This window comes from Camelus dromedarius, chromosome 21 (assembly GCF_036321535.1).
Source record: "Camelus dromedarius isolate mCamDro1 chromosome 21, mCamDro1.pat, whole genome shotgun sequence".
NCBI lineage: Eukaryota > Metazoa > Chordata > Mammalia > Artiodactyla > Camelidae > Camelus > Camelus dromedarius.
In genome coordinates, this window is record NC_087456.1 from 11927508 (window position 1) to 11988455 (window position 60948).

General features: G+C 47.4%; 1 protein-coding gene, 1 long non-coding RNA gene and 1 other non-coding gene across 4 annotated transcripts; 1 reads left to right on the forward strand and 2 right to left on the reverse strand.

The window, feature by feature from the left end:
- Positions 1-7800: 7800 nt before the first annotated feature.
- Positions 7801-18594, reverse strand: NEK2 (NIMA related kinase 2). Its single transcript, XM_031438617.2, has 8 exons — positions 18389-18594; positions 17407-17624; positions 16890-17130; positions 15009-15091; positions 14131-14257; positions 12877-13096; positions 11329-11454; positions 7801-8597 (listed from the first exon to the last, which is right to left on the reverse strand). The coding sequence occupies exons 1-8, from the start codon at positions 18482-18484 to the stop codon at positions 8374-8376; spliced, it is 1335 nt and encodes a 444-aa protein (XP_031294477.1). The 5' UTR covers positions 18485-18594; the 3' UTR covers positions 7801-8373.
- A 17415-nt stretch (positions 18595-36009) lies between these two features.
- LOC116148743 (small nucleolar RNA U109) lies at positions 36010-36139 on the forward strand. Its single transcript, XR_004132306.1, has one exon. It is a non-coding gene; the product is annotated as a small nucleolar RNA U109 (small nucleolar RNA).
- Positions 36140-48299: 12160 nt separating this feature from the next.
- Positions 48300-57800, reverse strand: LOC116148673 (uncharacterized). 2 transcript variants are annotated; one of them, XR_010377136.1, is made up of 5 exons: positions 57561-57800; positions 56757-56922; positions 55894-56077; positions 50281-51444; positions 48300-50005 (listed from the first exon to the last, which is right to left on the reverse strand). It is a non-coding gene; the product is annotated as an uncharacterized LOC116148673 (long non-coding RNA). The 2 variants fall into 2 exon arrangements; XR_010377135.1 differs by having other exon boundaries at positions 48300-51444.
- Between the last annotated feature and the right edge of the window lie 3148 nt (positions 57801-60948).

Below are 60948 nucleotides of genomic sequence, written 5' to 3' on the forward strand. Positions count from 1 at the left end.
TCCTGCCTGCTGGAGGCGAGCAGCCTTTGAGAAGCCTTGCACAGTGTGACTGGGAGCAGGACCGGCCATCGGGTACCTGGTGAGTTCTGGCCCTGTGTGGCCGAAGGTCAGCCCTCCTCTCTGACTCACCTCGGGGGGCCCCACTGTAAAATAAGGGGCTACACTCCATGACAGTGAATCTGCAGCTGAAAAATTTTGCAAAATATAATAATAAACCCAGGTGCCTCACTAGAGACTTTGAAGGCCTTCCACGTTGTCTTCTTGCTCCCAGCAGCTGATGCCACCTGACCTCGTGGCCCAGCTTGAACTTCAGGCTCTAGACATATCAGCCTGTGTGTGTGTGTGTGTTGGGGGGGGAATGGGGGAGGAGGGCAAAGAGCACGTCTCTGGAAACCTCTCTCTAAATATAAATGGCGGCTCCCTTCACCCCAGGATGAATCTGAAGGGAGGAGGGGAGATGCCCCAAGAGTCCCCACATCCACAGCCCCAGACTCTCCAGCGCAGAGGGCAGAGGGCAGGCCAGCAAGGGGACTCCAGGGAGTATTTTGAACACCCTCCTCTCAAAACCGCCTCCCTGTAAGGGCTCCCATTTGGAGCGCAGGAGGGAAGCGCTGTCCTGCTCTCAGCCTCTCCTTGGAGAGTGAACCATAGGAGGCCTAGAGTGGCTCTCTGAGCTTCCAGTTCCTGGCTCGGGGGCTGGCATACAACAGGAGCTTAATAAAGGACTCAGAGACAAATAAATGAGGCCTTCCTCTGTGCTCTGCTTAAACCTTCTTATATCCTTCCTCTGCTCCCTCTCTGCCAGTTTGGGTGTCTCCTCTCCTGATTCCTGCTCAAAGTGCACATCCCAGGGTACCCCCAACTGAATGGTCACCTTCCCCAAGTCATGGCCCCAGCCCTGTGTCCCTGTGTCTCTGCTGGTCCCTTGAAGAAGCTGCCTCTGTGTGTGCTCTCTACCACGGCAGCAAGGACTCTGTTGATCAGCATTACAGATTGTCTTTGTTATGCCCGCTTAAAAAAAATGTATACACTTGGCCCAGATGAGCAAAGTTGTGGCTTCTCATTCCCGTAATGAAGCTAATAAAGATTGTCACAGCCTCCACCTGGTAGGGCAGTGAGAGAAATACTCACTAAGCTAATGAATTGACTTTAATTGACTGGTTAGGGGTAAAATATTCAGCGAATTCAAAGTTCAACCCTAATGAGCCATTTCACCCCTCCCAGTGGCACCAGGATTAGTAGCTCAGGGTGGTGGTAGTGACGGCTCCCCAGCTGGGCCCTGCGTGGCATGGCTCTCTGCTCTGGGTGACTGTCTGTCTGGTCAATGAGCTGGGCTGGCCTGGTCTGTCCCTGCCGTCCCAGGGACATCTGCTGGCAAGTGTAACCCCTAGCCTGTTCACTTGGCATAGAGAGGCTGCTGGCCCACCCGCTCTCGTCTCAAAAGTTCTGCTGACCCTAGAAGCATGGCAGCCTTGAGCAGCCCTATGGCCTCAGCCAGATTCTTACTGGAAATCTGCCACGGGGACAGGCAGAAGCTGGGTCTCTTCCAGTCCCTTCTACATCACGTGGTGCCCAGGGCTTTGGGAGCATCAGACCGGGCACCCTCTCACCCCCATGCTGCTGCGGTCCCCAGCACAAGGCCTCCCCTATTCCCCAACTCGTCCCACTACCAGAGTTCGAAATGGGCATCCAGGCTGAAAAAGCCTTGGTTTTGCCTTTCCCTCCGTCTACCCAGATTCCCTCCTTGCTCAGGACTTCCTCCTGGATTAGGAAGGCCAGCAAGTGAGTGTGACCACTCAGTCCCTGACCCTCGGCCCCCCTTCTTCCCACAGCTCCCTGGCCAGGCACGGGGAGTTCTTCTTGCTTCACTTTTCCCCCTGCTAACCCTCACACCCTTGCTGCCAGCGTGGTCCATGGACAAGCAGCATCAGTTAGCACCTTGATGGAAATGCAGGTTCTCAGGCCCCACCCTGGACCTACTGAACTGGCCTTTGCATTTTCACAAGCTGCCCAGGTGACTCGTTTGCACAAGACAGTCTGGGGAGCAGAGCTGCTCACATCATGTCCTGGGTGCTTCCTGTCTCGACGGATGTCAGACTCAATAATCTGGTCCTCCAGGCCTAATTCTTGATATGTGAAAAGGAACTCAGCAAGTTTAGGAAATCCTTTCCTCTCTTGCCGAAGCCCAGTTCCCTGATGCTTGACTCAAAGATCTTGGAAGTCACAAGGTGGACAGAGATTTTTTTCTTTCTCTCCATGTTCTTACTGTGACTCATCTTCCCCAAGACATACTTCTTGAAAACAGGGGCAGGGAAAGAGGCAAAGCTACAGGACTGCGGGAGAGAAAAGCACACGAGCATATTTCAAAAACTGCTCTCCTAGTTACAGTAGCTTTTGCCGACTCGAGCTTGGGTGATGCCAACAGCCTAAGTAGTGGGTAGAGGGAGAAAGAGCCCTGGGCTTTGATGTCACACGTCCTGCACCGGTGTCACCTAGGACGGTGACCCTTCTGCCACACGGCATCCTCTTCACAAGGATGCAAAGCGGGAACTCCAGAGGGCTCCACGTTTCCTGAGCAAATGGACTGTCTTTATTTTATAGGCTGATAGGAAAAACTTTTCCCCTACTTGAGCTTTGGCTGCTAGAAAGCTTAAAGCCAAATTTCTGGCTCAACAATTTAAGTGTATGATTATGTCCAATACTGGCTCCACTTGCTCCTTACTTTTAATTTGTGCATTTTATTAAAATCCATGTTTTCTTATAAGCTACTTTAAAACCTTCCCTGAAGCCAGGTGGAATAAATTCATAGGCAGGTACAGTTCTAGGTCCTTGACTACAGTTTGTCCCACTTCATCTTTTGTCCAGATGAGGAAACTGAAGCTCGGAGAGGTTAAACAAACAAGCCAAAGGCAGGGCGGCTGCTGAGTGTCTAAGTGAGGGTCTCAGCTCCCTGTGTTCAGAGTTGGCCCCCAGTAGGAAGTACTTGGCCGTGGTCCTCTTGGCAGGTCAGCTAACATTGTGCTGAGAGGGAGCAGAGGGGAGATTCACATCGGATTTTTTCGGAGCTCTGGGACTCTCTGCCAAGCATCATGGGGATATGCCCAGCATGCTCTGGGGCAGCCAGCCCTGGCTGGGAGGCTCTTTATGCTGTATCTACTATTTCCCCAGTTAACTGAGCATGATGGTTCTTGAGTGCTGTTTGGGCCAGTGATTCTGTAATTGGAGCAGGAGAACTGCTTTGTGGGGTAAGTGTTTCAAAGGTGTGTTCCTGCCCCAACCACAGTGCCCTGGGTTTGTGAGACGCGGCTCTATTCCCAGATGCTGGGTACTCCAGCTAAGCGCTTCTCCTCAACAATTCAAGGCAAGCCTGCCTTCCTAGAAAGAATTTGGGATAAATGCAAAAGATGACAAAGCAGCTATTTAGAAAAGAATGAAGAGAATTTATATGCACTGAGAGGAAAGGATTATTGTTAATTGAAAAAAGCAAACTAAAGAGCAGTACATGTATTAAGATCCTATTTGTGGGTTTTAAATACACATACTCAGATCCATATATGCAGACACATGCACGCCACAGATCCCCATACACAGAAACACCTCACCCTGGCGCCCTCTCTCACAGTAGGGGGTCTGGAAGGAAACACCAAACACCAAATTGTTAACGCTGCTTCTGGAAAAAGAGACAGAAACCGGGGACATGGGTGAGGGAAATTTTAATTTTTCTACTGTATTTATTTCTATATTGTTAGAACTTGTTACATTGATGTTATCACTATCATTTAAGGCCTTTTTTTCTTTTTTTATTGAAGTATAGTCAGTTACAATGTGTCAATTTCTGGTGCACAGCATAGTGTTTCAGTGGTACACCTACATACATATATTCATTTTCATATTCTTTTTCATTAAAGAATCAAAACAAGATATTGAATATATTTCCCTGTGCTATACAGAAGAAATTTTTTTAATCTATTTTTATATATAGTGGTTAATATTTGCTCATCATTTAAGGACTTTAAAACAATGTAATAAATAAAATCAACCACTGTGAACATTTCCCATGAAGGTGTGACTAAGAATGCAGACCACCCGGTGGCATCAAGAAAGCCAGCGTGTTGTCTCAGAGAAAGTCAGAGCAGGTGGGAGGAGGCGGATTTGCTTCCTGGCTGGCTGGTGGCACGGCGTCCAGTAATGGGCAGCCTTAGATGTCGAGGATTTCAGTAGCTCCAGCAGAGCTGTGGATCTCAGGGCCCTTGCTGTCCTTGCTGCGTCAGACACGGAGGGGAAGAGCCATGTGGAGGTGAGCGAGGGTGCCCCTGCAGGCCCCTCTGAGTATGGTGTTGCTCCCAGCCTTTCAGATGTGGGAGGTTCCTAGGTGGCTGACCTCTGCTCTTCCAGTGTTGGGTGAGCTGGGGTTACAGGTAAGACAGGAGCTCCCACACCCACGGGTTCCGTCAGCTTTCATCCTCCTCCTCTGGGCACAATTCGTGCATCCAATATGGACCCCAATTTTCCCAGCCACCACATCCAGCGAACAATAATCCTCTCTTGTTGGAACATATACATTTTCTCCATTCTTTTCTAAACAGATGCCTTGCATCATCTTTGGTTTCATCCTCAGTTCATTCTGGAAGGGCAGCCTTACCTGGAGCCTCTGAGGGAACTAGCTTGCCCAGAGGAATGGGCTTTATCCTGGAAGAAGGGTCACCTGGAAACATAAACTATTCCAGGGGAGCCCAGGCCTGAGCGAGGTGGTCCTGGAGAAGATGCTGAGGAAAGAGGGGCAGGAATGGGGTGCTACTGGGGTCACTTGAGAACCACCTCTCAGGTGTCTCCCTCAACACTAACCTATCTCTCCCTGTACACCGGTCTGGAAGCCACTGGACCCTAACCAGGCCAGCTCTGCGTCCACCCTTCCTTCATCATTCAGATGTCTTGGGTAAGGCCATGGCTTATCCCCCTTAACCCATCATTAGGGGAAACCAGGTGATTTGGGAACAATGCTAACGTTTTGCTGTCTTGTGAAGGCAGGCAGTAGAGGGTGATAATCAAGAGCTTTGGAGTCAAAAACATCAGTTCAGAAATCAGCTGTGCCTCTTCCCAGCTGTGGTCTCTAAGCCTCAGTTTCCCCCTGTCAAATGTGACACTGACGATGTCTGCTTCTCAGGGGGTGTTGTAGGACTGAATGAAATAATGGGAAAGGGCATTTAACCAGGGCCGGCACGTCATCTCTCAGAAACAACCATTGCCCTGGCTTATCGAAAGAGTGGACTTTCTGGCCTAACAGACCCCTGGCGCCACCTTGTGGTGCTGTCTCTCAGCACAGCTGGTTAATCTTTCTCAAAATCAAGCGTCCCTTTTTCAAATGCCAGCGAGCAGGCGGTGCTTGGTCAAACTCATTATTGTTTAGACACGTAGATCCTGTAATGCTGAGTATGGCGTTGGTGTCTAGCAGAGCACCTTAGAAAGAGCTTAGAAAGAGATGCTGGAGAAGCATCATCTGGGATGACGCTCCCCTCTCCCTCCATCATCCCCTTCTTAGACCAGTTACTACCATCATGCCCAAATACCCGCGATGTTCCCAGCTCTAGAGGTGAAGATGCATAAGCAAATAAAAACATCGCTCCTCAGTTTCTGAGCCTCTGCCGCCTTTCAAGTCCCGCTCTGTCACATCTCCCAGGCCTGTTCAACTTTCCCCCTCCCCTACTGGTATGTTCTTCCCCCAACCCACACCCCACTCAAGCCTCCCCTTTCCTTTTCCCCTCCACCCCCACCTCAACCCTAACCTCCTGTCAGCCTCCCCTTCAGGTAGCACTAATGACCACCTCCTCTAAAATTATGCCCCCCAGTCCTTCCGCCCCTTTCCTGTTTCACCCTGCAGCACTAACCCACCCCAGGTGCCGCTCATTTGTTTACTGTCTTGCCCTGTTTGAATGGCACCTACCTGAGGGCAGAGATTTCAGTGTTTCTTTACTGCTGTATCTTCAACACCTGAAACAGTGCTCCACTGTAGTAGGTGCTCAATGATTGTTGATTGACTAAAGAAAGGAATGAAAACAAAGATGGATTCTGAGGGAGGGGGAAACTAGAGAAGCTTTCTCAGCATGCCGCAAAATTAAAAATGGAAAGGAAACTTATTTCCTTATGAAAGGAGGTTCCTAAAGAAAGGGCTGGTTTCATGAGTGTGCAACCAGTGAAGTCACACAGGGCCCTCATGTAGGAGGTCCTGGCATTCAGAAGGGCTGGCTCTGTGCTTGCAGTCTCGAAATTCTTAATAATTGTTGTTGAATTTGTGTTTTATAAGTCAAGTCTGATGAGACAGTGGCACTTGTGTGGGGCTAGAGCCTCAGCTCAAGCGTGGTCCCATCTCCTGCGGCCAGTTCTCCCACCTCTGGTGCACCAGATCCTGTCCAGCCTCCCCTGCCTGCCTGCCCCCAGTGACCACCGCCACATTCTGCTTCCAGAAGGGACCTGGACCTGGGAAAGGAAGGCTCAGGGTTGGGTGCTGGTCCCCAGAAATCTCAGGACAGGGGATGGTAGCAGCTGCCTTTCCCCACTCCTGAGCCTGGCAGCCCCATAAATGGCTGGTGGGCAGCCAGCTGGAGACCTGACTGAAGTACAAAATAAGTCCCAGTTTGGAGGAGTAAGATGCTTGGGGGTGACCTACATGTCATGGTTGGGGCTGTGAGCTCGACTTCTCCGACCTTGGGCAGTGTGCAGAGCACGCACCAGAGTCACGGGTCCCGCTGCCTGTCACTGGCACGTGTCTCTTCCGGCCAGCCTGAAGCAACCTCCCGGATGAGTCACAAAGTATTATATAATTTCAGCGAGTCTACAAATGAGCTAACTGTGCTATTTGCATTTAAAACCAGCATTGCACGATATCAAAGACCAATAGTAAAATTCATGCTCATAATTTGAAATTTCAATTTTTCTTTACTTATAAAGTTAAATAGCAAATAACACAATAAGCAGAGAGACCTTGGAAGAAATGACAAGACTTTCTCTGTACCTTTAATGGTATTTGTTTCCTGCTTTTTGAACAAGAAGCACCACATTTTTTATTTTGCATGGGGCCTTGAAAATTATATACAACATTTACATCAAAATGGTCCTGTTAGGATTAATCTGTGGGCATAACATAAGGCATGGGAATCGGTTACTGATTGTTTCAATATCATGTCTTTGATGGAACTACATTATCAACTGTGTATTAAACCTGTAAACAAAATAGCTAATAAAGGAGCTATTCCTTCTCATTTATTATAACCCTTCATAACTTGGTCTTATTTCATTAAGCTAAAAGGATTAGCATTGCCAGGAAAACATCACATGAAAAATGTGTTGGGCACAGCAAGGACTGCTAATTCATATTTAAAAAGTCAGACATATTTTAAAAAATCCATCAAAACCAAAGTAAGTTTTCAAGCCTTGGGTATGTTCAACAAGTGTTAGCTTAGATCAGGTCTCTCAAAAGTAGCGCCTGACACTTGGTTGTGGGGGGCGCTGTCCTGGGCACAGTCAGACGCAAGTAGCACCCTCCCTCCAGTCATGGCAATTAAAACTGTCTTCAGACATTGCAAATATCCCCTGGGTGGCAAAAGCGCCCCCAGTAAGAACCACTGGCCTGGGTGGACAAATGAGATGGGAAGTAATGTGCCCTTACAGCTCTCGGGAGCATCAGACCCCGTTCTCTCCCCTCAGTGCCTCTGAATCATAAACACAGATTCCCTCCAATGAAGAGATCAACAAATGCAAGGGGCAGAAATATAGGAAAACTAAAGATTCTTTTATTTAGTGAGAAAGGGGTGGGTAAAAGACAGACAGCTCATATACGGTTAAATAGAATAGAAAGGGGAAAAAATACAGACGTCACAGTGATGAATTTTCACAAAAGGTGACAGATTTACACTACAGAGCAAGGGGATATTTATAAGCTAGATGTCAAGGTATTCGTGACCAATTTGTATCCAATTAGGTCTTCTCTAAGCTCAAGAACATTTAAAACCTCAGACTTTAATCTAGACACGACAGTTACAAGCACACCACTCAGTCTTAAACTTCCCAGTAAGTGCTGCTCCTGGGTAAATATTTTTTCCTCGTATGATCCCCCACCACCACCACCATTTAGAATATAACAGTTCGTGTTCCAGTAGTAACCACACACAGGATTAAAAGCCCAACTGGCCAAGCAAGTGTCATTCTTCAATAAAATGTTCTTTAAAAATGAAAGGCGTAGACATTTTGTACAGTTGTTGCTGAAGAACAGCAAGAGCAAGACCCAAGCAAGACAGGGGAAGGCACGGCGCACGGAACCGCGTCTGTGGCCGCAGCAGCTGGGCACGGCTCTCGGGAGGGCTGCGTCCCGCGGCCAGGCTAGCGCATGCCCAGGATCTGTCTGCTTTTCAGCTGGTAATTCTTTTCAATGTCGGACAGGGCTTGAGCACGAAGCTGAGCGGCATGCAGCCTTTTTTTCAGGTCTTTGCACTTGGACTTGGAAGTGAGCTGACTCTCAGAATTCTCACTCATGACGTTCTCTTTACTCTCCCCACTGAAATGAACTTTCTTCTTCATTATTGAAGATGGAAGATCAAAAAGTTCTTGAGAAAGAAAGAAGAAAAAGGGTTTTGAGTTACAAGAAGAGGAGTTCAGTCCCTCCTTACTTACCAAACTTACGAAAATATTTACTGTCAATTTCACATTTGAAATCTGGGCACCTGTCTCATTCTCTCTTGGACAGAGATGTGTTAAACAAAATTCAACTGAGTAAAAGTTAAAGATCTTACTGGCTTTATTCAGCGATTCATGAATCGGGCAGCTCCCCATCCAGCAGAGAGAAAGGAACTTTCATAGGCAGAAGTGGGTGGGATGAGAAAGTTACACTAGCAAAGAGCAGACTAGTTGTGGCAAGGTCACATTAACTTAGGGGACAGCAGGGGTCTATGAGGCAGATGACCCCTCTGGTGCTGACCAGCTAATTCCAGATTGACTGGTTTAAGATTCCACTCCTGGCAGAGGCTGAAACTGTAATTAAGTTAGGTATTAAGTCTTGGTTTGGTGACAAGTGGCTCCATTTTGGACCTGTTGTCTCTTTTATAACAGGTTAGGGACATGAGGTTGGTAGAAATCAGTGTGTTAACTCAGCCAAAAATCAAGGAACATATGTTTTATTCTCTTAACAATCAACTCTCCTCTGAAGGGTAAATGCACTAAGGATGACAGGCCACAATCTAGAACTCCTGGGAATCAATGTTATTTATCTCTATTCTTGACAACAAGTGCCGTTCTACCCAGAACACGACTCCAGAACGGTATGGAAGCAGCTCTTTCTCACAGACAGCACCTACAGTTTTAGAGGAATATTCAAGGACACTTACTTCAGAGCAGCTTAACTGACCAGAAACTTGTTTCAAAAGGAACCTAAGCAAATTCAGCAGGGTAAAAGTAAATCAAGTTAACAATGAGTGAAAAATGTGAATTGTGCTTTTAACATGAAGAAAAAATTTCCTTCAAGTGGCTACACTTCTAGCTACTGACAGAACTGTTTGGGGGTTGGGGACTTGCAGGTCTGAATCCCAGAACCTTTCTGCTTCTCCTTTGTGTTCATGGAAAGGAAACTGGTTCAAAGACTTACTGAGCTCATTGTATGGTCCATTGTGGACCAAACAAAGGCCCCACTGTGGTAGGAGGAGATAGACCATAAACAAATAAACAGTACATATGGGGAGTATTTGAGGCTGATACGTGCTGTGGGAGGAAGTAACACTGAGAAAGGGAGACAGAGGTGCTGGGGGTGTTTGCAGTGATAAAGCCTCATAGCAAGGTGACTTCTGAGCAGAGACCTGATGAGAACGAGGACGTAAGAAGCCACGGGACTGTCCAGAGAATGTTCCAGGCCAAGGAAATGGAAAGGCCCCAAGGAAGGAGCAGGCTGCACAGAGAAGCACTGGCTCCCGACTGTCTCGACTTCCTGTTTCACACATGGTTTCCCTGCAGAGCATTTTAGGAGACTGCTTTTGGGCCTTAACTCCATTGTTTCAAGTAGATCCATCTTCGTTACCACAAACACCTACACATTTGTAAACCAATAGTGTAAAATGTAAATCTTACTAATAAGAGAGTTTTATAAGAAGGAAGAGTGTTTAGAAAAAGAATTAGTATTCCATTAAGTAGAAGAAAAGTCACTAAATAGACCGAGGAGAGCTTTAGAAAAGATGCTGTTCCTCCCTGGGACGATCTCCATCTATGTTATTTCCCTCATTTCTGAGGATGGGGAGAGGATGGTTCCAACCGTCCTGAGGTCACAAGGGCACCCCCTCCCCACTGCTCTGATGGCTATCTTAGGGCTCTGACAAGCTCAGTACTTTATTTAAATATCTCCTGCCCACACTGGACACTCTATTCCTACAGCTCATTTTAATTATGTGCCATGATTTGCATACAGGTAGATTCTTCAAAAAAGTGAAATACATCATCCTTCTCTAGCTCTTTTCACCCTTTGCTCAAAGACTCTCCTGGCAAGATGTAAATAAACTCTTTAACTGAAGAGCCGTCCCCAACAGGGCCTTCACTAATTCTCAGCAATGGGTTTGATGCATGAAACTCGCCCAGATAAAAATACCACTTCACTCTATCATGGTGATTGTGATCTAAGTCTAGTTCATCTTTATGGATGGCAGTGTGGAATCAAATAAAAGCTGAAATATTATAAAAATACTGAAATGGTAGACAGCAATATTGAGAAAAAAAAGGTATTTACTTCCATCACTGAGAGCAGAGTGTTTGTAGATATTAAACAATCACATTTTTTTTAAACAATCACATTTTGACATATACCTATTTCAGTTTGAATGGCAAAGATCCAAAAGTGATAGCCTATCCCACAGTTGGTTCATCATACCTTCTATAAAGGATGTGGAAGTGTTATTTGGTCATGTGGTAACAGTAAAATGCTAGGATTTTCACTTGAAAATGGAGAGGAATGTAACGTTTTGATAATATACCCAGAGAAAAATCTGAAATGTACAGCATTTTGTGAAAAATGACCTAATTTTTAAAAATATAGAATACTGAACATGTAGCTTGATAAAGTAAATAAAACCAAAGATGAATTTATCCTGACTCGTTGCCTCAGGTCTCCAAACCCAGTAAGTCAGTTATTGCTAGAACAGAATTCTTACCTCCATTGCAACACATATATTCAACAAACTCCATCTTAAAATTCGAGACTCTGTAAATTGAAAGGGCTACCAAAGTCACCCTGGGGGCAACACTAGTGCCCACATCCTCATTTGTGGCACGAGCTTCTGCTCACTGAGCTGGTTCTCATACCTGGGCTCCCCGCCAGAGACAGGAACTTCTGGTCCCTCAGCAGGCTGTAATTCTTCAACAGACTTTCTGCTCTGGCCAGTTTGTTCTCTGCCAGTCTCTCACGAACGCAAAGCTCACGTTCCTTCTCTTTAAAGAGGGAACGGAACAAGAAAGTAAGAAATTAACAGGTGGCTCTGGGTATAAAACAATTCACATCTGGTCATTGCATCACTTTGCCTCATCACTAGGGTAGCATGTCCGACTGCCAACGAGTCCTGTTCTGTGAAGGGTAATGACTGTTCCCGTTTCACAGCGCAGTGTTTTAGCAATTGTACATTGTCTCAGGTTTTCTCCTGAGGACTGGTTTAAGCACAAGTACAAAGTCAGCTTCAAGCTCTGGTCATGTTGTGGGAGTAACTCATGGGGGAAAAACAAGAGGTACTGCCATCCCTGCTCTCCAGTGAAAAGGGGCAACAGTTCATTTTCTGGGCGTTTCCCGGCCACACAGTACAAACCCTCCTCCTTCTGTGTCAATGACAGCACCCAAATAGAAGGGAGAAAACCACAGCTCAGTGAGGTGGTGCTTCCTTAGAATAGTAACAAAAGCTATCATTTATTCAAGGCCCAGCATTCAGAGAGTTCAGATTTCAGCTGCCATATAAAATTACAAAACATCAGGGAAAGTTTTAATAAAAAGGTTTTGGTTGGTTGGGGTTTTTTTTGTTTGTTTTTAGACTTCTTTTGACAGAAGAGACAAAAAGAAGAGTTTCAGGTAAGCACAGGCTGTGCCTCCTACAGAGAGTGCCTCTCATGGGGACAGACAGTTACCACCAGGAAGTAAAACGCTGGTGAACGCACCTGGACGCTGTACAAGGACATTTAGATAGGAGAACATTTATGCAGTCTGCACTGGGCATCAAGGTGCAGAAGTGAACAGGTGAGACACTGGGGCGGAAGGGGACAGTCATGGCCCACCTCTCTTCCCTCCGCAGCCTCACCGCTCGGCCGCCCTGCAGAATCCTAAACCCTGGGTAGCAACTCGCACTTAAGTGGAGGAGACAGACTTCCAACATCAAATTAGCAGCCAATCCAACAATACCCATCGGAGTACTTAAGTATCTTGTACCCACATTCTCCGCTGAGTTGCCTGAACACATCTAGCCTCACATATGGTAGGGATTTTGTCCCGGACTGTGGTGGAACAGCCCCATCAGAAGGGAGAAGCGATGGTTTTTATTCTGGAAGGCTGCAAACTCTCAGGCATTCCTTTACAAGGGGAGAACCTCAGGGCACGTATATTAAAGAAGATGAAGGAAAGAGTAAGTGCAGGAGAGGAAGGGTGACCGTGCTGGGCTATCAGAGTCGGTGCCCAGCAACGTAAGGGCGGCGACTGATCTCAAAACGGCCCAACACGAAGGGGCCGACAAGCTTGATTTACGTGTTTTGGTTTCGCAAGTATTTATAAAAGTGTTCTAACAGAACACACACGTAAGATCCTCTGTTCAGACAGATCTTCCCAGACGTCAGAGCAACCTTCCTGGAGCTCTCCGCGCCCCCACACAGACTCACGCTCCAGCCTCTCCTCCCTCGCTCGGAGGGCTCGCTCCCGCTCCTGCAACTGCAACTCCTTCAGTCTCAGCTCACTCAGCGCAGGGCTGGGCTCCTGCGGCTTTTCTGGTTCTCCTACTCGTCGCCCTCTTCTCTCAGGATTTCTTCTCTGCTCTTCCACAACCAAGTCCGCTATCAAAGGACTCTCGAGAATTTCTTCAACAGAAGGTCGGTGGTAATCCTGGGGGAAGAAACACTCAGTGTTACAGGCAGAGCTCATCATGGAACACTCATCCAGGAGAGCAGTTATGTTTGAAACGGCATCTATTTCCAAGGAAAAGAAAGACTCCTTTAGGGACGGGTCTTTTTAGTTGCAGAGCATTATAGTTCAACACCTGTACACACTGCAGAGTGACCACCACCACAAGTCCAGCTACCACCCATCACCACACAACTCATCCCCTTCACCCAGCTCCCCCCGCAAAAAAAATACATGGGTCTTTAACACCCAAAAAGTAAGTTCACTGGTGGCTTTTGCTCATGAGGTTCTGGGTCCACAAAGTAAAGCAGATTTTAACTTATCTTTGTTCCCCTTTCAACCCAAGGCGGCTCAGTCCCTGTGCTGTGTTTGACAGCCATCCGTATGGTCTGGTCTGCTTCAGGGCAAGTACTGCCCTCGCATCTCTAAACTGCATTAAGCAGGAGACTCTCACCGACCTTCAACCCTCTTACTTCACCCGCTTCCTTCTCTTTGAACTCCCACAGCACTGAACACTACTCTTATGTCAGCCCGATCCCTAGGACATCTCCTGCCCCTTCCCATGGCCAGATTCTTTCCACAAAATATCTTTGAGTTATTTCCCCTCTAGTCCTTTTAGCCCCCCTCCGCCCACCATCTCCATCTCTAATGGTCTCTAATCTCTCAACTGAAGCTAGAATCAGAGTAATACGGTCTTATTATTTCTGGCCCCTTCCTGTAGCACCTGCCACTTTGGGGTAGGCAAGGACAAGAGGAATTGAGGATTTGGATCCTTTCTGCAGTCTTTCCTTGCTACCAACCATCTGTCAGCCTGGCAGAGTGGCAGAAGACATAAAGAAAGCGCAGAAGGTAGGCCAGCAATGTGCCAAGTATACGTGTTCTCACTTGTTAACAGAGCAGATTTAGCTAAGGAAATACAGTTAATGTTTCTTCAGGCTCATTGCTCTATGAGAGCTTATACTGCAAAATTTAACTGAGAGATAGAAACATACGATATATAATCTTATAAACTTTACCTTTAAATTTAACATCCTGGTAATAAGGTCGTTTAATTCATCAGAGTAACGATATGGAATTCGTCTGAATTTGCCTTCTCTGATCTTCCCAGCTAGTTCTTTTTGGTTGAAAGCTGTAAATGGAGGCCTGGGGGACAAGTTTTTTCTTAATGTAAAAATGAAAATACACAATAGGAACTAAATTAAAAGCAGAATTTAAGATCCAGTTCATATCTGTTTCTACTTCTGGGATCTTCTTCTATAGCTAAGTTTCCCAACCTTGGCACAACTGACATTGGGAGTCATGTAATCCTTTCTTATGGGGGCTGTCCTGTGCATCGTTAGTATGTTCTGCAGCATCGGTAAATGCAATCAGCCAGATGCCAGTAGTCATCCCTAGCTGTGACAACTAAACTGCCTATAGACATTGTCAAATGACCCATGGGAGGAAGGCAAAACTGGGGGGCAAAAGTCCCCTTCTCTGGTTGAGAACCACTGTTCTACAGAATAGTTTAGAAGGGGAAAAGAAAAAAAGAGAGAGAGAGAAAGAATTAGAACTCTTTCCTGTCCAAATTCCCAGACTTCTTCTCTAGATTTTTATTTCATTTCTTCCATAGGCCTGACCTATGCGCTCTCCCCTCGAGCTAAGCATCAGGCTAAGAGGGAAGTACTTACCCAGGCTGGAAGCTTGAACAAGTTAAGGTCCAGCCTCAGGGGTTATACTATTCATTAATTTGTAAATAATTTTTTAACCTGTCCATCTATCTTAATTTTAATCCAAAGTATGATTCTTTCGGACTTGAATGTATATGGACACTCAAAAAGCTGAATCCGGTGAAAGGTGACAAATCTCTTTAAGCGTAAACCTCAGACTAAAAATCTGTCTTCATCGTACTTACATTAATGCACACAATTCATACAGCAAACAACCCAGTGACCAGATGTCTGATTTCTCATTGTAAGACATGCGATTCATTTGTTCCTTATTAAGGGGGAAGAAAGGTAAGAAAGTAGGAGTTAAAAGTTTATTTTGTTTTAAAACTTAAAAACATTTTATGTTTTATATTTGTAACAAAAACTTCAAATACAAAAGGCTGATTCTACTTAGGTTAGATCTTTTATCACAACAACAAAAGATAGTACTTTATGCTTTATCTTCAAATTTATAATGGAAACAAGGCAATGACCTCATCCTAACATACTTTGTCACATATAATCCATTCACTTATTTTTCATTCAAGCCTGTCTTGTTTTACTATAGGTAAGGCATTGGCAACTCAAAGGTGAACATGAGAGACCTCTACCCTCTAACCTCAAGGAATTCATAATCTAGAAACTCCATTTAAAAGAATGAGAGAAAATTCTAGAATAACATCCAGCCCACATTTAATTGGCTATAGACATAAATGGCTAATTGAATCATTTACATATTTTCCCTTAGTCCACTGTATATACCACAGCAGTAACTAATACTCTCATTTCACAGATTAACTCTTTGCCTTTCCCCCACTCTTACAGTAACAACAGTTCCCAGTAGCTCTTATTCTCAACAAAGGGCACAGAGGCAAGTGCTGTACCAAAACCTTCAAGCGGATTCCTAGTGTTTTAAAGTCTAACAGGTGAGTCTGGTCCACATCCTGACAATCAATGCCTCAGGGAAGGCTGAACTGATCTAATCACAAGGGCAGAAGGGAAAAGGAACAACAGAATTGCGCAGGTTTCAAATTTTCCAAGAATCACCTCTGGATAATCTTCCTTTATGTCAAAGGCTTTTATTTTGGAATCTGATCCCGTGAGAAAATGACCGTTCTGGCCATGTCTAATCTAAGTCAAGAAACAAAATCATTAATTACTAAGTTTTATACTGTATTCAGATTAGTTAACATGACCAAAAAAGATTTAGAAAATCCTGGAAATGTTTGTGAACTGCTAAAAAAAATAAATTTCTCTCCATCCTTATCTGCTCATATTTCATATACAACATTTATTTATTCGAGCTTTCCAAAAGCCACTCGAAAGTCATAAACAGTTCATACCCTTTGACTCAGCAATTTCATTTTGGGAGCTGTACACCAAGGAAGTGACCAAAAAGGAAGAAAGAATAATTCCTACAAAGATATGCTTAGCAGCTCTCAGAATGGTGAGACATTTTGGAAACAAAATATCCAGCAATAGAGGAAATGGTAAGTGGGTGGACTCTGCAGCTCCACTGTAGGAAAAGGCAATAAAAAAGAACAAGCACACAAAGTTAACACTGCAAAAACACATTCTCTGAAGTGAGGGAGCCTCCTGAGCCCTGAATCTCCAAGCACAAGAATCATCTAGAGTCTGTTAAAATACAGAGTCCAAAATAAAAAGTGGTGGGGAATAAACAAACAAAAATTGAGTGCAAAGACCTGTCCAGGGATCCAAATTCATTGGATTTGGGGTCCAGGACTCTGCATTTTAAACAATCGCTCCAGATGAGGCCCAGCTGGTGTCCAGGACCTATGGCCCTTTGGGAAATGCTGCTCTTGAGGGCAGAGGCAAAAGCTATTTCATCTTTGTAATCCCAGAGTCTAGCACTTGGTAGTCACTCAGTGAAAGCTTGACTTGTATTGCTGATAGAGGAATTTAATGGTCTGGTGGTCCATTCACAAAAATATAAATTTAAAACAAAACAGTATTGTTAATACTTGGCTATTGGATATTACTAAACAAACAAAAAAAGCTCAATTCTCTCGCAGCTGAATACTCAGCATTAAGATGTTTTAAAAGTATCTAAATTCTGAAATACTTACAGGAGACATGTAATAAGGTGTGCCAACAAATGTTTTTGCAAAACTTGTATCGTGGTTTAATATTCTAGCTAGCCCAAAGTCTCCAAGCTTGACATTTTGCTTGCCATCCAGGAAAACATTGGCTGGTTTCAGATCCCGATGCAGCACAGTATGACCACCATCGCTTCGTCTGTGACATTCCTTTAGGGCCAGGGTCAACTGGGTCATCACTCGAAGAACAAACTCTTCATCTAAGTACTGTCTGAAATCAAAGCAGTTTCATAGCATGTAATTTCTGAATAAAACCATTACAGAGATGAGATGATGAGAGTCACCTAATTTTCAAAGTGTACACATAGGGAAATAAATTATTTTCATACAAAATACAGGTGCTGATTTACCAGGGATATTCTAAACTACTGTGGACCCACTAAACAAACACAAGAACACTCTTCCACATCACTGAGTACTTTGTCCCTGATCCTAAACAGGATGCTTAACAGAAACAAAACTAGGCCCATTTAAAAGATTCATTTACCTTTCCTTGGTTCCCTTTGAAATTACACTAGCCAGGTCCCCCCCTTCGCAATATTCCATTACAATGTACAGTGTTGTGTTGGTCCGGTCAATAATTCTATCATAGTATCGGACAATGTTTGGATGCTTCAGCTCACGGAGCAAATTCACTTCAGAAACAAGCATTTGTTTCTCAGCTTCTGTCATGGAGCCATAGTCAAGTTCTTTCCAAACTAATATCTGAAATAAGAATTTCCAAGGTGTAAATGAACTCGTACTCAAAAACAAACGCATTTTTAAAAAATTACTTTTCTAGTAAATAGATCAGTCATTATCACCTATTTAGTTCAATGAACTTAAGGACCCCTGAGTTTATTTCCATAATCTTCCCCTCATTTTTAAGCGGTAAATGATGCAATAGAAGGGGATGAGGTATCAGGCCTCCCCCAACCCCCAACCCCCAACCCCCAGGTGCTTTGTGGAAGGCTGAGGTAAGGTACTTTGGTCAAAGCTGGAGCAGAGGTAGTCAAAGTTCCTGACCATTCCTACCAGTTGAGCTATTCCAGGGTGACAGATCTTAGTAGAGATCCCTCTACCAGAGCCAGTTTCCTCTCCACCGTTTCTTTCTGTGTAAGGTCTACCTACACACAGTGGTAAATATGAATCCAACAATCTGAATAATCCGTATTATAATGGTTCTGACTGCAAGACAGAAAAGCTCCAGGTTCTGATGCTCCTTCCCCTTTCTCTTGTCTGAGAGGTCTATTAATTTAACTTAAAAATTAAGGACAGATTCACAAAATTTTTTTTAAAGGACGCAATCTCTCATTCCTTGAGCGACCCAAAACAGTCAGACCTGGGGGAGATGGCTGACTCTTCTGGGCACCCTGCCTTGGAGACCCACAATCCCAGGCCCCTCGCTTCCCTGCGGCGGCAGAGGGCGCTCCCGCCACGGCTGGCGAAACCGCGGCAGGGGCGGAGACGCGGACCGGGCCCGCGCTCACCTTGCCGTCGCTCTTCCTCCGGATCTTCTGGCAGCGGCCGTAGGAGCCGGTGCCAATGGTGTACAGCACCTCGTAATCCTCCGCCCGAGTCGGCATGGCCGGGCCACGCAGGCCTCCTGCCGGTCGCACCGCCGCCGCGCAGCTGCAGCCACGGTCTCGGAGACCTCCAACCACAACGCCCGGCCACCCAGGACTTCAGCCCCGTTTAACCGTCGCGGGCGCCGGGCTCTCACTCTATTGGCCCGCAGTAAGGCCGCTTCGCCTCCCTGATTGGCTACAAAGCGCAACACTACACCCTGGGCATCTTGGGAAAAGTGTGTCGCTAGGCAACCGCGTCGGCGTCGGTGTCTGCGTCTGCTTCCGACCTCAAGGGAGAAAGGGGCGGGGCTAAACCCACAGGGAGGGCGGGGGATGGAAAGTGGCGGCGGTTGTTGCTCTCCGCGACCCTGTCCCTCTGGCTGAGGTCGCCAAGGTAACTGAAGTCCAGAGACCTTTTCTCAGACTTTTTTTACATACTGCCTCAACCAACTGCCTTTGACCTTTGCACTCTGACCTCACACTACCCACTCTGCACCCGCCCTCCTCTTTCAGGTTCCCGTACCCTGAGCCTGGGCGGGGTCACCCTGAAAACTGAGTGAAAGCTGAGTACTGAGATGAAAAGAACTCCCCTCGCTAAAGGATAAGCAAATGTGTGCTGATGGTGGTGTGGGACTGTGCTAAGCACTTTACATTTATTGTCTCGTCGATAAAGCAGGAATTAGTGTTATTTCCCATGAAGAAACGGAAGCACAGAAATTCTATTATTTGCTTTAGGTGCAACAGCCAGGAAGAGAGGAATCAGTGCAAAAACACTGGATATTGATATTAATGGTTTAGAGTTGGCACATGTCTTTAGGGGGTTGTCGTCATAGAGGGACTATATTTTTGAACACCAAAGTATAAAAGGCCTATTTAACATGCAGAGGATGTGTACAAAACCTCAAGGTGGAATTTAGCAGTCTGTGATGTTCTGAAATCTCTGATGTTTTGAAATACCCAGGAAAATATGGTGGCTCTAAGGCAGAGATGGTCAGATTTACCTTTAAGACTTCTACAAAAAATTTTTTTTATTAGAGAAGACTGCCAAATAGGTTATCTCGGGTGCCAACCCCATAATTAATTGACAATACTTCATTGAATGCAACCTTATCTGGGCACCACAGAAACCAGCATTTTCAGCTCACCCAGCCAGATGGAACAGTCTCATTTTTACCTGGGAGAGGGGACCTGGAGACCTCTATCCAGGGGTGGATGGAGGAATTTGTACATTACCAGAAGGCTAATAATTTGGCAATACATAAATAGGTCAATTTTCTTTAAATATGTTCAGCGTGGGATTGAAAGGAACTTGATTTTCTATTAATAAGAATTACAAACCTCTTTATGTTAAAAATACAGAATTTTTTACATGCACCGAATACAATGTAATTGGAATTGCCAGCCAGGAGATTTTTAAAGTAACATTCAAGGACATTGTCTTACCTCAAGGGAATGGAACCAGTTTAGGTTTCAAAAGTTATATAAGGAGTCACAAGTGGCTGAGTTAATTAGCTTTATATTTTTTAATTTTAGTATCTCTTAAAGATTGACATCATAGAGCTCTTTTGCTGGCCTGCCTCAAATCCAGTCCTGTACCTTCTCTCTGGCCAGTCTTATGCTCTTAGGTTTTGCCCAAATTCCCCAAACCCAGCACACTCTCTCAGCTCCCTCCTGACACTAGCTTGGCACCTGTTATCCCATTTGTCTAGAAAACTGTCCACCCCACTCCCTTATTTACTCCCCTACCCTTGATCAGTTCTGTCTAGAAGACACAACTTGTCTTTTAAGATTTAATGCCAACTTTCTCTCCTGTACTCTGGGAAGCCTTTAATTCCTCCATCTACAGTGTTCATAGACCACTTTGTATATAAATCAACCCTTATTCTTTATCATTATTTGTTTTCACGGGTCTCACAGTAGCTCAATTCCAAGTTCTTTGTAGCCAGCGTAAGTCCTGTAATAAAAGAAACACGCAATAAATCTTTGTTAAATGAAAATGAGAAAGCAGCTTATTTATAATTAAATGAGAATTTGGATGATTCCTCGAGTACTCATGTTTCAGTAGCCTATGGCAGAGACTAAATGGTGGAGAAAAGAACCATCCCAAGAGTGTGGAGAGAGGCTCCCAGGCACATATATTCATTCAACAAATATTTATTGAGAACTTTTTAATGGGCCAGATATAATGATAGGCATTAATAGGCTGGATGTTCATTTTAAAAAGAAGCAAAGATGATAAAGTGTGACATAGGTAGGGCATTACCACCCTAGTAACTGGCCAGTTTGCCCCTATCATTGGGTGGGGGTGGGGGGCAGGATAGCCTAGCAGTGACCACTAGACATGGTGGCTGGTGGCTGAAGAGCATGTGGACGTCAATCAGGAACACTTTAGAGGAAACACCCTTTCCCTCTCCTTCCTTCATATTCCACCCGTTCTTTAAGGCTCATCTCAAGCCCAGTTCTTTCCCTGAAAATTATCTTTGCTGCCTTCAACCCAGGGTGATCTCCTAAAAGAGCCATTAGCTGTTTTCTTGACTCATTTAAAATGGGCCCTGGGGAATGCACATATAATAATACCAGTCTGTATTACTAGCTTCTCATGTATAACTGCCTTATCTGACCTACTAAATTAAAATCTCATCCTTCAACAACTGTAAATTGAGGCCCTGCCAGGTGCTGAAGATACCCCAGTGAGTAGGACTGACATGCAGTCCTGGAGGTGAAGGAGGTAGATGCCCACGGGGAAATTCACCCATTACAGATTGTGGGAAGAACTAAGCAAACAGCTGAGAAGGAAACAGAGAAGATTACACTGAAAGAGAGAACTAAGAGATGACCACAAGGGTGGGGCGGAGGCTTGTATAATAAGACTCCCATGCCCAGGGTCTAATTCACTGTCTTCACAATTTTCTTGCTAAATATGCTCACTGTTGTCCGTTTGCATTTAAATGTGGTAAAATCTCAAATAAATAGATTATTTGCACTATGTCTATGTTCCCTTCTCACAAGCACTCTACAGGTGTTCACAGAGACACCAACTCATTTTTCAGAGAAGCTCCTTGGAAGATTAATGGGCACCTCCAACTTACCATGTCCAAAATCAAGCTCCTGGGCTTCACCCCAGATTTGTTCTACTCACTGTTCTCTTCTTCTTAAGTGACTAATGCATGTGATTTTGTTGTGTTTGTTCACTGCAGTATCTCCAGCATCTAAAACATGCCTGGAACATAGTAGGTACTCAGTTTGCATTTGTACATTGAAAGAATGTACTAGCAAAAACAAGCCATTATATATACTCCATTGCCCTTAGCTTCCCTTTTTATGTTACATTAAAGACCCACTAGAGGGCTGTAAATCACCACATAATAAAGGAGGAGCCAGTACATCTGCACAGTCTACCCTCAAATCTTATCACTCTGAGATTTGCATAGATGTTTTGTATCTTATCTCCAAGATTACTTGGAGCAATCTGAAATTAGGGATTATGGATATTCTTTAAAGTGCTTACTAAAGATTTCTAGAAATCCCTCCCCCCAAATGAGAAAGAGACTGTTTAGATCAGAAGCTAAATGATGTCAAAGAAAGGCACACGACATGGTACATGCTCAATAAATAACCATGTTCTAAAAGAAAGAATGAAGTGTTACGGAGACTGACCCTAATAGCGACCCATCACTTAATATAAACAGAAGGACAAGATGCAAACTAAGAGACAGCTTCGGACTTAATGGCAGGCAGCTGATGGAAGAATATAATGAAAAGAAATTTCATTTTGAAACCATATTGTGGTTAGTTATGAGCTCCATCAGATTTTAAAGAAGGCTAGTGTCATACTTGCACCCAAGGGTACAAGTTAGGGGAAGGCTGACTTCTGTTCAGTACTAGGATAAACTTTCAGACAGAGAGAGCCGTTAACAAATGTTACATGTTTTTCTAAGATATTTGTAAATTGAGGATTTGTATTATCAAATCTCTAAGAATATTGATAATATAAATCAGTTAAGAAGAACATTAAAGCAAATCTCAGGTTGGGCTTCAGGAACGTTTAGAGAACACTCCTACTTTCCCCTTCGGGGGGCAGCACAGTGAAACTGTAGGAGCAGTGGGCATGAGGTCCAGGAACTTAGGTTTGTCCAGTTGTGTTTTGTGACCTAGGGAGTCCACTTCACCTCTCTGCGTCCTGTAAAGTGAGGGTATTGAATTAGATGACCTTTACTGACCCTTCCAGCTTCACATGTTGTGATTCTCTCTCCTGAAACCTCACCAGAACTGCTGTCAGAGCCAGAACACTGGTCTGCTTAGCCCTTGGTTTGACCTCAGCTGACAGTTTTTATTAAGTCGCTACATCTGTGTTAGCTTTCTCAACATCCCTTCTCTTCATTCTTGACTTTTATCAGCGACATTTATTGAGTGACAGGCGCTGGAGATAAATAAAAAGATCCGTCCTTGACCTCAAAGAAGTCCCCCCAGAAAGGTGAGACAGGTGTAAATCAGCCAGCCATCCCTCTTCAGTGTGACAATCTCTTCGATTATGTCAAGGGAACTCAGAGGGAGGAGCCAGGCTCTGATAGGGCTGGCAGGGGGTGTGGGTCAGGGCAAATGTTCCTGGATGGGGTGACCTTGAACTACAGCTAAAGGATGAATTAGAATGAGGAGAGCGGGAACTGTGGGTAAAAGCACAGAGGCATGCAGGGGCCTGCAGGTTGGTGGACCAAAGGGATCACGTGGTTACCTTGTGAAATAGGTGGTCAGACAAGGGAGCAAGATGACCCAGGAGCTGAGGCAATCCTCCAAAGGTGATTGAGTCCCAGTGGAAGCTTTGAGCAGACCAACTTTACCAGATAGTGCTCTAGAAATATCACTCTGGCAACAAGGTAGAGAATGACTGTGAGGGGACAGGAATATGGCATGGGAGGCTATTGTAGCAACCTGGCAGGAAACGACACTGGCTGAATGAAGGCAATGGCCACAGGAATGAGGCACAGGGAGGGAGTCCAGAATTGTTTGGGAGGTAGCTTAGATGAGATGTAGTAAGCATGCACATAGGGGAAGCAGGGAGGACAACTGGTTTGAGTGACCAGATGGATGGTGGTGTCCCTCACTGCAGGAGGAGATGCCGGAGGAGGAGCAGGTTTGGGTGGGGGCACTGAGCACATGCTGAGCCCAAGGACCTATGAGGGACCTGGCCAATGGACAGTTGGATACAAAATCTCAGCAGAGGGGTCTAGGCTGGAGCCAGAGCTGGGAGTAGAAGTGGTGGCAGAAGCCAGGTGTGAGGATGAATGTGCCCCAAGACTGGCAGAGTGAGAGAGCAGATGGGAAGAAAGGTAGGAGTTAATACTGGGCTGAGAAGAAGGAGAAGTCAGCAAAGGAGACCAAGAAATGTGACCAAAGAGGCAGGAGGCAATACAGAAATAATTTCTAACCTAGATTCCAGAAGAGAAGATGATTTTAAGAATATGGAAGTGGTCCACGGAGTGGGATGTTGGAGAAAGAGCACATAAGGGAAAAACAGAAATGAAAAACGGATTTGGTCATTTGGTCACTATAGGTGACTGCCCTTAGAGTATTTGCAAGTCAAGTAGGGTAGAGGCCAGCCTGCGGGGGTTGCAGCTGGACCAGATGGGGAGGGAGGGTAGACGCAGCGTGTGTGTGGGCAACCCTGGGCAGTCTTCCAGGGCAACTTTCTTCCCATTTGCACGTTAGCTCTGTGCCCCAGGAGAATGGGTGACCTGTCCCAGAGGGGTTCCTGGCCTCATTGTCACCACTCCCATGACATCAGCTTGCAGCTGACGTCACATAGCACACTCATGACATGTCACCCATAGGAGCTCGTGGTTCTTCACAGCACACATCTACCCCAGGTTCCCAGCTGGTGCCAGCCACTACCAAGGTGGTGACCATGGTGAATGCATCCTGAGTGCATCCCACAGAGACCTTGGAAGAAGCTGCATTTGCTTAGTGAGGAGGGTTCGGAAAGAAGTCAGAGGAGGAACTTTTGTTTTGACTTTCAAGAGACAGAGCCCAAAGGCACTGGCCCAGGCCTATTCCACTGTCAGGGTCCACAGTGAGTTCCAGGTGCATCCGATTAGCAGAAGACGTGAGTCTGGGTTCAGTCCAGAAGAGCACCCTGCCCTTTGTGTTTTTCTGCACTAATCCTTTGACAAAGCCCAGCTAGAGAGTCACCTCCATGCTCTTGCCTTTTGTCAGGGAGGACGCCCCAGGGCAGAGACCGACAGGAATGCCTACAGCGACAACCCATTATGGTGACCAGTGACCAGTCACTGAACTCAGGCTGGGCACCAGGTAAGCCTGTCTCGCTCCATCTCACAACTGCCCTTGGGGAATTTACAAATGAGGAACTTGAGGTACAAAGACGTTGAATAATTGACTCAGGGTGGTGAGTGGCAGATACAAACCAATGGCCAGGTGGGGTCCATCTCACAGTCCAGGATCTTGACAGCTAGTTTGTGTGGCTTGCTTGGTCCCATCGAAGGAGAGGATTTTCAAACAGCAATGGCAACAATCCAATGTCTTCTTTAGGTTCTGTTTTAATAGCTGCACCTCGAGGCCTCGCATCTGCCTGCTGACCAGACTTCCCCATCCTCGCTGGACCTCGGAGAGCTCACCTGCTGCATCCGTGGGACTTGGCGAGAGTCTAGGTGGGACTCTGAGCTCCCGCTCCTGAGTCACAGGGACCCGGGGCTGACACCCAGCCCCACACATGAGCTGGATGAGACCACGGCCGTCTCACTGTAGAATGGGGAAAGCAATGCCTACTTCACAGGGCTTCACCGAGGGCTGAGTGCATAATGCACGTCGTGCTGGCCCTCTGCAGATGCCCCAGACATGGTAGCTATTCAGGTCTTTAGTATAATTTCCTCACTGGGTGGAGCCCTGGGGGACAGCACATCACCTAGACTTTCTCTGACGGCCAAAGCCCCCTGAAGGGCATTTTACACAACCTCCAGCCTCCAGCCTGGCCAGGTTTTCTGAGGGCAAACACTTCCCCAGCTGGCCTGGCTCATCCAGCTGGCTTCTGTGCTGCCTGCCCGCACATGGCATCCTGCCTTGGGCAGGTTCTCATGCCTGCGTTCAAGGGCATTCGAGCGCATAGGTCTCAAGACAAAGCAAGGGGAGCAAGGCAGAGACACGGCTATTTTGGGGCTGGTTTTAAATCCACTTCCCCACTGATGAGCAGGTGCAAATGGCCCCCAGGTGCCTGCTAGCCTGCTTTTGCTTCTCTCTCCTCGTCTCTCTCTCATTCATTTCTCTTCCTGTCCTCAGCTACCCATCTAGTGCACAGAGGGGATCTGAGAGAGGAGAGGCCCTGGTCCTCGGCTCTTCAGACCTTATTTCCTCCCCGCCAAGCCTCAAATTCCAGAACTGGCCTCACTCAGGTCTGAGACACAATGCAGAGACCTCACTCTTCCTGTTCGTTTTCAGGAAACATCTGGAACTCCTCCGGGGAGATCTGTCACATGGCCTCTCATGAATTTCAGACTCCTGCATGTTCTTCCAGCGTTCTTTGTTTGCTGGATATTATGAGAAATGATATATATGTATCTGTCTCCCAAATACACGGCTTGAACACAAAGCACAAAGTTCTTAGTTAAATTCCTGCTTTAAGAGAACCCAACACTTGAAATCAGAATGCACCACACACAGTAACTGGGAAGGAGGTGATATGGGACACAAACCACTCATCGCTTTATAAATAATTGGCTACTGATTGTTTTAAATTCCAGTCTCCCAGGGTGCTCTTAAAACATGGTTTCAACTGAAAGATGTTCTTTGAACCTTTGTTTTTCTGGAGCAGTTTTGGGTGCATAGAGAACTAATTTGAGGAAGTCTCGGTGACTGTCACACACAACTCTTCGGGTTTGTGCAAGGCTGTTGCACCATCGTGTTGCTGCTCTGACACTGCCCTCAACCCTGGGCAGCAGCAGAGGGCTGTCCTGGAGCATCTGGTGAGCTGAGGCCACAGGTGCACCTGGTGTAATGGTGTGGCCCACAGAGCTGGGAATGAAACAGCCAGGCGTTGTGTTACTCACCCCTCTCCTTCAGTCTTACCCACATACTTGCACCTAGAGCATTGGTTTAGTCCCATTTTCCAGGAAAGAAAACTGAGGCTCAGAATAGGTCTTAGGCCACTATACTAGTTCTCATCTGAAAAAGAGAAAGCAGAAATGTGCCCTACAGATTCTTGGAGGTCTGACTCACTAATCTCTAAGAAAGCCCCCCCATCCCAACCCCCTCCACTCCAGGCCACCCTGAAACCATGTAACTCCTGCAAGAACTCTGGTCAGAACTAGCTTGTGCAGGGGGACAAGTCAGGGGTCAGCAGGAGCCTGGCTCAGTGGGCGTGCTCGGTGCCCTGGATGGCCACACACCAAGGGCAGGCACAGGGGGAAGGGTGCAGGTGGGAACAAGGGTTGTTTTTATAAACGGAAAACCTGCAGCCTCCCCACAGAAAAAGGGAAGCCAAACAAGAGCTGAACAGCTGGACCACAACACGCCCTGCCCAGCAGGGGGCAGGGGCGGGACTCCCTGTGAGAGACAAGGAGGGCCCGCCCTGGGCGCATGAGGGTGGGGCCCTACGTAATGAGGCTGCGCAGCATCACCTGTTTGCCCAAGGATCCAGGCTGAAGGCTGTTTCCTCCCTATGTCCCCAAGCCCCAGCTGTCCGAGATGTGAGAGGCCCGGCGGTACACCTGGAGGGGCCCAGGCCTGGGCTGGGGGCCAACAGGAGCAGTAGCCGGGCAGGGTAGGGTGGAACCAAGAAACGTATTGGGACCTAGAAGTTCCCGGGGAACCCAGGGCATCCCGGAAGACCCAGGGACTCCCCAGAGTGACATGTTAATACAGAACCTGGGCTATCGCAGTGCCTGGCAGGAATTTACCTCCATGCTAACGGTGGTGGAAGGGTTTGCCGTGCGCATCGCCAGAGCAAGATGATGAAGAGAGTTCTATAATTCCCTTAAGCAGCTCTGCAACCTCCTATGCTAGGTTTCCTCATTTGTGAAAAGTGGGTCCACAATACTCAAAACAGTGAGATATTAACAATGGGAGGGAACTGGGTGTGGGGTGTGTGGGAACTCTCTGTATTAGCTGCACAACTTTCCTACACACTGAAAACTCTTCAGAAATAAAACATTTATTTGTTTTTTTTAAAGTCAGCCTGATCTCTAAGCACTGTGAACTGAGAATTTTGTTCTCCTTTATCAAATATGGATTTCTAACACATCTTTTCAAGTAGCTTGGCAGCATCGTGGAACTTCCAATTACCAACTGTGTGCCAATGACAAGTGGTTCCTTAAAGGAGGCCCAGCAGGGGTCCTGCCAGGCGCCTTCTCCAGCCATCTGTGAAACTGTGACAGTAACACAGTGACCACAGTGTAGCTATTCTTCTGGGGTGCTGCCTGCCAGCCGAGGCACAAGGCTCCACAACCCTGAAGACCAGACACTGTAATAATCTCCGTTTACAGATGAGGAAACCAAGGGTCCAGAGGTTAAGTAATTTGCCAAGATCAGACCACCAGAAAATCTCAGAGCTGGCCTTGCCCTCACTTCTGCCCAACTCCAAAGTTCATATCCTAACTGCTGCTAAAGAAATAAAGCTGCACTTATTTTTGATACGTTTTATAAGTAAGACGTCTTCCTGGACCCCAGCCCAGAGTGTACTGTATTCCAAACCCACACACTTTGAGTTCTAGGAATCAAAACCCAGAGGCCAGAGTATGGCTGTGTTCCCAAGAATATTGTGTGTGGTCTTTGTAGTAAGAGCCTCCCTGGAGCAGACTCCGTGCTCTCCGAGGCCCTGCCAAAGGTCAGTGAGGTCCTGGGTCTGCAGGAGCCCCTCAGGGAGGGCCCTCGTGCCTCTGTCATCCCTCTGAGGGGAAGAGGACAGGCACGCACTGGAAGACACTGACCCCCTACCTACCCGGATCACAGAGCACATGGCCAGGTGGAGACAGGACCAAATCCAGACCAGGGCTGCCGCCATCAGACCACCGCGCTGGCTGACATTCTCTAAAGCCACCTGGGCAGGAAGGCCAGGGCATCTTCAGTGCAGGGCCAAATCACCTGCCGTGGGCATGAGGAGGAAGAAAGTGACCTGTAACAATTAGATAAAGGCATTTAATACAAATACACCAGCACATGCTTGGACATGATTTTTAATGATTTTGTAGCGTCTGACAACTGAGAGGAAATAGCGTCATGCAAAATTGATGCCCACCAAAGCGGGTTCATGTGGCAACGGGAGCCCTACTCTCATCTTGGCCTGGGATTGCTCTCCAGATTTTTTTTTCCTTCCCACTTTGACTCAAAGCTCAACCTTTCCTGATTAATCTTGCTTCACTGTGATGGTGAGTTCCACTTACCTTCCTTCAGTGCTTTAAAAGTACTTTTCCTACACAAAAAACAATTTATAGCCTCTTTTTTTGTTACTTTGTAAGTGTTCTTGTGCTTTCCCCCCATGTCTATTTCAAGTCTTCACCTAAACTAATTGTCCTGGGACATGGGCTTGCGGGCAAGTGACCGAGCATCCTGGCGTGCCTGAGACGGTCCCAGGTTTTAGCGCTGAAAGCCTCATGTCCCCAGGGAACCCGTCAGTCCCAGGCGAACCGGGATGGTTAGTCACCACGGCTGTGGCGGGTCTTATTTGCAAGTACCCTGACCTGTTCACAGCGAGAGCAGTGTTGTTTGTAAGTGGTGTAGGCCCTTGAGTGTGGTGTGGTCCTTGGATAGCAGCAATGGCCTCCCCTGGGAGCTTGTCAGCAATGCAGAAGCTCAGGCAGCACCCCAGACTTGCTGAATCAGAGCCGGCTCTTTAACACAGCTCCCAGATGATTCCCAGGCAGGTTAAAAGTCAAGAACTGCTGCTCTGAAGGCTGACTTCCAGCCTTTCTCTGCTGAGAAACACAATGTAGATGGCGTCTGCTTTTAAGACTCTTGCTCCATGGGCGTCTCAGATGGGAACCGAGCCCAAGCTTTTGGGAGGCAGTAAAGCACTGGGCCAAGTTGAGAGCAACCCAGCCGTGAGCAGGTGTCAGGAACAGCTTCTCGGGGGAGGCTGTGGAAAAGCCAGGAGGGCCACAGGTCTGCCTGGGGCCTGGCACAGCTGCCACTCCAGCTCTTCCTCTCTGAGAGTATGAGAGAGAGCAGAGTTAGAAGACCAGCCTCAAGTCTGCTCTGACTTATGCATTTCAAAATGTTGGCATCTTAACTGTGAGTAGCAGGAAGCCATATCTGATCTCCATACCCTGCCGCTCTCACCTTGAGTGTTGATCAGAAGTACTATGGGGCTCGCTTTTTAAAATCAAAAGTGCCAGGGCCACACTTCCGCTCTCCTGCAGCAGGGTTTCTGGCGAAGGGTCAGGCTTCAGTGATTTGGGGAAGTCCCCCAGGTTGCAAGGAGTATCCAGGGACCAGAAGCACTAGGAAACCCATGCCCCTCAGCCCAGCCCACTCTCCGCCATCCTGCCTGTCACCAGAGAAGGACGCCCCACCCTCCCGGCCCTGAAGGAGGAGGCCAGGGCCCTGGCCCTCCCCTAGGTGGGCTGGCACAACCTGCTGAGGGGAGGAGTGGGGAGCGGAGTGTGAGAGACTGGACTCTAGAGGACTCAAACCCCTTGGGATGCTGAGAGACTGCACAGTGTCCTGATACAGAAATGCTGACCTGGTTCCTGAATCCGCAGCAGCAAACCGCCTCTTCTCAGGAGACACGCTCAGGAAGGTGCCTCGGGCCTGCCTGCCCAGCCTGAGGGGGGGTCTGCTCTGAGCGCTTCCATCGCTTCACTTCCAGTTTTCCTCGCGCCCACCCTGACTTGACTTTGAGAAGAACCCAGGCCATGGCCGTGAGGCATTTTCCTCTCGTGCCTTGAATGTTTCTCCAGAAGCCTTTGCAGACATGGCCCTCTCCTCCCCCCAGCCCCGCAACACCTCAGGGGCTTTAGAGGTGGACGTCATAGGGCTGGGCCATGGCCCATACACCTCTAGGCCAGATGCCGAAGGGCTACACCTGAGGAGCCAGCCGCGAAGCACAGGGAGGGGACGTGGACAGAGGAGCTGGGGGAGATGTGAGGAGCACCACGGATAGGCAGTCAGGGAGACTGCCTGCTGGTCCTGGCTGCCCAAATGGTCACGGGTTGCATGACCTTGGCTATCTCTTCTCCTCACTGGGCCTCAGTTCTCCTGTCCATGTGATGTAAGAGGAGCCATGCCATGGGTCCCTGAGTTCTCCAGCTTTACAGAGCCATGATTCTATGAACGCTTTTATGGACAAAGGTATTAATATCCCCATTTGGTTTTATCTTAGTTTTATAAGAAGACAATTTTTACATAAGTTTAAACTGTGTCAGGCCTGCTGAACTGTATAATTTTTGGTTTTTTCCCTGTTTAACTAGAAATGGGCCAATTGTATCATCATTGGGCTCATAAAGCACCAAGCACTTGTCCATTAAGAATCAACAGATCTCAATGGGGGACAAAACTGAGATCAGCTTTTAAACCATCAGGGAGTATTTATCCTCTCTTTATCACGTAACTGACTACCTTGAGAGTAAATCGAACTCTTCTAGAACACTGGGGACAGGCATGACTTAATATGATTAGTACATCCTGAAACAATAAAGCCTTAGGTGTTTTCTGTCGCTGTTGTGTGGGGTTTTTTGTTTTGTCAAAGACTCTGGGGTATAATCAGCACAGGATTTTAACTAAAACTGCCGGAGCACTCTTAACGTACATTCCAAACCCCACCCCCACCGGCCCTACCACTTATTCTCATTCCACATTAGGCAACTGAAGCTCAGACAGGTAAAGGCACTTGCTCAGGGTCACACAGCGGTGAAGTCACAGTTTGGACTCAAGCCTGGCTGATCTCAAAGCCCATGCCAGTACCACCACTTCGTGCCGTCTTAGTGACGAGTGAGTATCTGACCACCTCTCCTCACCTCGCTGTGGGCCAAGTGCTGGTTCTACACCATATAGTCGGACTAACTGACCAGTCAAAGCCATCTCTTACGGCCATACTAGGCTGTGTTCTAGGTGCTGGGGATCCCATGATGACTAAGACACAGTTCTGCTCTCTGAGACTCAGAGTATGGTTGGGCTGAGGAAAAAATGATTATGGCCATACAGTGTGTTAAGTGCTTTAACAGAGGTAAGTCCATATGCTCAGGGACCATATAAGAGCATCACCTGTCTCATCTTGGGACTCACCGAAGGCTCCCCAGGAGGTGACCCTTGAGTTGGGTTCCGAGTTGGCCAGAGAGATGAAGGCAGGAGTAGGGGACAGTGTCAGGCACAGAGAACAAGGGGAGGCCCTGGGTGTGTGTGTGTGAAGATGCTCCTGGAGCAAGAGGCTGAACCAGTTGTCAAAAGGTCTTGAATCTTTTTTCTGGAGTTTGTGCTTCATCTGGACAGTGACAGAGAGTCATCAATAGGTTTGCAGCAGGCGGATGGTGGGGACGTAATCAAATGTACACGTACAAAAATCGCATCAGGTCAGGGAGAAAGGTAGATTTTTATGCCTGGAGACAGGGCATCCAGATAAGAGGTTATTGCGGGATCCTGGGCATCTGAAGGCCCCTAAACTGAGGCATAATAGTGGGTGTGGTGGGGAGGAGAGGACACCGTCTAGTCATAGTCCTGGATAACCGGACGTGGTGACTTGAACATGGGCGGTAAATGGGATGGAGGAATTGGGGCAGACATCCAGGCTCCTGGATATGCAACCTGGCGAATGATGGCACCATCAGTGGAGATGAGGAGGAGGGAGGGCATCCCTGGGAGTGGGGCAGTTCAGGCTGGCATGGCACGTTTGAAGGGCGTGTGGTCCTCCCACTGGACATTCCTGCATGCAGTGGATAGATGATCCAGGAAGGAGATACCTAGAGATCTGGGGTCATCAGCAGGTAAATGACAGTGGAAGTCACAGATATGGGTGTGGATGAGGTGACCGGAGGGTCAGGTGGAGGGGAGCGTGTAGGGCAGAGTGGGGTGAGCAGAGGGTCACAGGCAGACACCAGCTAGACAGCCTGTGTGGGGAGAAAACTCTCCATCTTCAAGACTTAGCTTCTGTTCTGACGAATTCAAAACCAGCCAAATTCTGTCCACAGTCACTAAATTAGGAATGGTGCCTGGGACCGAAAGGAGCTCTCCAATGAATTGTTTTATGTAATTAGTGGCTGCTGCCTTCACCAGGAGCTATTGGTAAAAGCATTAAAACTGAGTTTGTTGAGCTTGATTGAATGAGAAAGAAAATTAGAGTACAGAATAGAGTTAGAGGCGTCTTCCTTCCCTCCAGTGTAAACACCACACACAGCGCAGTGATGGGCCTTGGAAGGACGCGAGGGGGACGATTGGAGTGCAGGCACCTAAGGCAGGAGGGAAGGTCCTGAAACAGCCGGGAGCAGCATGGGGCGGAAGCACAGCAGCTCAGTCTGGCCCTTGCATGTCCGTGTCTCTGAAGTGACCTTTCCTTCCTGCCACACGAAAAAGGTGGCAGAGAGGGGGCAGTGTTGTAATTTGCATGCAGGACCCAAAGCACCAGAAAGGGAAGTCTGCAAGTTGACTGTGAGCGTTTTTTGTTTCTCTGGCCCCTTTTGCTCTGGCCTGGGGTGTAGTGGGCCGGGCTCCCCAAGGCAGCCTCCCGGAGGAGAGCAGGTTCTGGTACCCGCAGCACCTGGGGGTTGGGGCTCGTAGCTGGCCTGCTCAGGCCCTCAGCCCTTGGCCTTGTCTGCCAGTCCCAGGGAGCAGGTGTAGCTGCTCTGCTAGAGTGGTCTGAAGTCCACCACGTGAGGACAAGCACCTTTGACCACCTTCTCACCGGGTCTTCACTGTCTTACTTTCACACTGCTTCTAGCGATGAATCCTGACCCCCAGTGCTTCAGAATGTGATCTCATTTGGAAGTAGAGTCACTGCAGATATAATTGGTTAAGACAAGCTCATTTGGGTGAGCCCTAATCCAAAATGACTGGTGTCCTTAAAACAAGGGGAAATTTGGAGACAGGAACACAGGGAGAAGGCCATGTGAAGATGAAGGCAGAGACTGGGCTGAGGCTTCTTCAAGCCAAGGAACACCTGAGATGCCTGCAAACCACCAGAGGCCAGGAGAGAGGCTGGAACAGACTCCTCACAGCTGTCGGGAGGAACCACCTGGGTGTCAAACTTCTGGCCTCTGGAGCTGGGGGCCGGTACATTTCTGGTGTTTAAGCCATCCAGTGTGTGATATTTGTAACAGCAACCAGCAGACTGATGCACCTCTGTCCAGATTACTGTGTGTGCAAGCCACCAGGCCCCACCTTTCCCACCTGTGAAGAGGTGACCTCTTTCGAGAAGGAAGGTGGGGAAGCTGAGTGTCCCAGAACATTCTTCTGGTTTCTCTATTCAAATTAATATTCCAGCTTCTCAACCAGTCATGCTCATCCCTCTCCCAGGCCTGTCCGTGACTCTCTGCATTTGGTTGTTCACATCTTCGTTTGTTCGTCCATTGTCCATTTATTTATTTGTTTGTTCGACATGTCTTTCTTGCTCACCTCCTGTGTGCCAGCCACTGTCCTAGACGCTGGGTGCACAGTGGGAAACAGACTGACGAGAGGCCTGTCCTCATGGCATTTTCATTACAGTCGGAGTATTAGTCAAACAATGCAGAAATCAGTGGTAAGTGCTGAGATGACAGTAACAGCGATTAGCTGGTGGGCTCGAGGTCCCAGTTAACCCTGACCCTGACCCTGACCCCCGTCTGCTTTTCCACCAGCTGAGGACAAGGACGGCTCGGTTATAGTTGAGTAGCCTCATCGCGCTGCAAAGTGTGACCGGTTGTCTTGGGCACAGACAGGGATGTTGGTCTGTGTCTGCTCCCTCTGCAGCCCTGTTTTTGGGAGAGGGGCTCTCTAGCCAAGGTGGCAGGGAGGTCCAACACCTGTAGTGGCTGGATTTCTGGGTAAAGACCATGAAGCAACAACACTAGAGAGCTGTGAGAGACTCAGGGGATTCTCTGCTGGACGCTGCGGGACCTAAGTGTGGTGCAGGGCAGTGCAGCTTCCGGGACCAGCAGTGCTGCCCATGAGCTTTTCAGAAATGCAAATTCAGGCTCTGCACCAGACCCACTGAGTCAGGACCTCTGGGTTGGGGACCCCAGGAGTTGTTGCTGCTCCTGGAAGTCGAGAAACACTGCTATCAGGCACAAGCATGGCTTTTGGGACAAATGGAGTTTGAGGTTTGGTTCTTTTATCTTTAATAAGGGCATAAAAACAGCACCTAACTTTTAGTACCGACTTCTACAGTTATAAAGAGGGTATTAGATAATGCATATAGGTGCCTGGGACCCAGTACAAGTGCAGTAAACCTTAGTTAGTTACTCTTTTATTACAATTTTTATGCTCCTGTCTGCTTATGAAGAGCAGACCTACCTAACCTAGGCTTGGAGCATCAGGAGGTTGTCAAAAGCCTCAGCTGACCCGAGGCTTCTCATGAACTGGCTGCCTGGCTGGCTCAGGGCTCACCAGCAGAACTGGTGAGGCCACCTGGCTCACGGGCTTGTGGCCCTGAGGGTTTATAGGCCAGGAGTTGTCAGGAATCTGGCCCCAACTTGCTCCAAGAAGTGTGGTCTCAGATAAGGTTACACACGCACATCGTCATCACAACACCAGACGGTGAAAAATCAGTGCCTCATGCAGGATCTGAAGGAGGCAGGCTGTGGGCACTGGGGCAAAGATGGGTGTGGGAGGGTGAGGCGATAAACAGGTGTGTGTGGAAAGGGAGGGAGAGAGATTTCCCTGGAGGAGCCAGGCACCAGGAAGGGCGGGAGCACAGTCTTGGTGCTTGTGTTGCCCCTTTGACTTCTTGATTAGCTCCCTTAAAGCACCTCTGTTTGTCTACCCAGTTGTAGGAGGTTGTTCAGAGCTGGAGTAAAGCTCTGTGCTGGAACCAGCTCTACCACTGCTGGGGACAGCGCCCCAAGCAGTTAGGAAATCCAAGGGAGATGTGTGCACACTCTGAGCTAATTCCCAGAATGTGCATTTTTCTGCCCCGCCCCACTCCTCTCCCAGGAAGGTTTGACTGGGTGAGGCTGGAGGGGCCCCTGTGGCATTAAGACTCCCAGGGCTGGCTGCATGGGGCACCTGGGCAGAGACCTACCAGCCTCCTCTGTGGAGCTGAGGCGGGGCTCCCACATCGTGTCAGAGGATGGAGGCAGAATGCGGCTTTTCTTCAGCTCTTTCCAAGGATTCCCTGGGAGGTAATCCAGTCCCTGGGCCAACATATCAGGGTCATCCCATTCCAGAGGAGGAGCCACAGCCCAGTTTGGAGCCCTTGCCTGCTAGGATGAGACTGGGACGTGGTGGCCTCACCTGTTTGCACAGGTGGCACCTTTCTGGTCTGCTCTCGACTTAGGTTTCCCTCTGCAGTGGGCTTCCCCTTTCCCAATCCCATCCCAACCCCTGCACCAGCAAGCCTCCGACACATTCCCTGGGGTGCTGCCTGGCTTCCCCACTGGGGATCACAAAATGGGTGAGAATGCTAACACCCCTGCAAAAGACATGCCGAGCAGGTCCTTTTTCCTTTGGAAGCAGGAATACATCCATAACATGCTACATTTACAAAGGGTTCTCAGGGCTGCCAACCTTACAGTAGAGGTTAAGTAGTGGTATATTTCTCCTATAAACAACAACCAAAAAGGTATCCCAGGCCATAGACAAATCAGAGAGAGAAAAAAAGGTCATAAATTCTTGTGGACCTTACGTACAGATTTGTATATTCTCCAATGATTCTGATTTTTATTACATTATTTATATGTCTTTTTGTCATCTGGATTATTGAAAAACCACTTAAAGCTGTGGATGAAAAAGACTGACTTTTTTTAGCGGTAGTCTACTTCTTATCTCAACAGGGAATGAAATGTGATTATGGGAAGAAAGTGATCCCCGAATCAGGGCACAGTCGTCTAAGACACATGAGAAGGACTAGAGGTGTGAGCGAGTTGGTCTCTGTGCCCCCTTAGCTTCTGTCCTTTTCTCCCTCCTCCTTCCCTGCGACCCTCTTCCCCTAGTCCTTGCTCACAGAATAGGGCCCGATACCCCTTGGGGAGAGATGCCCCTCCTCTAGCTCCTTGGCTCCTATGGGACCCCCCCACCCCCAGAGATAAGGGAGGCGAGTGACTCTCCTGCTGTTGGCCCCACCACAACTCCTCCTTGGCACACACACCCTCACACAACGTCCCTCCGCACAGATCTGAGAGCCCTGTGTGGACTGCCCATTCCTGCCGGTAATCAACCCCAAACAGGAATCTACAAACGTGCACACATCTGTGTTATGTCCTGGAAGGACTTTGGGCTTCAGGCTTTATGTGTGTGTGACTTCTGTTCGAGTGGCAGTAGGGCACAATGCTGAAGATCTGGACACCAGCGACCGCTCGCCTGGGCGTGGGTCTACCACCGACTGTGTGCCCTTGGGCACACCTCCTCCCTGCTTTTGTTGTCATTGTTTTTATTGTGGTAAAATACATGTAACTTAGAATTTACCATTTTAACCATTTTTAAGCGTACAGTTCAGTGGCATTAAGTACATTCACATTGTTGTGCAAATCAGCACCACTCATTCTCCAAAATTCTTTCCTTCTTGAAAAACTGGAACTCTGGGAAATCCTGTCATGTGCTGCAACGTGGATGAAACTTGCAGACATTATGTCAAGTGAAGCAAACCAGTCACAAAAGGACAAACACTGTATGAATCCACTTATGTGGGGAACCTAGCGTAGTCAGATCCACAGAAGTAGGAAGTGGAAGGGTGGGGGCCAGGAGCTGGGCAGAGGGGCAAGTAGGGAGCTGTTGTTTAATGGATACGGAGTTTTCGTTTTGCAAGAGGAGAAGGGTTTTGGAGATGAATGCACAGCAATGCAAATTATTTAACGGTATTGAACTATACATTTAGAAAAATGGCTAAAATTCTTTTTTTATTGAAAGATATTCTTTTTTTATTTATTTACTATGTTGCGTTCTTAGTTTGAGGTGTACAGCAAATAAGATGATAAATTTTATGTTATGTGTAACTTACCAAAATGTAAAATTTTAAAACTAAAAAACCCCCAAAGGTGAAAACTCTGTACTCTCCCCTCACCTCTTTTTGCCTCCATTTCTTCATTCGTAGAATAGGAATCATTGTGCTACCCAGCTGATAGGGCTGTTGTAAGGGTCTGCTGGGCAATACATACAAATGGTTCACATCATGTCTGAGTGCCCTTGTGTCAGCTATTATCATTATTATGTTTAATTTGTTATTTTGGGGGAGGTAATTAGGTTTCTTTCTGTATTTTTTAATTTTCTATTTTATTTTATTTTTAGAGGAAGTACTGGGGGTTGAACCCAGGACCTTGTGCATGCTAAGCTCGTGCTCTACCCCTGAGCTACACCCTCCCTTGCCACCCCGGCTATTAACATTATTAATGTTTTATGTTGAGCAGGGCAAGAAGGAGACAGATTAGTAGATTGACTTTTCAGAGAAAGGGGACAGAGATGACAGGAAGACATGGTACAGGTGTGGAGGGAGGGGAGTCTGTTCTGGGATTTTGGGAATCTGCCCCACAAGACGGAGGAATTCCTCCAAACTTGTTGGCCTGAACACCTGGGCCCCAGCAAAGCTGTTACTGCCTTCCAATTACATAGACTCTAATCATTTTACATTTGTGATCATTTATACACAGCAGGCTGGAGTTTCTGAACCTTTTACCCAGCAAAAGGGTGAGCTGAGTTCAGTTTTGGCATAAGCCAGTTAGGTCGAGTGCAGGAGACTTTTCTGAATTTCTTAACAGGGTAAATGACGCCCGAGTCCTTCGACAGGGTTTTCCGGGGATGTGGTTGCAAATCATCTCACCTTCCAGCTGAGTAGATCCTCACAGCAAATTTTAACAGTGTATTCATTTAAAAAACTTTATGAAAATATAAAATGTAATTGTATTTAATAAACAATTGCATTCAAAAGGAAAAAAAAATCACACCTTTGTGAATCTGGGAAGTGTAGCCCCCAATTATGTTGGGGTGCTACCACAGTGAGGTCAGGGTCCTGGTCTCCCCCCAACCACAATTCCTCCTCCAAGACTGCAGGACGGTGACTGAGCAAAGCCCCCAGTGCTGTGGAAAGATCCAGCTGCAGACGGGCAGCAAAGACTAATGAAGCAGAGAAAGCAGATTACTCCGAGGGGTTTTACAGCATCTGTCGGACCAAATGTTTTCTGACATTTGTATTAACTCTCTTGGGCTCTTGCTCCGAGGACTCTAATGACCTCATTTCCCTTAACTTTGCCTTCAGGCCGGCCACAGGCAAGCACGGTGGTCTCCCGGGGGAGGGGCTGAGGAGCGGGGACCACCGCCTGCTGGCCTGGCCTCGTCTAGGGTGTGTGTGTGGACGGGGTGGGCTTGCATGGCTGCCCGGGACCTTCAGGGCCTCTCCCTGCCCGTGCTGGCTGCAGCACTAAGGCTGGGACAGCTTTTTCTTGTTTTATACCTGTTTAAGGTTTAACTGACATACAATAAACTGTACCTATTTAAACTGTGCGCTTTGATAAGTCTGATGTATGATGTACCGTCACCACAAGGTAATGAACATATCCACCCTCTCCCCAAACTCCCTCCTTCCCCTCTGCACCCCACTAACCCCTCACGGAGGCAACCGTTGACCTGCATTTTGTCACTATAGATTCATTTCTTTTGGGGGGGTCCACAGTCTTTTCCCTCAGCTTTGTGGGAGTCCATGATTGGGTTAACAAATTGTAACAGATCCCAGCCACTTGTCTCCTTAAAGAAGATGTGCTTAGTACCTGCCTTGAGGTTTTAGCAATAACCCAGGCCCCGGCTATAAATGCTGGGCGTGCCTGAAGTTAGTCTTCTATCCCCAAAACAGCCTTGGGCTGGAATGGCAAACAACTTATAGAAAGCTGCAGACTCAGAGGTGAGAAGGCTGGTTAGCCAGTGACGGGTAAGACCCCGTGAGGGGGCAACCTAAGACGGGCACAGCCGCCTGAGTCCAGGAAAATCTTGTCAAGCAGCTGATTCTCATACGTTCCACCCTGATAAGCTGAAAGGCTCAACACGATTATGATTCACCAAAACGGTCTTCTAACCTTGAGCCAAACACCAACAATAAACAAAGCCTTTGTACTCATTGTGATTCCACCCTGTCCTTCCCTAAATTCCTGCTTCAACTGTACTCAATAAATATGAGAGATTTGAGAGGCTCGTGGAGTTGGCTCCTGACTCCTTCTTGCTCTCTTGACTTTTCCCCAGAGTCTTGAGTAATTCATTCCGTCTCAGTGGGATTTCTGCTGGCCAGAACCCACAACTGGTGACGAACCCACAAGCTTAATTACTTTGCAACTCATTCATTGTTGTGTATATCACTGGCTTGTTCCTGTTTGTAGCTGGGTAGTAGTCCGTTGTATACATACCACAACTCATCTATCTAACTGCTGATGGGCATTTGCGTACAGGTCTTTGTTGTGGACACATGCTTCCATTTCTTTTGGGTAAATCCCTACGAGTAGAATAGTTGGATCATATAATAGGTACATGGTTATTTAAGAAACTATCTCACTGTCTTCCGGAATGGTTGTACCATTTTACGTTCCCACCAGCAGTGCATGAGAATTCCAGTTGCTCTGCGTTCTTGCCAGCATTTGGTCCTGAAGGTCTTTAACTGCAGACATTCTAATAAGTGTGTAGTACTACATTGTGGTTTTGATTTGCATTTCCCTAACTAATGATTTTGAGCATCTTTTCTCATGTTTATTTGCCATCTGTATATCTTCTTTGGTGCAGTGTCTATTTGAATCTTTGTCTATCTCTACCATTGGCTTGTTTATTATTGAGTTTTGAGGGTTTTAAAAAATATAATGGAAACATGAGTCTTTCATCAGATACACACACTGTTGCCTGTGACTTATCTTTTCATTCCCTTAGCAGTGTCCTATGAACGGCACAAGATTTTGATTTTAAGAAGTCTAGTTTATCCATTTTTAATTTTATAGATCACAGTTTGGTGTCACAAGAAATCTTTGCTTAACAGAAGGTCACAAAGGCATTTTCTTATTTATTATTCCACATATTTTATAGATTTCATTTTTCATTTAGGTTTATGGTCCATTTTGAGTTAATTTGTATACATGCTAAAAGTTTTTAATCCAAATTTTCTTATTTGCATATGTATATCCAACTGTCCCAGCACCATTTGTTGAAAAGACTATTTTTGCTCCACTGAATTGCCTTTTGCAGAAAATCAGTTCTGTATTGTATTTTTTTTCCTAGGACTGCCTAACGAAGAACCACAAACTTGGTGGCCTAAAACAACAGAACTGTATTCTCTCACAGTTCTGGTGGCTGGAAGTCTGAAACTGAGGTGCTGGCAGGCAGCACTTGCTCTGAAAGCTCTAGGCGAGAATCCTTTCTTTCCTCTTCCGGCTTCTGGTGGCTCCAGACATTACTTGGTTTGTGGCAGCGTAACTCCAATCTCTATGTCTGTCTTTACCTGGCCTTCTCCCCAGGTATGTCTGTGTCTTCCCCTCTTCTTATAAAGATACCTGTCATTGGATTTAGGGCCTATCCTTAATCCAGGATGATTTCATTTTAAGATCTTTAACTGAATTACATCTGCACAGACCCTTTTTCCGAATAAGATCACATTCACAAGTTCCACATAGACATGATTTGTAGGGAGGAAGGACACAAATCAATTCACTACATGCATCTGTGTGTGGATCTGTTTGGTTACTACAGCTTTGTAATGAGTCTTGCAATCAAGTAGTGTTAGTCCTCCAACTTCGTACTTTTTCAAAGTCATTTTGGCTATTTTAGGTCTTTTGTATTTCCATATACATTTTAGAATCAGATGGTCAATTTCTATAAGAAAAGACTATTGGGATTTTGGGGAGATTGTGTTGAATCTATTGGGGAGAATCAACATCTTAACAATATTGAGTCTTCCAAACTATAACCAAAGTATATCTCTCCATTTATTTAAATCTTTATCTCAGCAGTGTTCTGTAGTTTTCAACATACAGATCTTTTTCATTGATTGTCATGTTTACCCCCATTTCATATTTTGTGATGCTATTGAAAAGGATATTGTTATTTCAATTTCCATTCTGATTGTTCATTGCTAGCATGTAGAAATCCAATCAATTTGTGGATGTTGACCTGTATCTTGCAATCTTACTAGACTCACTTTTTCTAGTGGCTTTTTTGTAGAGTCAAGCAGATCTTCTTCATAGATGATCGTATCATCTGAGAATAAACACAATTTTACTTCTTCCTTTCTGATACAGATTTCTTTCCCTTACGTTTTGAATTGGCCAGAATCTTCAACACAATGTTGGTTAAAGTGGTTAAAGTGGACATTCTGATGTGCACCAGATCTTAGGGGGAAGGTATTCAGTCTTTCACTGCTGAGTGTGATGTTAGCTGCAGGTAGGGTGACAAACTGTCCCACTTTTCTGGAGACTGAGGGGTTTCCTAGGACTGACCGCTTGCAGTGCTAAAACGAGGATAGTCCCAGGCAAACTAGGAAAGTTGATCACCCTGGTTGTAGGTTCTGGGTCAGTTTCAATGATTCGTTTTTCTTCTTATTATGGGCTGTATTTTCTTGTTTCTTTGCATGCCTGGTCATTTTTTCACTGGATGCCAGATATTGGGAATGTTACTTCGTCAGGTGCTAGATATTTTCGTATTCCTATAAATATTCTTGAACTTGTTCCAGGATACAGCAGTTTTATCCTTTCAGGCCTTTAAGGCTTGTTAGGTGAGATGAAAGCAGTATTTAGTCTAGGGCTAATTACTCGCCACTACTGAAGAAGCTCCTTCTGAGTCATTTCCCCATAAACTGTGAATGTTTCCAGTCTGACTGGTAGGAATAGGAAGTATTGCCAGCCCTGTGTGAGAGCTGGGCACTCTTCATCCTTTTGGGTGGTTCTTTCTCCAGCTGTGGGTAGTTGTCCCACATATGTCTGATCATCAGTGCTCTGCTGAGAACTTAAAGATTTCCAGGGCTCTTTCTCCACATAGCTGTCACCTCTTGGGGATTCTCTCGTGTGTACTGTAGCATCCTGCGTCTCCCCCGGAATCCCAGCTCCTTCTCTTCACTCACAAAATCTGCTGGGCTCTGCTTCAGTTTCTCTTCCCTCCACCGGGTCTTAGAAATTCTCTCAAGGCAGTAAATGGACAATTGTAGAGCTTGCTTGGTTTGCTTCCCATCTCTTGGGCATCACTGACTTCAGCTGCCTCACGTCCAGGGTCTCGGAAGCTATCATTCCGTATTTCCCTCCATCAGGCCAGGTGCTCCCAGCAGGCAGGTGCTATGCCTGCTCTTACCAGGCTGGGTGTTTCCTGGGCTTCTTCCTTCCTCCTTATCCTTTCTTCAAAGCACATTCCAACAGAAACTTGAGTCCATCGCATTTTACTGCATGGTCATGCTCCCCCAGTAACATGTTTGCTTTCACGTGATACACATTAAGCTTCGGTCCCATCAAATTGTCCTTCTTTCCCTCAATTGTTCCTGAGGTCTCACATCCTCCAGGAAGTCCTCCTGGATAGGGTGAGTTAGATGGTGCATCTCCTTGCCACACTGTCTGCCCATGAGTTTATGAATCCTTTCTGCCTTTTACCACTGTCACAGTGACTCCTTAGATCTCCTGACCCCAGTCTTGGGTTTCCCCAGGAAGGTTTTAATCAAGCTTACCAGTTCTGTGCAAACATACAGGATTTACAGTTCAAATAACTTTGGGAGATATTGTTGGCTATATTCCACTCACGGAGATTCACAGAGCATATTAAGACTTCAAAGGCTCTGATAAAAATATTGTCGTAAAGAAATCTGTTTGCCCCAAAACAGACTCACGGATGTAGAAGACAAGTGGGGAAGGATAAATTAGGGGTTGGGGATTAACAGACACACATTACTATAAATCAAATAGATAGACAACAAGGACCTACTCTATAGCACAGGGAACTATATTCAATTTCTTATAATAACATATAATAGAAAAGAATCTGAAAAGAAAATTTACATGCATGTGTATGTATAACTGAACCACTTAGCTGTAACCTGAGACTAACATTGTAAGTCATCTACCATTCAATAAAAAAATGAAAAAAAGAAAACTGTTTGCTTTGTTTACACATATTTTCTGAATGCGTTTGATCTCAGTAACTATTTGATCTCAGGCTCTCTCAACTATTTATTGTTCTTAGGAACATACGTGAAGAAACACTAACCCAAATCATCCTGAAGAAATGAGAGGCTGTCCTCTCCCCTGCCCTTCTCTTCCTAAAGAGGACAGCAGATGAATGTGTGTTGAGCAGAAGATTAAAAGAAAGGATTTGAAAGCACTCTCAACAACGCTTCTGCCTTTATCCCTCTGGATCTGGCTGGTTCCCCCGAGACTCTCCTGACCCTCTCTCATCGCAGGCTCACTTGTCCCCTCCTGCCCCATGGTCCTCCAAACCCACTTCAGTTCATTAGTTCCCTGTTGTGCTCTCTCCCCTACAGATCTGGAGAAATCCTGGCTGCCGAGGCCCCGGTGAGCCACCAGACTTGGGGTCTCCATCACTGCAGGCTCAGGGGCAGGCAGGCCTGGGATGTGCTGTGGTTCAGTCCCAGCTGCAGCGCCCCCAGGCTGGTCCGCTCAGGTTTCCTGGCATATCTGAGTCGCCAGGGAGTTGTTGAGAACCTGAGGTTTCCTCAATAATTTACATCCTTACTCCTCGCTTGACAGGATCACATGGTCCGGGACAAAGTCGGTGAACACTCTGCTGGGGGAACCTGATCTCCTAGGTCGGGTAGCAACAACACGGGCGACAATGCGAGGATTACCCTGAACTCTGGCCAGCACTTGGTGGGGGTGGGGGTGGGTCTCGACCCAGCGGGAGGCCAGTGACATGATATGGCCGCTGAAGCTCAGCAGTAGCTTTTAGCTCACTAGAGGGTGGAGGGTGATGAGGGAAAAGGAAGCTGAAGGCTCTGGGAACCTTAGGGAAAAGACAGAGGATCTGTTTCACCCACCCCCACTCACTGGCCTGTGGAGCTGCTGACTGAAGTCACTCGGGCATGGACACCCCACTCCCTGCCCATCTCTGCCATCAACGATGCTTGTTTCGTGTTCTTCCACCGGTGCTCCAGCCCCACCCCCTCCCCTTTTCCTATGCCTTGTTTCTCCTGAATCTCACCCTTTTCTCCCCACTGGTTCCATACCCACAACAGATAAACACACTTGGGACTTTGGAATCCTAAATAACCCTCCCTTTGCCCCTCCAGTCACCATCCTACTACTCTCCTTCCCTTCTGGGACCAGCTACTGGCAAGAGACTTAGGGCACTACATCCTCTGCTGCCCACAGTCCACTGGTGTCCACCTGGCCCACGGATGCAGAGACCCACCCCTCCACGATTTGTATACCCACAACGCCCCAGGGCACCTGAAGGTTCCATAGGCAGAACCTTGTTATTCATTCAACTGAACTTGTTATTCACTCATCAAAAGCTTTTTAAATACCTCCTCTGTGCCAGACGTTGAGCTATAAAGTGAGTACAATGAGGCTCATGGAGCCTATGATTTGATGGTAAACAGAGATGTCAACCAGCCCTTAATGGATCTAATTTTGAAAGGATGTCACTGAAATCTGCCCAGAATGTTATGAGAACCCAAGGGAAGTGTGTCAGACTGGGAGGGAAGGAGCAATTGGTCAGAGAAGGCTTTCTGGAAGAATTAGGTTGGAACTGATGTGTATGAAGTGGGTAGAAGAAATTGGGATTTTGGCTACAGGACTCTTACAGGTTTAAGTGACAGGACTAATTTAAGCAAACCAGGGAACTCCATAACTGGGATGACTGGGTGAAGTGGCTTCAGACCCTCACAAAGCCTTCAGATCTGCTCTTCTTGCACTCATCTCTATTGTTTCTCCCTCTATGTTGGACTCATCCTCTCCTAACCAGTTAAGCTTCCTCCATGTTTCAGGGGGCAGAAGGAGCATGGCCGCAGGAAGTTCCAGGCTTACATCACTTCAGTTTGTTGGCCCCACAGGAAAGAGAGAACCATCCCCAACACCCATATATAAAAGCCCAGAGAAGGGCTCTGATTGGCCCAGATAGGGTCATGTGCCAGTCCTGGGCCAATCACTGAGGGGTAGGATACTGTGTTTGATGAGGCCTGGGTCTCCTGCCCGTCCCTGGGGCCAGGGAGCAGAATGCTGTGATAGGCAGCTCCATCAGGACCACATGGATTAAGATAGGGGCAGGAAGCCAAAGGAAGGAATCCTGAGAACACAAAAACAACAGATGTTCACAATAGACAATTAATTATCTAAGCATAAAGAATCACATATGCAAAACTATACAACAGCCATGGAATGTGGGAATTACTAGTAATTTTATATAACTGGATCTAAGGGTGAACTTTGATGTGTGGCAAGAAATAAACCTGGAGAAGAAAGAATTTGGAGAGCCACATGTACTGAACAACAGAGTTTAAATGTTATCCTAAAAGCTAAGGAGAATCTTTGGAAAATGTTATATCAGTTACTTTATATGTCAGATTCTAATATTTGGGGAAAAAAGTCCTTTTGACCATAAAACCGTTCTTTTCTTCCTTATTTCAGTTAATGGCATCCTCATCTTGCCAGGTGCATGAGCTAGAAATGTGAGGGATTCTTGGGTCCATCTCCTTCAGCCAAGTTCTCTCTGGACCCCCTTCCCCATTAGTTATTTCATTCTATGGCACTGCTTTGGTTCAGGCCCAGGTCTGTCCTTGCAAGGGCTCTGCTAACTTAAACCAAGACATCCACTCTTCCAGGGAGGTTTCTGGGCCCCAGCCCAGGCCAGGTTAGACCTGGTTCTCTCTGCTTCCATCGTACACAACCCGGGCACAGCAGTCATTCCCTGCATCATAACTGTGTTCCATCTGGCTCTGACCATATGCTCTGTGGGCACAGACTCTGTGGATTCCTCAGGAGCCTGCCCCTGGTTTTCATTTCGTACCCTAGCTGCACCCATGGTCCAACATACTATAGACACTGGGTAAATGTTTGTTGATCAATGAGAAGACAAATGGATAAATGAACTTCACTTCCTACCACTAAGATAGGCAAATATAAACATACCCATAACTGAAAAAAGAAAATGTTCAAAGGCCTTAGTGAAGCTGTCTGAAACAATGGTGTTTTCCTCACCCACTTCCAATGCCCACATTCTTTTTCTCTACCCGTCTAGCTCTTCTTTTTGCTTTCTCTCTCTCTAGAACTGTGGACTGGGAGGGTTGCCTGCCATTCCTGTAAACAAAGAATGTTGCCTGAGGGGCCTTGGCCCACATGATTAAAGCTGCCATCTTGACAAGTGTTTTTTTTTTAAAAAAAAAGGTTCTACAAGGATCAAGCATTAGCCACCACCTCAGCCACCCACTGAGGCTGTACCCCGAGGGGAATTCAGGATGGAGAAAAACAGGAAGTATTCTGTGCTTTGGCTACTGGCCCTAGATAGTTAAGATGCATATCAAAGGAATAATTTCAATGACCTCAGATTTTTGCACCTTCCCATCAGCAGTAATTTTTTGATGTTTGACTATGTTTTTTTTTTTTTCTAGCAAAAAAACTCCTATAAATCCTGGCTCCTCCCTTACCTCTTGGAAGCAGTTCATCAGAGCTATCTGAGAGGCTATAGTCTCAGGAAGATTACTGAATAAAACTTAACCACACAACTTTCAGGTGTGTGTTTTTCTTCAGTTGACAGAACACTCTATCTTGTCTTGCCAGCATGATATGGAACTGAAATCTGCATTGAGTGTGTGTGTGTACAGGAAATGCTTTGTAACAAATCACCCCAACCATTAGTGGCTTAAAATATCACACATGCGTTATCTCAGAGTGTCTGTGTGTCAGGAATCTGGGTCCAGCTGGGCTTGGCCCTCTGTTTCAGGAAGTCTCATCCAGCTGTAATCAGCACCCAGCTGTAATCAGGTTTCAGCTGGGACCTGAGCCATGTTTGAGCTCCCTCACATGGGTGGCGGTAGGATTCAGTCCCTTGCTGGCTGTTGGCAGGAGCCCACCCTCTGTTCTGTGCTCTGTTGGCCTCCCCACCATTGCAGCTTGCTTCACCAAAGTTAGGAAGAGACAGAGTTGACGACGTAATTTTTTGTAACCTAATCACAGAAGAGACATTCTCTCACCTTTGCTTATTCTATTTGTCAGAAGTAAGTTACTAGGTTCAGCTCATACTCAAGGGAAGGGAAGGGGATGGAGTCATTGGGGACTATCTTAGAAGTCTGCCTATCACAGGGTGTAGCCAGTAAAAATCATGAAACTATTTAAATGTCTCTTTTGCGGTTTCATACTGAATAAAAAAAGGAGCTCTGTCAACACTTTTGTATTCTGGAAATTTAATTTAATTTCTCTAGATTAATACTGTGCTGTCTACCATTAAATTGAAAACCAAATATGACTTCTAAATTTGTTTACTGACCTTCTTATTGCCCAAGTGAGGTGACATCTGTTTTTGTGCCAAGATGATAATTCAGACTGTTGTGGTTGCCGGTGACAGAAAACAAGTGTGAACCTATTTAGGCAAGAGGGACAATACATTGGCTCCACCCACCAAGCCATGGGAAGGGCCTGGGGACAGCTGCGACAAGACGCCCCAGTGTCACCGGGTCTCCCTCTGTGATGCAGGAAAATGGATCTGGGGCGTGAGAAGGGCTGTGTCCCAGGCTTTGGTTGAGCCCCTGGGACGTGCCCCGCCAAACGTGGGTCCTTGGCTTTGCGCAGAAAAGAATTCAAGAGCGAGCCACAGTTGAGTGAAGGTAGATTTATTCAGAGAGATACATTGAAAGGCAAGAGAAAGGCCACAAGGTGTCGGGGTTGTGCGCTCAGATTAAACGTGGGTACACATCCCATGGACAGTATGCGGGCCGTCTCTGAAGAGGGAGAGAGAGGGCCAGACACGAGGCGCCATGTTGCTGGTTTTTATGGGCTTGGTGGCTTCATATGCTAATAAGTGGAAGGACCAGTCTAAGGGGAAGGGGCTGGGATTCCCAGGAAGTTGGCCATTTCCCACTCTTTGACCTTTCGTGGCTAGCCTTGGGACTGCCATGGTGCCTGTGGACATATTATTCACCATGTTAATATATTACAGTGAGGGTATAATGAGGCTCAAGATCTGCTAGAAGTCAAATCTCCCACCATCTTGAGCCTCAAGGTCTACTGGGGGTCGAATCTTTCACCATTTTGATGTTAATTGCTGTAGCATTCCTTGAATGGCTGTGCCCTGCCCCCTTCCATCCTGTCTCATCTGCACACTTTGTGTCTGGATCATCCCTCGTGGTCACCAGCAGCTCCAGGCTTCCTTTCCCAGCTTAACCAGTCTAATAAAATGAGACCTGTGCTCTCAGGCCTTGAGGATCTAAGTAGCTAAGAAGAGGCTCTGTTTTGCTCGGTTTGGATCACAATACATTGGCTCATCTCTGGATCAGTCAGTCAAGGGCAGTCAGCGGCGGTGCTGTGGTGTTCAGGTTGGGTCAGGTTGGGCCCCTGGTGAACCCCTGTGCTGGGGGTGGGGTGGCGTGTCCTGCCGAGTGATTGTCTCCATGGAATCACATGGTAAGAAAAGGCCAAAGTCAATTTGCCAGATGGGGGAGGAGAGCTGGACGGACAAGACGAAAGCTCCTTCTTGCCCTCACTGTCTGTCTCTCACACATATACACACAAGGCGCTTATCTAAAGAGAATAAAACTTGGGTGGGGAAGGAGCACTGGGGCAGGAACTTAAATCTGGGATCTATTCCTACCCACTAGTTACATGACCATAGGCTGGGTCCCTTCTCTCTAGACCGTGTTCCCAATTCATAGAAAGGGAACAATCGTACCTGTCCCTCTTGCTCCAAGGGAGATTGTGAGGGCCAGTTGTAGTGGACTGAATAGTGTTTCCTCAAAATCCATGTTTACAGAGAGCCTCAGAATGTGATTTTATTTCAAAAGAGTACTTGCAAGGGGGGTAGGGCATAGCTCAGTGGTAGAACGCATGCTTAGCAAACACAAAGTCCAGGGTTTAGTCCCCAGTATCTCCATTTTTTAAAAAATTAATAAGTAAACTTAATTACCTCCCCCTCAAAAAAATTAAAAATAAAAAACTTTTGTGAAAAACCAGTATTTGCAGATATAATTGATTAAGGATCTTGAGATGGAACGATCCTGCGTTTAAGGTGGGCGCTAAACCCAGTGACCAGTGTCCTTATAAGGAGAGGAGAGGGCACAGAGAGACACAGAGGAAAAGGCCATGTGAAGGTGGAAGCAGAGACTGAAGAGGCACATCGACAAGCCAAAGGATGCCCAGCACCAAGGGAAGCCACTAGGAGCCAGGAGAGAGCAATGGGATGTAGTCTTCCTCAAGGCCCTCAGAAGGAACCAACCCGGAAGACACCTTGATTTTCAGATTTCAGGCCTCCTGAACTGTGAGAGAATCAATGTCTGTTGTTTTAAGCCATTCAGTTGGTGGTAATTTGTCACAGCAGCTGCGGGAGACAAATACATAAGATGAAAAGTGTGAAACATATGCAGCATATGGGATCGAGAATATCATTACGATAAGCAGTGATTGCACAGAATCCTACTGAACTCAGAGTTCCTTTGACCGGTTCTGAGCGCTGCCCAGATCTGTTTGTTATATTGTTGCCCCCTCCACAGCCTTATTCCAGCCACAGCCACCTCTCTGTCATCCGTGCAGGCGTGACCTGACGCTTGGAAATCATCACTGAATTCAGAGCTAGAAGTTAAATGGAGTTCTTACCAACCATGAGGACACTGTGCTCGGGGCTCTTCTGCAGATGGAGAGGCTGATCCAGGCAGGGAGTGAGGGCAGAGCTAAAATCTGAATGGCAAGGGGTCAGGTTTCAGAGCCTGTGCGTGAACTGCCACACCACACTGCCTCAGGCTACAGGATCACCCCTTCCTGATTTATTTAGCGGGCACAACACAGCTATCACCAGAGCCTCGTGCTACCAGTGTGTCCTTCCTCCTCCTTCCATCTCTGCTCCCTCCCACTGCCCCACTATTGTCTAAGATGATGACCGGCTCTGGAATCCCAAAGGTTCTCTAATCCCCTGCCCAGGCCAGTCTTGCCTTTGGTCGCTCCACTGAATGCCCAGCCCCCAAGAGCTACATCTTTGACATCAGGGAAATGAACTGGTTGGAAATGTGAACCAGCTGTTATCCAGCTCAGGTGCTTACTGGCAGGTGGGAGAGGGCAAGGCACTGCTGTGGGCGCCAGGCTGGCGTTAGATCTGATTACTCACCAGGAAGCTTGGTCCTGCCGGCTACAACAGAGTGCGGCTGCAGGCGGTGCCTCCCGTCTCCAAGCCTGGAGCATCTGAATGCTTCAGGTCTGCCTTTTATCTCTACCACCAACTAAACCCTCAGCTCCCTCAGCCTTTAGCCTCACTTCCATGGGCCCTGTCCTCAGGCCATGGCTTTCCCTGTCACAACCCCCTTCTGTCTGGATCCTGCAGGAGTTCCCAGCCCCTACCAGCCCAGGGTGAGCTCATCCAGTCCCCTCATGTCCGAATTTACCTCTCCAACACCGCTGGGCTGCAGATTCGTGTTTCCAATCACGTGACAGGTCCTGTTTAATAGCCAGTAGGTACTCAAAACTTTACATGTTGTCATCTTCCTGCGCCAGTCATCCCCATCTGGGCGATTGGCACCCCAATTCCTATACTTGCTTCAGCCTCCAAACCTAGGTGTCATCTTAATTCCTTTTTCACTTTCTACATTCAATTCATCAGCCTATCCAGTTTCACTCTTTCTCCAAAATATACCCCAAATCTGTCTCCAGTGTCACAACCGTGGTGGGGGCCATATTAATCTCAAGCCTGGACCTTGTAGTCACCCACCAGCTGAGCCTGCTTCCATCTTGATCTCTTTGATCCATTCTTCACACAGCAGCCTGGCAGCTCTGAAAATCCAGAAATCAATTTCATTGTTATGCTTAAAACCATCCAATGGCTTCAGGCTAAGTGCTTGTGTGGTCCTCGGGGGCCCTCCCTCTGGCCTCCTCTCATAGGCCCACCCACTGCACAGGCACCAGTCTGCCCAGCCATGCCCAGCCCTGCCCACAGCTTTCCCACCCAAGGCCGGTGCCCCTGGGATGTTCGGCTCAGGTCTCTGAGCTGGCTGCCTGCTTCTCATCTGCAGATCTCACCTCCTGGAGACGTCTCCCTTGATCAACCCCCTTCCCATTCACACACTCATCAACTCCCTGTTTGATCTTCCTCCTGGCACTCATAAATAAAATGGTAGTCTTTATGTTTTGTAAAGTTGCCATGAACAATGAATTAGCAAATATTGAGCCATCGGGGAAACACAGGTTTAAGGACCTACGAGCCTCTGGCCACAGCATTTTCATCAAGACCAAACCATGTTCTATGTGTGTTTCTGTTTAGGGACACCTTGCTTAAAATATTCTGTCGATTCATTAACACTGAACGCCCAGCTGACAGCACTGGTGCCTGAGGGAAGCTTACGTAATACTCGTCTTGTCTGTGGGGCATTTCACAGCCTTCTTGCCCTTGCAAATACTGGACAGTCAGCTTCAGCACTGTGCTTGGGACCAGTTTAAACAACGAAATCACCAACAGAAAGCACAAGAATGAAAAAACAAACGTGGGCCCCCAAAGGACCCTTGTACTTATAGTATGAGAGCAGAAACAAGAGGGTTCCACCCAAACATGCACATCCGGCGACTCAGTTCTCATTGCTCTGCCCTGTCCCCGGAGGGCCCTGGGAGTGCTGGAGGTATTGATCTTGGGGCTGCAAATAAGTTCCAGCAAGTAGGTGAGCTTGCAAATGTGGAACTGAGAATAAGGAGGACCAGCTGTCCTTCACTGAGTTGTCTTCTGTTTCTCCTGACTAGAGGATGAGCTCCAGGAGACCTTGTCCGCTCTGTTCAGTGTCGCGGACCCAGCACAGTGCTTAGTCCATGGGAAGCACTTGGTGCATGTTTGTTGATGGAAAGAAAAAAATGGAAGGAAGGGAGTGGTGGCGGAACATGCCACCTTCTTTGTCCACATCCCCACACCAGCACTGTCGGGTTCCACCCTGGGCTCAGTTCCCTGACCCAGTGGCTGATCAAGAGCTGATGATCAGATTCTCCTTTATTCTCCCCTGGACTCTTCTCGGAGGTGAGAATAAGGAGCTATCTGACCTTCCGTTTTAGTGTCTGGAGGCATCTGCATCTCCTGGTGTTTGCTCTGATTTTCGTCTCTCGCAGGTGGAATGGAAAGTCTACTGGGTCAAGAGTCAGAAGCCCTGCCTTGTGCTATCAGACCTACTGCCAGTTAGCTGTGTGACTCTGGGGGTCATTTTCCCTCCCTGGCCTCAGTTTCCTCATGTATTTTTAAAAAGAGGAAAAGGTCCTTTATCCTTTCGCCTTTTGTGACCATCAAATAGCATAAAGTGTATATAAAAGTGCCGTGCAAACTCTAACGATCTCTTCAGTGGCACGTATTATCCATGTTATTCATCCCGGGTTCTCGTCAGTGGAATGCTAGGTTACAAGAGGCTTAAATTGTTTCCCGTCTTACACATCAAGAAGCCTGGAGGGAATTCCTAGATTCAGAAGCTTAACAATGTCCAGGCTCTGGGTTAGCGTCCCTCCCACGCTCTGGCCTTCCAGCCTCTCACACCAACCAGTCACGGAAGGTGTGGGCAGTGGAGGAGCTGATTAGAAACGTGAGCCAGTTGTCCAGCTCAGATACTTAATGACGGGTGGGTGGGCACAGGCTCCGGGGAATGTTGATGGGGAGGAGGGAAGAGCCTCCCTCATTTCTCTCTTACTTTTTAAATCAAGAAGATGAAAATCTTTCCCAGGAGTTCCAGTAGACTATCTCCCAGATTCTATTGGCCAGGACTGGGTCACACTAATAAGCTAATCACTGGTATAAAATAAGATTCTAAACCAATCACGGTTCATCCATGGTTCATGGGTGGGGGGAGGGCCCTTCTGACACATGAGAAAAGTTGGGGTTCTCCAGCATGGCAGGTGGGGGAGCCAATATCACTTGCCACATGTGCTGCCTCATCTTCTCCTGGCCCTCCTGTACCCCTTCCTACACTTCTGCCTGCAGCTCCTCCTGCAACCCCAGACTGTGCCCCCTCCTGCACCCCCTATACACCCACTCCTGCACCACCCCCTGCAGACCCCTCCTGCACCCCCTCCTGATTGCCTCCTGTACCCCCTCCTGCAGACCCAGCCTGTCTCACACACCTCCTTAGAAGGAGGCTCTGCACTGTGGGCCCTGACTTGCTCCTTCCTTCTGGCTCCTGCCATCCCCCCAGAGACTTCTTACTAATGTTCCCTTCCTTTTCTGCAACTCCAAGTCCATCCCTTCCCTCCTTCCTCTCTCTGATCTGCAATATCTTCAAACAACCACCACCACTATAATGGTGACAACTACCCATATCCCTGGTGTCTTTCCCTTGTGCCCTGATTCTCTCAGAAGATTCAGGAAACATTTCAGGATCTCATCTGTGCCTCCAAGTCCACACCAGGCCTGGTGGGTGGATGCGTGCTGTGGAATCAAGTCAGAAAGGTTTTCACAACATTTATACAATACTTGAGCATCTAGTTCACCCTTTTAATCTAGCTTGACCCTCATGAGACCCAGGAGGCAGACAGGGCAGGCATAATGAGCCCGTTTATCAGGTGAATCACAAAGGCTCTAAGAAATCGAGGAGGTTGCCCGAGGCCACGGAGCTCCTAGAAGTTGGATATGTAAGGAGAATTCTTGGCTCAGGTCCTAGATCGCATGCCCATTTCATCACACCACGACCCGGCACAACTCACCACTGGCCTGTTGGAGCGTTCAGTTTAGATTCCAGACAAAGAGGAGTTTGCCAAGTGAACAAGTTCCAAATAACGAAGTTCACTGCGGGTGCCAGGAAGCCCTAATACGATGCCAGGAGCAAGGGCAGAAACAATGGTCATTATGTTCCACTCCCATAAAACTCCATTGGTTCAAAAATTCCCCTCATATGTGCTGTTCCCTTTGATCTCTGCTGCCGACATGGAGGCAGAGGGAATGTGACCTGACTGCTGGAGAGACGCTGGGCTGAGACACGGCCCCAGGGTCCCTACTTCCCAGGCCAGGGTCCTTCCCCTCCCAGATGAACAACAGTCCCGGACTTGCTCCTTGGCGCACAGGCTCAGAGGTTCTGGGCTGGTCAATCTGGCAACCAGTTTCTCAGAAGAGTCGGGGAGGTAACCAGGACCTAGAAAGTGGTTTCGAGGAAATGTGGCCAAGGGAAGAGGGCTTGGGGAGGGAAAGAAGGGCCTGGCAAGAGGCTCAGAGCAGGCCCTGCTGAGCCAGCAGCCCTGACAGCCCCCAGCCAGCTGCCAGGCCGAGCCCCCAGTGAGCCTGTGAGGAGGAGGGGACTGAGGGGCGGGACAGTGGGGGTCTCCGGGGTTCGCGTGCCAGCAGCAAAGTTTGCTCTGAATCCTTGACTGGGCTTTGAGTCTCCTTCTCTACGAAGCCTCTGGGGATTAACCCATCCCCTGGAGCCCTTCAGCAGGGCCACGGCTAATCTCTGTGATGCCATCTGGGGGGTGTCAACATGCGGCTGTAAGGGTAACAGGATGCGTCCTTTCTCCCCTCTTTCACCCTCTTCCCAGTCCACGCGGTAAACACACTCCGGAAACAATGCCCCACTATCCCACTCGCCAGGGTTCTGGTGCTGGTTCCCCGGTGTGACAGGGAGGGGACAGGCTAAGCGGATAGCTGGAATATCACATGACTTCAGTCAACAAGGAAAGGGAGAGGAAACAAAGAAATGCACAGGAGAACAATGCAAATGACATTTCATCCACACAGATCTTCTTGCCACGCCTGCCCCCATCCTCTGTGGGGGGCCAGTTCCCAGGGGAATCTGGTATCCCCTATCCAGACATCTGGGGTGTCCCTCACTGCAGTGCCCTAGCCTGCTGTCTTCAGCTGCCATTGTGGTGAATGGCTGGGCTCATACCCACTTCGGGCATGGCCCACCTCAAGCACAGGCCCTGAGTCTGCTTTGGGCCTTGGGGCTTCATTAGCGCCAGGGGATCCTTTCCCACTCACTGCAGGGGCAGCCCTGAAGTTTGGGGAAGTTGACAGCTGCAGGGGCAGTCCCTCATCAACAGGGGAACAGGAGGTGGTGGGTGACTGCCCAGCCTCCCATAGAGCTGTGATCCCTCTGTCTACAGTGGTGGCCTCAGTAGGGCCCCCAATATTGGCTTTTTGTCATCCCTTTTTCTTTCTGTGCCCTCTGCTCCCTGACCCATTCCAGGAATCATCTCCCAAATAACTACCTGCACCCAAAGCCTTATATCAGGCTTGGCTTTAGAAGGAACCCTAACTAAGACACCATTTACCTGGACGAGGTGCATGGTTGTCTCTGCCTGTTGCTCCCGGCAGCCTTGCCTGCCTCCTTGGTGGGTTTGGTGTGGTTTTACTAAGGACAGTGAAGGAGGAGAGGCTGCAGCCTGGTGATCCAGCTCCATTCCTGTAGCAGTTGTCCCGCCGCAGCTCCCCTCTCTGAGCCATTGTGATGAACCCCTGGAAAAAGAGGAAATCCGAGTGGCTAAGAGGCAAGGCTCTGAGGACAACTGCCAGCATCTGAATCCTGGCTCTGCCACAGTGCCTTGGGTGGGGGGCAGAGAGGGGACAAGGAGGACCCCCCAGGAGCCTGGCTCCTTACATTCCTCAGTGGCTTCCTTGTTGGTGGTCCTGGTGGCAGGGCCAACTTCATAAACGTGTGACCTGCGCTTGGTTAAATGCTCTGTTGTTGCCATCTGGAAAATCTTTACATTTTTGAACCGGGGACTCCACATGTTCATTTTGCACTGAGTCCCACAAACTGGGTAGCTTGTCCTGCCTGGTGGCTGGAATCTTGGGGAGAGGCCCCTGCAAATGATGAGAGCAATGCGAACCCTGTCTTCTGGCCAAGCTGGGCTCATTGTTTCTTCCCTCCTTGGAGCAGAGCAGAAAGCGCGGGCACAGTGGGAGCTTTGATCCCGGCCCCTGTGACAGATGGGGCTCCTGGGGGCGGGGGAGGCCTTTGGAGTCAGCTGGTTCAACCCCACCCAGAGCTGTGATCTCCTACCCAGCACCCGTGGCGCCGGCTCACCCAAGCCTCTTTGTGAATTCTTCTAATGGCAAGAAAGGCCCCGTTTCATTGTTGATTCAAACTGTAACCACCCCTTACTCTTATGGAGTGTTTTAAGGTTCTCCCAACCTTTTCACAAGGATTATCTCGTTGGATTCCCACCAACACTCTATGAGATTGGTATTTTCTTAGGAGTAGAAACTGAGACATTGTAGATGAACAGCCTTGGCTGCCCCACTCAGCCTTTCCTTCTATCAGCCGTTGAAATCTCACTTCACCGAGGACATCTTTCAGCCTATCAAAAGAGAAGGAGAAACTCCTTAATTCTTTGTAGTACTAAATTATTTCCCCCACCCACAACCCCCCAGGCTGTAGGGAATACAGTGTCTTTTTTTCAGATGTGCTTTATTTTGAACAACAGTCATGAAAGCGGCAGGAGCTAAGCAGACTTTTAATGAACTAAAACTTATTTTAAATGGATTAGACTTCTGTTTAAAGATGGTGGACAAAGCAGGATCACAGAATGGCCCGCCCCCACCACCCCAGTGTCCAGAGAAATAACATAGAAAGTTAAAAAAACAAAACAGAAACACGCCTTCCAACATCCAAAGAGTCAATCACACAAGGAAAGAGGGTGGAGCAAGTGCTTTTAGAAGTGCCAGTCGAGGACAGGCCAGAAGTTTCTGGAACCATGTGATTTCGTCCCACCCCAGACTGGGGACATAGGTCCATCAAGAAAATCCTAAGCGCGTCACCAAAGCCCTTGGCTTCAAAGGGCAGCCGCCCCAGGGAATGGGAGTGGAGGCCCCTGGGGCCTGGGACCTGTGCGGGCAGGAGGGGCTGTCCTTGGCTTGCTGGGCTGCAGGGTTGACAGGAAGAGCTGGAGCCCAGGAGGCGCAGCCCAGGTGGAAAAGCCTCACCATGGGGTCCTACCTGTGAGCACACACCCGCGCCACCCAGATGTCTGCGGCTCAGCGTATGGCGGGAGCTCCTGGAAGGACACGCTTGTTGCTTCTCATTTGCTCAGTAGACCTGGTGCTCGCCTGCTTGCATGGCTTATAGCAAAGATAAGGACTTGACTTTCACTTCCTGCTTGTTCATGGTTTTCAGATTCTTTGTAGCTCTGTCCTGTGCCCGACTCCGCCCCACCCCAACCCCAAATGCCTTTCAAATGAAAACCCCAGGGGCACTCCACTTGGGCTGGTCTGTCTGCGTTAGAATCTACCCCTGCGGTGAGACAGGGAGCCCCAGCAGGGCTGGTGAGGGGGCCCTCCTGTCGCTCCCCTCCTTCCTCTTTCAATAAAGAGTGAATCTGTCAGACTCAGTCCTCCTCCTGACACAACACGTTTCCCCACCATACAGACACAATTCCAGTTTATTCCAATTACTATTCAACAATAATGGAACGAAATTCTGAAGGTTAAACAGTCAACAATTCCATTTCTTTGTCTCCGAGGAGAAACTACTTTATAAATTCCACATTCCTTGACTCATTCAGTTCCTTGCCTTTTTAAATAGTTCTTTAGGAAAACAAAGCCAGGTTCTCTTCGTGACAAGCCAGCTCAGGACTTGTCTGAATATTGTCATGCCTGGGCAGACACAGCTGTATCCCCACGAGTCATCACCGGATGATGGCTTCTAAGTATTTCTAAATCTCCTCCAAGAGGCCTGTTCCGCACTCTCACCTCTGCCCTTCATCCTCTTTCTTGTGGAATTGTCACTTTCCGGCGTTAGGACTCTGAAGCAGTTCTGTAAGTGCTGGACTAGACAGCCTGGGGGCTATCAGGCTGGGAAATCAAAGGCTCTTTGGCCAGATCAGGATTTGAAACATCACCTTTGTATCACCTCTCTACTTGCACTCCCAGCAGAGCCGGACCTCAAACCCATGCCTGCTGTCCCAGAGCTGCTGAAAGTTCCTCTGTACTTTACCACGGCACCTCCAAAACCATGAGAAACATTTGATTCGAATCTGCCCACTTCCTTCTGGTACCCAATTTCCAAGAATTGAGAACACTGCACCTACGACTGGAAGATAAAATGTCAATGTGCAAGATGCAAACCTCAGAACCTTCTGCAACTAGGAAGGAAAGGCTTTCAAAATCAGTGCAGCTTCCTAAATCTTTAGGATGCCTTCCATGCCGGCTTTTATATTTAGGATCACATGAATTATACATGGAGAACTGTGGGCTGGTGGATAGCTTCCAACTACTAGAAATTATATTTCCCTCCCTTTTGATAATTAGTTCAAGGTCTTCACCACAAGTGACATCATGTCTCAGAAGCAAAAATAGGTCCCTATTAAGACTCGGTAATGTCTTCTGTCTAGAAGGTTCTATTTCCTCTTTATGCCCTAGTCTCCTCACCTTCCTAATTGGCTCTCCAGCCTCAAAGCTTTCTCTTGCTGCTGTCTGGAGCCTTAGATAATTAGGTATAGTCTGACTAGGTGAGGTTAGTTGCTTGGCTATGCTGATTGCCTTTCAGGTTACCGGGACCTAGGGCTCTGGAAAGTGAGAACGGGCATTACAGCCTATGCAATGGTAATATAATTCCTCTGAACTAAACAGGTTACTTGGACCTTAGGTACAGCTGGGTTTGGGAATAATTTACATTTTCTGTTAAAGCTAGTTGCGGTGGGAGAAAGCAGCCTCCCTTACGAGCATTCAGTACAATGTGTTTCAGACACACAATCTCATTTAACACTGAAAGGACCTCTCTGAAAGTTTCCTATTTAACACATGAGAATGAAGTTGAGAGGATAAAACCCTTGTCAAAGGGGTTGAGATTCAAGCTCGTGCGCCAAGTCCTGGCTTCTGCTGCCCATTTGTGGGCTTCTACTTAGACAAGTCCTGGAAGCCAGAGGCCACCGTGATGGAAGGACATTTGGGCACTAGGGGTAGTCATGAATTTATTATCTGCTACCAGTTTCAAACCTGGAATTCAGAAATGAAAGGAACTACGAGATTGAAATCTCTATCCCCTTCAGTCTGAAACAAAGGCATTCTCTATGTTGTACAGAGCAAAAATAAAAACAAAATACATTTCACCTCCATATCCAAAAAGAGAAAAAGCATAGATTTCAGACTTTTTAGTAGTTAACTGTATCTCTGCAACAGCCGAGGGGAACACTTATTAAAAAGTAAACTTCTAGGGCTTGGGAACTATTATGTTTACTTCAAAATCAAGGAAAGGGAAATTAAAGAAGTTTTTAGATCCATCACTCTTTTAACAAGCATACCCAATCCTTTGGCTGTAACTCATTTACAAAAAACAGAAACCCAAACAGAGGCAATCTGCTGTTTGGAGGAAAACTTTTGGTTGGAAATCAAGAGACCTGGTTCTAGTCCCCACAGTTCTATTCAGTAGACATTTGGTGCTATCAGCAATGGACCAAAATTGCACCAGGATGAAATTCGCTGTCTCAAAACAAGGTGATTATTCTAAAGTTCCACTGGCTCTGAAATTCCGGGGGGCCAAGGAGGGCCAGTGATTGAATCAGTCAGTGCCAAATATAACATAAAGGTGACTCCCAAACAGAACCTCCATTGTTTTAGAATGTGATTTATATGAATGAGTGATGGATCAACAGATGTAATCTTCTTAAAGTATTTGGGAAACTCAAAAAATTTTCCAACGATTGAAATTATGGGCAAACTTGTCGAAGTGAGAGAGTTTTCTAGATCCATCCAGCGTTCTTTAATTATTCAGATAGCTGAGGGATTATTTACTGGGTTAGCTGGTCTTCAAAGATGGCTGCCAATCAGCCATGCATTCATTCACACCCTTTTGTAGACCCTCCCACACTGCCCTGTGACTCACTGTAACCACGTGACATTGTGCCAGTCCTGGGCCTAAGCCAAAAGAGTTCTTGGTTGCTGCTACTTTTGTACTTCTGGGGAGCCCGGAGCTGCCACTGCTCTCACTGTTACACACTAAACATATCAGAATTAACAGATCCAATAGAGGCCCAGATGCCTCATTTCCAATGCCATCCTTTGTCCTTATTAAAATGTGTACATATCAGGGAAAGAGAAAAAGCCCTATTGTGGGCTCTAGATGCCTTGATTAAAAGAGGCTTCTTGTCACCAATATTTTGAATTGTCCCTTTGTTTGGCATCTTGGAGATGCCTAATGGCTGAGAGGCATACTCTTCTTCTGCCAAGAGGGCAGAGCATCTGAAATGGCAGCTGGGATCCTTTACAGGTGAACCCTCAGGGATGGTAGTCTGAGGACAGTCTGCTTGGAAGTCGACTTCCTTAAGACCACCGTGTTTGAATACTCCCCGGGGGCCTAGTGTATTGGGGTGTGTGCACCTGTGTGTAGA

Excerpts from the sequence above, each read along its gene's own strand:
- NEK2 (XM_031438617.2), bottom strand. The coding sequence starts at position 18,484 with ATGCCGACTCGGGCGGAGGATTACGAGGTGCTGTACACCATTGGCACC. Across the intron at positions 17,625-18,388 it reads GGAGGAAGAGCGACGGCAAG|ATATTAGTTTGGAAAGAACT; the intron begins GTGAGCGCGGGC and ends TTCTTATTTCAG. Across the intron at positions 11,455-12,876 it reads GAGGGAGGAGAGGCTGGAGC|AGAAGGAACGTGAGCTTTGC; the intron begins GTGAGTCTGTGT and ends CCCTCTTTAAAG.